Genomic DNA, 66,016 nt, shown 5'->3' with positions numbered 1-66,016 from the left:
TGGTTTCTTTGAAGTGTCAAAAGAGTGAAAGCCCAAAATTTAGATTAAAACCTCTGGTGAGTTGACAACATTAAAAAAGAATTTGTCTTACTGAGTAGTAAAGTATAGTTATAGATGAGCCTTGGTGTTATTTATTATGTATTTTGCACTTTGGCAGTTAGGGAATTTAAAAAGCAGCTGATGTTAAAGAGTAGAAAAGATTCCAATCGTCTAATCTGAAATAACAGACATGATTGTGCTGCCTTAAAGGAGTGCCCAACCCAAAAACGATGTATTGCTTAAATGCTACTTATTCCATGTGCGTTTATAGTGACCGTTGCGGACACATTTTAACCCCATGATTACATGCAGAAAGGAGGTAAAAAAAAATTGTCTATGATTTAATAGTCACCATAAGTGACCAACAGCAAGCAACATCAAAATGTCCATGAAAAAATCTTATAATCCACTTGCAAAGTCACCCATTGGTTTGTTTACAACGTACAAAACACATTATTACTAAGAGTTTTAAATAAAACACTCTAGTGCAGGGGTCCCAACTCCGGTCTTCGAGGGCCCCAGTGGCTGCAGGTTTTCATTCTAACCCTTTTCTTAATTAGTTACCTTCTCTTGAATTAATTTTAATTGACTTGTTTTTTTTTTTTAAGATATATTCCCCTGAATTCCTTTATCATTACTCTGAATTGCTTCATTTCTTTCCTTAAACAGAAATGAAATATGAAGTGAGTGAGCCAACAGAAGACCAACTAAGTCAGGGCCTCAAACTCCAACCGATTTCACTCCAACCATTTGCTTAAATAGGCGCAAAGTCTTGTTAATTAAATTTGTTCTTTAATTCCATGGCTTGTTGCTGTTCTCATTTTGTAATAGCACACATTTCTGAAATTTTCTCTTTTCCAAGAGCACTGTTAAAATGTTTTGTGGACCTGAGCAGATCGATATTCCTGAGACCTTCACCATTCTTTATTCTCAGATATTGTATGATAGACACTGTTTGCTGGTAATGTTTTGGCTCATTTTGTATCTCATTATTGTTTGGCTGCTAATTAAGGAAAAAGAGACAAGTTCAAAAGAAGTTAATTAGGAAAAAACAGGTCACTAATTAAGAAAAGGGTTAGAATGAAAACCTGCAGCCACTGGGGCCCTCCAGGACCAGAGTTAGGGACACCTGCTCTAGTGAATGAGGAAAGAATGAGCGCACACACGTGCCAATAACTTTCTGACTTGAAGACCCGCCTCCCCCTGTCATTCATTGGTCAAGATCCCTGTCTTCAATTCAAAAACACAGAATTATAGAAATGCACTGTGCCGTTTACAAAGCATGCTGCTCTTTCCTGAGGTAAACGCTTTTATTTTAGCAAAAATTATATACTTTTTGCATGTTTTGAGCATACGACTGGGTAACAGACATATGGATTGTGTGACGCAAGAAATTTGAGTTTTTTTTTTTTTTTTTTTTTTAATTTTCCATTGACATTTTTCATGTCGTTTGCTGTTGCCCAGCATTGGTGACCATTGGGCTCATTATATGATAAACTGTTTTCTCTCATTGTGCATGAAAACGTAAGATTAAGAATTTTTCCTCGCCCATCACTATAAAGCACGTAGTAACATTTAAACAGAATATTGCTCTTGGGTGGGGTATCTCTTTAGGGTTCTGTCCTGAAGACACTGCAAACAAAATTATTGGAGCCACATAAAGTTCAATAAGTGTAAGTAGGAAGATGCGTTGTCGCCATTGCACAACTGATTACAGTGCTTCTGTATACCAGAGGCCACCAGCCACCATTTTCTGCAGATTAAACCACGCATAGTCGGGTACTCTACCATGGAAACCATCAATGCTAAAAGGGAAGATGAGCCGCCATATAATTGAACACGTATAGAATGCAGCTCACCACAATATACAGTGCCAATAAAGTGTTCACATTTTATTGTTCTACAACATTGAATCACAGTGGATTTAATGTAGCTTTTTATATAGTACACTGACCCGCAGGAAAAGATTATTTAATGTCAAGGTGAAAACAGATCTCTGCAATGCAGTCTAATGACAAATAGAAAATAGAAAATCAGTGATCTCACAAATATACACCCACTTTAATGTGACATCCTGAAATCCTCACTGGTGCAGCTAGTTGATTTGAGAAGTCCCATAATTAGTCAAATGGAGATCACATGTCTGGAGATTCAAAGGATTATAGTAAAATGCTCCTGACTGTAGGAGGGCCAACCTTAGGTGAGTCAGTATGGTGACCTAACCTACAAAATGAAGACAAAAGAACACTCCGAAGAACAACATGAAAAGAGGATTGCAAAACAAGATGTGACGGAGACCAGAAAATATCCAAGTCCCTGAATATCCCTTGGAGTCCATTTTAAATCAGTCGTGAACATATGGAAATTTGCCATTGTGAACAGCCACCCACAAAGAGGACGACTAGTGAGGGAGACCATCAAGAGACCTCTGGAAACGCTGAAGGAGTTACAAGCTATAGTGGGTCAGATTGGGGAGATTGTGCAACAACAAGTTTCATCAGCCACAGCATTATGTGAAAATGGCAGAGGGACCAAAAAGTGACAGAAGGCACAGTGGAGACTCTGAAGTCAGCTGGAAGAAGATTCAATGGTTTGATGATACTAAAATGGACCCTTTTTGGCTGTCAGAGTTGTGTTTCAGCCAGGATCACCATATCCCATGGCTGGAATTCTAATTCATGTTTTAGTGCTGTTTTGTTTGTTTCTTTTATTTATGTTAATCGTTCTTTTGTTGATTGTTTGCATTATTCTTTGTTTTTGATTGTCTATGTATTATGTTCCATTTAATTTTGTGGGTGATCCCCCAAGACGTGGGGCCACCAGCCAATCACCGCCAGGAACTGCCCTCCACCCTATGAATCCAGAGGGTCTCCCTGAGCTCCTGGCAGTTCATTTCAAATGCACTAGGAAGTTTTGGTGAATTCCGATGATTTCTTTTGTTCTTTTTTTTGGGATGTTTCTGACTTTTTTTTTTTTTGCTGTGTTATGACTTGTATTTTAGGCAACTCAATTTTGCCATTATGCTCTTTGGATCTTCACTGTATCACAAAGCATCTTTTAAGGAAATAAACCCTTTTATTTTTATAAACTTTTTGTGTTTGCCTATTTTTTTCTAGCTGTGGCATGGCGGTATATCCCCCTCTAGTGAGCATTTTTGGAAGTGCCTTTGCAACTTTTTCTGGTATTTAAGTGCTTTGGAATTCTTAGTTCACACAAATCTGGCCAAATGTCATGTTACACTGCACATTATCAAAAACATACCTGTTACATAATAAACATAAGAAATGTGACAAACGAGAGGAGACCATTCAGTCCATCAAGCTTGTTTGTTTAGCTAATAGCCAAGCTGTCCCAATATGTCATCCACATTCTTAAAGTTTGTCAAGGTTTCTGCTTGAACTCCATGTCTTGCTATAGGGTCTCCAACCTTTTTTCCCCTGAGAACTACTTTTACAAAATGAAAATGACCGAGAGCTACTCCTGTTTTCTAACATTCTCATAGCTTATTTCAACCCCAACAAACTGAATAAGCTTGTCCACAACTCACATTTTGCATTAAAACATCACAAAAAATATGGAGTTCACCTGCAAGTGCATTTTGTATGTCTGTATGTATTGTCTAGTGTATCTCACACTATTGAATTAAATCATGAATGCTATCAAAACAAAACAAGGCAATTCCAAATACACAGATCTGACTTCTTCATTTGTCATTTTGTTCCATGTCACTGTGTCACTTTATTCACAGGTCCAGTTGCATGTGTGATGTGTTTTTTAGTTCAGATGACTGGCACTGCATGGAGTCAACAAGAGAGGCAGGTGTATGGTGGGGTGGAGCCACTTAGGTTCACTCTTATGGAGTCATTTAAATGTTCGTCTGTCAGTCTTGTTCTGAACTTTGATTTCATGACATTCATGTTAGACTCACAGAGGTATGGAGACCCAAACAAAGCAGACATTTTTAGAGCTGCATGGTGAAGATTCTTAGAGTTATCTGGCTCTACTAAGCTCCAGAAATGGTAAGAATGCTGTTGAGACTTTAACTGCACGTTATTTTGAAGGTTTACTAATATATAATATATACAATCCAAAGTCTGTCTGTCTGTCTGTCCAGGATATTAAATCACCTGTAGCTCGCAAACCTTTTGAACTATTGACCTGAAATTTGGTACACATATACTACGTCACGTCTACTATACGCTTTCGGGGTGATGATTTTTATTACTCTTTTTATTTTTATTTTATTTTATGATAGAATCAACTCTCGGCAGCGCGCAGCAGGGTGGCCGACGGCGCATGCGTATGGTTGCCGTTCTCATTCCCTACCACCTTCGCTAATCATTCTTGAGGCAGATTGAAGACTTAAGTGCCACCTTAAGTGAATAATTAAAGAAAACGTACTAAGTAATTGCAATACAAAAACTAACTTAACCAGTTTGAACGCGAAAAGATGCCGACAAAAGAAGAGAAGCAGCGGGCCTCAAGGGTGGAAAAAAGAAGAGCTGCTCAGGAAGCAATAAGCGCATCAACCTCTGAGCAAACAAATGCTAAATAGACACAGAGAAAGAGGACGAAAACTAGGAATGCTCAAGTCAAGTGTATTCACTGCACGTTGTCGTGTGGTACGCCGTTACTGGTAATACTGTATATAAAATCCAATGTCTGCCTGTCTGTCCGCTTTTCACGAGAGAATTACTTAACGGATTTAGATCGGTGTTTTTTCTATAATTTGCTTGAACATTCCGGTTGAGTTGCGACTTCTCTCATTTCGCTATGTATCACAGTTCGCTTGCGGTACTGATTTATTTGTGCGAATCCGAGATCCACGCAACGGGCCGAGGGGAGGCGCCTTTGTCACTCACTCGACAGCTTCGGGGTGTGTTCCTTAACTCCGCATAGTAGGGAACTAGAAAACAATTAAATTCAACTTTGTTTGATATTTAAAATAAAGTGTTACTTAGGTCTTGATGATGATATTCTCAAGTATATGCCACATTGAAAAGATAGATTGCAATTCAGATTGTGGATCGTGATTTTGTGTTAAAAGGATCGTGATATGATTTTTTGGAAAGATCTCCCACCCCTAATTTGACTAATCACGTTTACAAATGTATGTAGGATTCATTAACCCTTTGGCGAGCTACTTGGAAAGGAGTTGCGAGCTACCAGTAGCTCATGAGCAAACGTGTTGGAGACCCCTGCGCTAGTTTGTTCCTGAGTCCCACAACTCTTTGCGTAAAGAAGAGCTTCTTGGCTTCAGTCTTAAATGCACTTCCCTTTAATTTCCACTGATATCCTCAAGTATGTGATTCACCCTGAAGCTGCTGGCAATTTCATGTTCTGGGGGGATGCTTCTCTGCAGCAGGCCATGGAAGGGCTGTGCGCATAGGGGGTAAAATGAATGCAAAAAAAAAGGGGAACACTTTGGTGATGATGATGATATACTTTATTTATCCTTGGGGGAGAAATTGCCTTTTTGCATGATGCATTCATCAATAAGGGTTCTTGACTTGTTTTCTGGGAAGACAGCGCCACCAAACATAAAGCCAAAGCTACACAAGAATGATCTACAAAGCAACAGTGCTAATGTTCTGGAGTAACTGAGTCGGAATCCAGATCTCCATCTAGTTGAGAATTTGTGACTGGACATGACAAACGGCTGTTCAGTACTGATCAACATGCATCACGACAGAGCTTGAGCGGTTTTGTAAAGAACAATGGGGAATGGTGTCGGTGTGCAGAATGGCTCAAGGCTGTCATGGCTGACAAAGTTGCTTCTAGTGATTACTGCCTTTTTAAGGGTGTGAAAACTTAAGAAATTAGTTATTATGTGTTTTCAATTTACATTCAATTTAGACCACTTAACAGAAATGTTTTCAGTTTGACATTAAAGGCCTTTTTTTCTGTTGATCGGTGTCAAAAAAGCCTATTTAAATCCATTATGATTAAATGATGTACAGTATAATAATAAAGTGAGAAAACGTCCAAGTGGGTGAATACCTTTTATAGTCTGTGTACTTCAAACTAGTCAAGCCCCTAGCACATATATAGTGTACTCTGTGCTGATTCTAGAGGTATATAATGTAAAGGCGTCCGCTAATTTAAAAGAACTTCCCAGGCAGGGCCTGGGACATGGATCTGAGTTAGTGGAGCTGTTGGGAAAATCTGTCACTTTTTCCAGAATTTTAGTGCGGCGGCATGATTACTACTAACTAAATATTGTGGTCTGTGCTTATTGCTGGCAGCCGCCAAGTTTATTTAATACAAATTAATTTTTTTGCTCTGACTTTCACTTCAGTGCACACACATGCACAATATTATGCATTTGCTCATTTGGGGCTCATTCTACATGAATACATACATTAAGGCAGGATGCAAAATGCAACGTGAGTAATGCACACAGTGTATGTAGTATCAGACTGATATGGGTGTACCAGACATACTTCCTTACTGACTCAGGGAAATTTTTTCCAAGTAGTTTTTATTTATTTATATTGCCAACATTTCAGTTTAGCTCAATAGCACCCTCTAGAGACTACAACTGATATACTGTATGTAGTATCTGATTGATATGGAGAAGCCAGACATATTTATCTAAGTACCCAGTAAAATTGTTGTGTAAAGGTGAAAACTTATAGTACAACAAGTGCATTGCAAGGTATAACAAATAATTTAGTTATTTCAAATATGGAAAAAATAGAAAAATAAAAACCGAAGAAATTCCCTCAAGAATGCTACAATAGACTTCCTGGACCCTTTTCAGTTTGCGTAGATACCCAACTGGTCTGTGGATGACGCAGTGAATTTAGGCCTGAGCTTGATTTACCAACACCGTGATAAGCCAGGGGCATCTGTCAGGATCCTGTTTGTGGACTTTAGCTCTGCTTTCAATACAATCATCCCCAGATAAGAAACTCACCGAGTTCAACCTGCCATTGGATCACCCGACTTCCTTACAGATAGGAAACAGTTGATCACACACACGTCTGACCCACTAGCCCTCAGTACTGTGCACTGCAGGGCTGTGTCTGTTCCCCACTACTCTCCTCACTTTATACAAATGATGTACCTCTGGTGATTCGTCTGTCAGACTTCTTAAATTGCAGAAGACAGAACACTAATAGGCCTCGTTTCAAACAATGAGGAGTTCATATACAGACAAGAGGTGGAAAATCTGACATTGTGGTGCAGCCATAATAATTTGGACCTTAACATTCAATAAACTCAGGAGATGATCATAGATTTCAAGAAACAGTCACCTGCTCACCTATCATTTGCTATAAATGGCTCAGCTGTTGGGATGACAGAAACATTTAAGTTTCTGGGCAGTTTGTTGTCACAAAACCTTAAGTAGGACAATAACGTTACAGGCATTATTAAGAAAGCCCATCAGAGAATATTCCTTTTGCATACGCTGAAGAAATTCAACCTCCCTCAAGCAATATTGGTCCAATTCTACACAGCCATCATTGAGTCCATTCTGACCTCCTCTTTAACTGTCTGGTTTGGTGCTGCCTCTGTTCAAGCCAAAGGCCAATCTGCAGTGCATCATCAGAGCCTGTGAAAGACTCATAGGCTGTAACGTACCACTCACTGAAGTCTTATACGAGTCCAGGGTAAGGAAGAGAGGCCGCAAAGATCATTGCTGAAGCAACTCTCCCAGGGCATCACCTGTTCCAAAGACTTCCCTCCAGTAATTGTCTTCATACAGTGAACTTTCAAACAACACGTCACCTTAGCATTTTATTTCCACATGCAGTTATTCTTACTAATCAGGTGTGCTCTTCTGTTCAGTTTCTGTGTGCTGCGACTGTCTGAATATGTTACTCCTACTATTTGTTTATGCTTTTGTATTGCTGTATGCTGCATCACATTTTATCTTCTTATATTTATTTTATATTCTGTGTTATTCTTGTATGTTGCACCAATACTATCAAGACAAATTCCTAGCACACATTAGTGTAACCGGCCAATAAAGCGATTTCCGATTCTGATTAATGGCCAAAAATTGATGCTATCTGTAAAGGATTAGAAATAATAAAGTTCATGATAGTCTAATCTAAACAGAAGATTTCCTGTCAAGCTCCAAGTTAGGTATCCTTGGATGAAGCCCCATAATTTGGGGCTTTGCATACCCAGAAAGAATTGAAACTTGTTTAAAAATAACCCTACATTTATATGTATGTACTGTTTTTTTCATTTTTCCTCTGTTGAAATACAGTAAATATATTACTTTTGATAGATAGATAGATAGATAGACGAGGCACTATATAATAATGATAGATAGATAGAACTTAGTTTTGTCCCAAAGGGAAAAGTTAGCTTTTACTGAAGCTCATGAAAAATTATAAAAAAAATCACAATAATAACAATTCCCTTCAAATACATAAAGAATTACTAAAATGAAGAAGACGTCTGCCTTGGCTAGAGATAAAAGATACCTTGCAATACAGTTGTTATAACAGATCTATTCACCCTTAATAAGCTTCCGAACACTTTTTGTCAAGTATTTCATGTATTCTGTGGCATTCATGTATTCTTCCATAAGTTTCAGCAGAAAGCAAGGAAGAATACGCTGATCAGTTTCCAAATGGCGACGAGTGTGTACAATTCTGTGTAAAAAAGAATAAGCAACTCGGTAGCTCTCTCCATTACAAAACTTAATTTTTTAAAGCAAAACAATGAAAATATGCAACAAATACACAGGGAGCTCTTTACTGTATGACGCTGGGGTGGACAAGACCAGTGAAGCATCTAGTAGGATACTAGCCGCTCCCCAAACTTGCACATATTGCGATTCTCATTTTTTTTAGATATTATTAATAAAATTGGTATTTGCCTTAAGACATCATATTTACAATACTTGATGTAGCCTATCCACTTTATTGAAATAAATAGTCCTTCTGAAGAAAAGAAAAAAGTGTAACATTTACTGGCAAGGCCTTGTGCCCTAAGCCAGTGGTAACCATTAATGTCCTCTTAAGGTTGAGGTTCTTTAATACATTCTCAGTCCCAGTTGTTGCTGCCAGGTCAATGGTTTGAGGATTCAAAAATAAAAAGCAACCGCTTCAAAAACTCATTCCAATTGCTATTAATCTTCTAAATAAATGAAACATTACATCCACAAGCTAAAATCATATGGATGAACTGTTACCTACGGATTCTTTCATTAGTCAAGTCCAAATAGTGGTTTAATTTGTATGTGTCTGATCTAATGTTTTACCATAAGTGCTCACTGCCATATTATAGTTATTTGTAATTTTATGTTCTTTGTGATGTGCTTTTAACGTTATGTCGTCACTTTCTAAAACCTGTTGACAAACCAAATATTCCTCTTGAGAGAATAAAACTGAAATGAATTTAACAGCCGTAAAATATATTCTCTAGTGATAGACAATAATTAAAAATGGCATCAAGTAGTTCAGTTCATAATTAATAACATGTAAAAAGACTGCAATGAAAGTCTTACAAGTCTAATCCACGTATCACCACCGTCTTATTTGTGCATTCTCATTTTCATATGCTCAGATTTGAAGGGATTTTGTTCACGAATACTGTATTAATACAGTGTCTAATGTGCCATTGTAAATTTTAACTTGATAAAAAAAAGGAAATGCACAATTTTATATATTTTTATGAAATAAATAAACGGCAGTTATAAAAACAAAAGTGAAAGGTGTTGGAAAAACGTTTTTCAAACAACAACAAAATATATTTTACAGCAATATGTACTTGGCCTCTTCACTCAGTCGCGCTCACTGATGGGTAAGTTGGTCTGTTTTCGCTGTGTGCATTTTACCCAGCTATTCAGTCAATGAGCGCCAGGTTTGTGATGTAGCTCATGCGCATTCGACGCGCAACGGACGGAGGTTGCAAAATTCGAGAATACAAAATTCCACCCTCTAACAAGACCAGGACTGATGACGCATTTGGCGTCACGCGACGCGAAGGCATCAATTGGAAACGGGCTTGAAGGGGGCGTGATCAAAGTAGGAGCTTTTAAATTACACTTTGCTTTTTGATTTGCCGCTTTCCCATGCCTGCTCGGTGATTGGTCGAGCTGGATTGTGATTTGCGTTTGCTCATTGGAGAGAGGAAATTTTGAACCATCACGACTGAGGTGTGTTAGAATGGTGTAATGTGTGAAGTGTTTCTGTATAATTAGTGAGTGCCATCAAGAAGGAAGAGAAACACTGAAAAGAATCATGTCGACATTTGTTGCAAAGGGATGTGCAATGGATATTAGCCCTACGTATCGAGGGCAGGAGCAAGAGCCGAAGAAAACGAACAGAGCGGCTTTTACCTCTAGCAGCAACAAGGAAAACAGTTGCACGCCGTTCCCTGTTTTATCTCTGATTCATTTCTCTGGAACCCCTTACGTGAGTTTTGAAGCAGTCAAACTCGGATCTTCAAAAAGCGCTGTGTTGCTTATCGACAATCCTAACGATGAAGTGGTCGACGTGTCCGTAGAGAAGTTCCCATCGCCGAAAGGATTTTCCATGGACAAAAGAAACTTTACTATTCAGGTATGTTTAATTTAACTAAAGCTACATCCTGCATTAGCAATAATGTATTACTCGCAAGTACTGTCCGTGCCGGCTTTTAGAACCATGAAGAAATGTTTCTAAAGAGAACTATACACTTTGAGATTCTGTGCATTTAGCTTTCAAAGCTATTCTGCAACAAGGGAGACATCTGCTGGGTAAGACGGAGCATACTCATTCGTATGTGTAACAGCTTTTCACCTCAGCTCCTTGATCGACAGATAATACTGTGTGTATAGTTTTGAGTCTTTCATTGACTGTCTGATTCATTAATTACCTGATCTGTCATAAAACGTTTATTAGGATACACTGACATAAAAACCCCATTATACATCGCACGTATGGCAGTGAACTTGAACTTTTTTAAGACTGGGCGCAAAGCAGGAATCAAGCATAACTTCACATGGTATACTTGCTCCCACTTGTCCACTTAAGAGTCCTACGGCAAACTGATGGAATGTTTTCGAACAGTTTTAAATTTGTTTATTAACATTCGATATGAATTTCAAAGAGTGCAGTTCTTAAAGTATGCTTATTTACATCTTTCCCTAAAATTGCTCTTTTCACCAAAGAATGGTATTTGTAGAGAACTTTCGGAATACTGTACTTACTTTAATGTAGCGCAGTTCTATTTAGAAACGAAACGCTCATTTAGTGTCTAAATTGCATAGTACAATTTTAATAGTTTCTTCGCTTTTGTTTATCAGTGACAGTAGCAATTATTTGAGACTAACGGTTCTTCACAAGGCTAATAAGATGCAGTGTATTAAGATAAGCAGTTCACAGGAAGGTGCAACGATTTAAAAGGTTTCCATTAACTCGCGTTCTTAGTTTTGCCAATAATTCGAAGTAGAAACATTCCACGTTTGGATTGCATGTAAATTTTGTTAATTTTTGTGCAGGAGATCTATTTCTCCAGAAATCTGACGGGGAGGTTTTGGAAACGGTGAACTTCTAAGTGACCCAACGCGAGAAACCCTTTTACAGTGTCGTTAAACACGGTGGTTCACCGCGTGCTGTACACAGAGTTCCAAGTTTGCTAATGAATGAGACCACTGTACCAATATGGGGCGGAGAAAAAAAAGTAGACTATTTTGTCCCAAATTTACTAAAATAAGTGCTTCCATGCGACCTCCCTCTCTGCAAAGGCATTTAAACATTGTAGTTCTTCCCATTATACTTAACACGTTTGCTGCTGTTGCGGGGGTGTGTCAGATTTGCCAACGATTCAAACTGATGTAACCTGGCAAATCTAACAGTTTACCAAATGTTTGTTACAAACGGCACTTCTTTGATAATGAATGTCAGCCAAAGCGTTTTAGTCATTGATACTCCCCGTTAAACATAATAGATCCAGTGTGACGTCTCCTAGTGTGCAGCAGATTTCTAATTGTGACAGTTTTGGCAATACATTTAATTAGTGTTCCTTCGTTCTCTTTTTATAATGTGTATGCTTAATGCTACCTTTCAGTCATTTATATCAATAACAGCAGGGTAAGGCAAACATTTTGGTGGCAGACTGAACTGTCAATGATGACTCTTACAGTATATAGGACTGAATGTAAAATCTATCCATACCGCGGTCCAACAGATTACCCTGGATAACGCAACTGGAAGTTGGACCAATGTTACCCTTGAAGACCTTGATTGCGATACATATTAAACAATACATTTATGAAGTCTAAAGGACCTAACTGCTGCTGCGGAAATGTAGTGTAAATTACTATACACAATAGTTTGTGATAAATGCAAATTTATATCTGCTTTACTGATTATAATGTGTATCTGGCATTAATTTTTTATAGGAGCATCATTTATGTGGAGGCAACATCTTACAAAAGAAATCCCTAAAGCAGCTCTTGCATTGATTATCTAGTTTCCTCATTTTATACTATCGGGAACTTGATCGTGTGTGTGTGTGTGTGTTTTTTTTCTCTCTCTAGCCAAATGCACAAATTCCACTTTCAATCGTATGGACACCATTGGAAGAAGGGGGTGTCCGAGAAATAGTAGTGTTTGTTACAAATGGGATTGTGAAACATCAGGCCATCCTACTTGGAAGAGCTGAGGCAACCAAAAAGAAAAAAGTAAGTGCCATCCTTAAATCCAGAAAGTCTAACATAGCTATGTACTGTAAGTTTTATTCATTTTGTTTTTTTGTTACAAGAAGTGATTATGTGTATGAATTTATTAGATTTTTAATGAGCTTTAGTTCCTTATGTCCTATCATTGAATTGTTAATTATAAAACAATGTTGAAATTCAAATTTGGGAGCTTTCTCTGATCATGTGTTTATATAATTATTTTTTAAAATTAGTAGTATTCATGTAAGTACATCAGAGAAGGTTTTCAGTGATTTCAGATTGTGGTATATCTATTAGTAATATGGCAAAAGCAACTGGACTTGCTGTGTAAACTTGAAGATGTTTCACCATTGTCTAGATCTGAGCCTGGAGGGATACCCAGGTTATCAGTTTCTCTTTTCTGGGCAAAGGGGTGAGAGATGTGAAGGTAATGGTGATTTTAGGGCCCTTAAAGTTCACCCTGCAGTTCCAGATCTCTGGTCTTTGCACCTGATGATGAGGCTTTAACAGCTTTATTTTTTCTGTTGTAGGCAGGCTATTGTATCACAGACCTGTATTTAACATCCCTAACCCTGCTTGGCCTTTAATGAAAACCCTAAGTTGACACCTGAACTTTTGAAACCAGAAAAATTATAAGAATGTAAACCAAATTAATGCTAAAAGAGTTTAACTTCTTTATCTCTCATCATTTTCTAACCCATTTAATCCAAACCAGGGTCATGGGAGCCATACCAGCAAGCATAGGGTGCAGGGCAGGAACAAACCCTGGACAGGGCAAACATATACACACATTACAGCCAATTTAGCGTTGCCAGTTCACCTTACCAGCATGTCCTTGGACAGTGGGAGGAAATCCACAAGGACATGGGGAGAACATGCAAACTCCACACAGGGAGGACCCAGGACACAAACCCTGGTGTCCTTACTGCAAGCAGCACTACCCTTGTGCCGCCCAGCTTATTTACTAAAAAAATTAGATATAAAGTTTAAAAATTAAGTGTAAAATATTTTTACAGCAGTTTGGCAATGACCGATTCAGATCTTTCTCTCAATCTTCAAAATGATGTCTCTTTTTTCAAATCTCAGAAGCTGCTACTTCCTAACTTCTGTTCATTTCTGGACTTTCCCTTCTGGGATGGTGTGACACTTTAAATGAACAGTTTATCATGTCTAACAATATGTAACAATAGCACATAATTAAAATATGCATTTCTTTACAAAAGGAAAATGTACTTATTTCTAATTTTTATTTACATTTATATGAATTTTATGTTTCAAACTTAATATTATCTAAAAGCATAAGTCTACTAACTTAACTATTTAAAGTATATTACTTCAGTAATAAAACGGTTCAGATCATTTAGCAAATATTGACAGAAGAAAATGAAAAACTGCTTAGTCCAGAGGTTCAAATCTTTAAGCAGATCTTGACCCAAAAAACACCATTGTTCAAAAGTTCAGGTCTTTGAAAAGATCTGATAGGCATATTGGGGGGGAAAAAAATCCTTTTAGTTTAAAAGTTCAGGAGTCAGATTTAAAAAAAACTTGCGTACGTATAAAAAAAGGCTCAAAATGAACATAACTTTACATGCAAATGTCAGGATTTATAAAAGAAAATTTGACAGGAGAACATACGTAAATTTATGGCCACTCTGACCCACCCATATGCAACATTGCGGAGAAACTGGGAAATCATTATGCTCTCGATTTAAAGTAAGAAAATGAAGCCCAACCAACTAAATGATGACTCGCATGCGTATTAAATCATATCACCAAGCTGTTGTTAGAATGTGTGTTGACATGACAAACATACTAAACCTTGAACAGGATGAATGTGATAGTCTGACTCTGTTTCAGTTCCCTTTGAAGATGGCCAACTTTGCTTATTTGCACTTAAGAACTTTTTTGGGTTTTGCTTGTTTATATAGTCTGCCTGTTGTTGGAGAACTGGCCAACAGTTCAGCAATATATCGGGCAAGCATCAAGCTTCCCAAGCCCCCAAAGTTGAGAGGAGAGGTGCTGCAATGGCACGCATGCTCTTGGCAAACTCCGTTATGGAGAGCTGCATGATGCGTCAGGGAGGAGCCCGCTCTTCCGACCAATGAAGGTGTGCAGTATCATGATTACTTATGTCGAGGTTAATTAGCATAATCCGTATGTGGTTGTTTCAGGGTGGCGACTGGGTGGAGTTAGAAGTGCATTCACGTACACACATTTGCAAGATGGCTGTGATTTATCAAGGTAAACTGCACAGAGATGTGCATACTCCAGATTTTATAAATCTGGTTATCTTTTTGTTCCTGTTATTTGGTGTAAGCATATTTTCACACTTGAATCCAAGCAAACTTTTATAAGCAAGACCCTATGTCTTTTGGCAGGTTTTGATAAGAAAAATAGCTTAAATTGATTTTTATTCTTATGTTCAATTTATTGCTTACTTTTCAAGCTAACACACATTTTAACAAGCCAGTCTTGAATTTTTTTGCACCCAAGTCTGTCCAGTCCATTTCTGGCCCAATTGATATATTTTCTTGACACAAGTCATCTACGTGAAGCAACTTTGGTTTTGACTTGGTACTAATGGATATTCACATCAATATCTTGTATTTATACGAGTAATAATAACCTTCAAGCATTTTTTAGTGTTTATTTTCTTATGTATTTTTTTTGTACATTGCTTCTAGATAAACACAAGTGGCATGGTGTAATAAAGGTTAGGGGTGCTCCCTCACAGGTCCAGGAATCTGGGTTTGATTTCCTATCCTGCTGGATTTGGCATGCTTTTCTTATTTCTAAATGGCTTTTTTTCTTTGTGCTTAATTTTCTCCCATATTGCCAAGATGTACATTTCATATTTATTGACAAAGCTACGAGTTTAGCTGTGATGTTCTAACCTCTCTACCAGGTTTCATTTCTGTGCTGTGCCCAGTCCTGCAGGAACAGGCTTGGGCGTCATACTATATTGTGCTCAATAATTGTGTAGGTCATACAGAATGTTTGCCATGTTCGGCAGTTTTGTATTAAAACTCAGCTCGATGTCTGTTTGTTTTTCCAGAGAAGCATGTGGGAATCTATTAAAAGAAAGAAGCCACCTGATGAAATTGCAGTTCGCAAAACTCACAAAGCTGATATTGTGCTACCAAAGTCTGCCAATCGGACCTTCCATGTATCTCGGAAGGTAGAATACACAAAAGCAAAAAACTCTCACAGTCCCGTGCAGCCTTGTGATGACATCCTCTCTCCTTCTGGAGAAAGAGTTACTGATGGATTAATTCTTAGATCAAGTCTGATGACCCGTGAAGGAAAGGCACTGTCCCCTATTGCATTTGTGCAACCTCAGATCCAAACACCATGTACTGCGAGTAGGCTGACCGCCAACACTCTTCTGTACGGGGCAAGCGTTGATTCTGTAGAAGTCGAAGAATCACATTTGCAAAGTGAAACAAGAGTGCAAACTGCCTTCTGCATTAAAGAAACTGTAAGTGTTGAAAGTACAACAACCCAGATGTCTTGTGAGTCAGTGACATATTTTGAAAATATGAAAAACAATATTGAAATACATAACTGGACACTTTCACCTGTAAATGTCTCAGGTCATGTTTTACATACTCCTCTTAGTCATAAAAGAATATTAAGTCCAGATTCTTTTGTTAACAACAGCTATGTTCCCGAGGTAAATAATGACTCTGTGTTGGACATAACTATTCTGTCTCCAGATCAGTTTCTGAAAGATGGAGCATTTGTCTCTTCATCTATTTCAGTATTAACAGGTCATGAGGCAGTATTCGTGTCTCCTCAATCAGGTTCATCTTCTTCTAATTCTTCATCTACCAAAGAAAAGGATCTGTTGTTTACTGACAACAGACTGGATCAGACCTTTTCATCAGAGCCTACACAGTCCAGGTTAACTTTCTTTGTCAAGCCAGATCCTGATATCAGACCTGTAGTAGAAAATCCAGTTAAAGATGCATCAAACAAGCGACCAGTCATATCAATGACTGTCACTAAATCAAAAAGTGGCCAAATAAAAGAAAACAGATCTGAGCCTAACCAGAAACCCTCTTTCAGAAAATGTTTAGAGGACAGCGTGTACAAGGATGGAAATACCAGACTTGATCAGCAACAATTTCTAGCATTCAAGGCCACAACTTTGGAAGGCCTGCCAATTATTGATTCTTGTGGTGGTTTTGAGCTTCGTCCCCAATTGGAAAAAGACACCCTGGCTGGTAAACTACCTGTAAAAATACAAGACCCTAAACACACTAACAAAAGAAAAAGTGATGAGTTTTTGGAGAGGACATCTGATTCCCAGAGTCACACTGTAGAAGTCAAGAAAAGGAATCGATCAGAAAGAGTTGTAGGAGAGACCAAAAAGCTCAGAGAGAGAGTACACTTTTCTTCAAGAAGTTTAAGCAGCACCAAGACGGACCAGCAGAAGAAAAAAATAGGTGAGTTATGCTGTGCTAGTATTTCTCATTTTAGCAGTAAAAGTCAAGTATTAACTGTTGAAATATTTTCAATATTTAAAAAGTAAACAGAATTAAATCTGTATTACAAAGATTTTTCAAAACACTTATAGTATTTTGTTTTTTAAAATTGATGAACATAGCATGCTATGTTCAATCTGTTCATTTTCTTATGTGTCTGGTGTGTAGTGTCACCCACCCATATGGAGTACAACAGATACTCCCTTCTGAACCAGAAATTCTAGTTGTTTCTAAGGCAATTCGTGGGCCTTCACTTTATATCAATGAAATAAAACCCTTTTAGCATAGCCAGTTCCTGAACAAACTCTTCTCCCAGAGCACCTGCTGGAGGAGCGATCTTGCCAAGTTCCTAAAATTTGTGTTCTCTACCTACCCTTGATTTAGAGAGCTCGAGATACTACTGCAGTTTCTTCCCATAATTTTAAATGGCTGCATATATTAGCAGCAGTAATCCTAATTATTAACATAAATATTTTTTCTCTAAGTCTCCAGCATACTAAAATGTTAATGTTTTTTAATATTTTATAAATGGCTTATGTTACCTGTTATTCAAATAAGTACATTTTGTATCATTTTAGTACTGATTCCCCAATGCTTTCTTGCTCCTTTTGAATAAGTATTTTTATTAGAAATTAAAAATGTGTATTCCCTCCTCCACATCAAAAAAAGCAAAAAGATTGCACTGTTATTGATTTGGCTATAGAAATTTATTTTATGAAAATATTTATACTTCGATGGGACAGCATCCTTTTAAGTATGGCCAATAACTCAAAAAGTGAAAAGGTATTTGAATTCAAAACTGCACAGTGGCGGTTGATGAGTATCCCTAAATGCGAAGGGAACTAATTTAAACAGAAATGCAATATGAATGCCAGAAGAAATGTTCCATTTGATGTGATTCTAAACATACTTTTGATAGTTAAATCGTTCTTGAGTGTGTGCCACTCTTCATTTTGCATTTTCCCACTCCATTCCAAATGGTCATCATGCTGGCTAGAATTTCAAATGTCTTTTTTTTTCTTTCCTTGTATGGGTTGATTAAAAAAAGAAATACTGTAAACAGATTCAGAAATGCATTTCTTAGTAAATAAGTGGTATTTGTGTGAACTACTAATGTCACAATTGCTTACTTTGCCCTGGTGAGCATACATGTTCTGTTGACACACACTACTGACAATTGAGTTAAGTCATATTAAAAAAAAAAAATAATAATAATCAAAAATAAGTTGTGTTTTTTTTTTTATATAATAGTGGCAGCTGCCATGAAGTCTGTCTCTACTATCACAGTTCGGAAATCGACAAATGTATTACATCCACAGATGTCTCATAAACCAGGTAACATAACACTAACACAGTTAAACATTTTTCTCCAATTGTTTTAATAAAGTGGAGGGTGATAGGTTTGCTTTTGGTTTGACCTTTAATTAAACATTGTGCTTGAATGTGCCTCTCGTAGTTTAGTAAATAGCCCTTTGCTATGGGGAATGCCTTTTTTCATTTACTGTTCATCGTTTCATTATTGATTTTCAGATGTTTATTAAGCCTTTTTGGTGTAATGCCATATCTTCACAGTCACTCCCACATAAGGTTTCTCTTGTATTTGGCCCGAGGAATGAGACCACTAGATAGCATGCTTTGCTTGATTGCATTTGGTTTAGTGTGGTGTTTTGCTGTTCTGACAGACTAGGAGACTTAAACCTGTATAGTCTTAAGCAGAGCAGGCTAATTCAGGTTTTCAAAATTCTCAAAGGAATTGATAAAGAGGATCCAACAGAATTTGTTTGTTTAACCTGTCTCAATTTTTTGTAGGCTCCCAGGTGTAGAGTCATGTTTTTTTTTATCACCCAAGTGAACCTTCTGGTCCTATCGAACAGTGAACAAAAAAATGTTTTTCTGCAAGATTTCCGAAAAGCATTTCCACAGTGTGGAAATTGCAGTTTAGTCCTATAGAGATGTCATGATGCCAGAATTTTTTATAGTCAATACCAATGCTGTTAAAATTTTCATACCTAATGCCCATTCAGTATCATGGAAAAACTGCATTCCCTTCCAATATACTCTCTCTTTCATATAAAATAAATGCATATATGGACAAAGAAAAATTTAGCAAATGGGATGTAGCCTTTATGAGCTCAACAGTTACTTTTCATAAAAAGTACCTACATTACTCAAGTGACACAGCATAAAGTATACAAATGTTCACAGTAGCAGTTTTAAAATGGTGATTATCGTCTTCAGGTAGTTCCAGAACTATCATCCAAGTAAACTACCAGCGACACTTTTGCTGCTCAGCTTTCCTTGCCGAACTATTGAAGCCATGACAAATTAAACATAATTTAAAATAACACAAACTGATTGTTATGGTCTTTCACAATTTGTTGATGTTAATCATCTTAATAAAATTTACTAAATACTGCCACTGGTTCTATATCTTACAATACTGTACAGAGTCCTGTAACAATCTCAGTACATCTTTCTCCCCCTACTGGAGATTCTTTCTGTTGTCCAGGTTTCTGCATTTTTCTTTACATCTAAAAGCTTTAGCATCACTGCTGTCAGTTATTTTCATATGTACTTTTTTTTCATCACATTTTTGGTGTTCCCAGGTAATTCCTTTATTAGCAGATAGATATAAGTACAATACTGAGTTTCACTCTTTACTATCAATATTGTTTTAATAAAACCAAAAACCAATGTTTTCTGAATTTTTTTTTTGTGTTGGAACTGAAGTATCTGTTCTTGTTACCTGTCTACAACCATATTGTTTATTCTATACCTGGACACAATCATAATATGACACTGTAGTCTACATTTCAGTTAATTACTTCTACATGTCAACAATTGTTGAACACTGCAGAATAAAAGTAAACCTCTCCGCTTACTATACATAAACTAAATAGCTAAGACCTCTTGCTGTTTTCCCATATTGCTCTGAATTATTTTTCCCACTATTTAATGTATTTGTTTTTGTGTAAATTTAATGACATTCAAAATGCTCCTTTGTCTTTTTTTTCATTTGCTGTATCAGATCTGGCTCCAGTCTGCCCTGTTAAGCCAAATGGAAAATAAGTACCATTTGACTTCTGTGCAGTTAACATCCCTTCTGTACATATTTTATAGGTTTTAATAAGGTTACATCTGGCCCATTTAAAAAATAAATAAATAAATACATTTTTTTTTTTATTTGGTTTACCTAGGCATAGACTTAAAGTCAAACAGGATGCCCTCACATATGTCATCTAAAAGACCAGTTATTGGAGTTGCTCAATCCAAACTAACCTTCTTCAAACCAGTGCAAACAGGTAAGCAAAGACTGTAGTGATAAACAATGATTATTTACTGCAGAACTAGATGTTTATAATGTCTTTCCCTGTTACTCACTAGTTCTGTCAGTGTTTATTTGTAGCTCATACTCCTTCATTTTCTTATTTTGGTGTAGCAATACCAAGGCATCCCCTACCATTTGCTGCAAAGAATATGTTTTACGATGAACGATGGCTTGAAAAGCAAGAAAGAGGATTTACTTGGTGGATCAATTATTTCCTCACACCTGATGATTTTAAAGTCTGCACTGAAGTTTTGAAAGGTAAGTTTTGATGTTGGTGAGGTTTGGATTGAAATGTTTTGATAATAAGCAAAATCTGGATAATTCAAATGAATTATTTTGCAGTTAATGCTGTAGCACTAGCCTTTGGAGTCGAAGGTCACCATAAAGCTAGTGTTCCTAAAGCACCTACAAAAGAAGAGATGTCTTTAAAAACATACACTGCTAGGTCTAAGCTAAACCGCCTTCGCCGAGCAGCATGTCGACTTTTCACTTCTGAAAACATGGTGAAAGCAATCCAAAGACTCGAGCTGGAAGTTGAAGCCAAACGTCTCCTTGTTAGGAAAGACCGTCATCTTTGGAAAGATATAGGTAATAATCCCTGTCAACAACTTATTGTGCTCAAGGTGTTACTTTATGGTCTTGGGAAACTCAGTTTTTGCTATTGCATTAGATAAAATAATGAATCTGTTTGTTTGCAGGAGAACGACAGAAAGTTCTTAATTGGCTATTGTCATATAATCCTCTGTGGCTGAGGATTGGGCTTGAGGTAAGTTTTATCTGCCTTGATGACCCAATATACAGTACATACTTGAGACATACAAAAAGTTGAGTGTGTATTTTTTGTTGAGTATTCTACATTCAGTGTTTTTTTGTATTCTTTAAAGTTTCAGCTGTATGGAAGTGCTCGGGGGGGGGGGGGGGGGTGCGTAATATGACACTAATTACAACATGGAGTATGAAAGCTATAACATTGGTTAGCATGGCCCTTTTATTTAAATAGTGTAAAATTAGTAGTGGGCAATATATGGGATAATATTTTTCCTCTTCAGAGTTTTAGAAAAAAAAATAATTTCCCTGGTAAAATATAAAAATTAATGGAAAACGTACATTTAAACATAAAGGCATGAGTAAAGAAAAGGAAAATGTTTTTTTTTTTTTTTTTTTTTGTTGGCCCACTCCTAAATAAAATGTTTGGTTTTTTTTTGTGTGTGTGTGCAAAGTTGATAATGATGGAACCTTCCAAGCTTTGTAATATCTTGTATGAGAACCATCTTTGCTCATATTTCTTATTAAATTAAATCTTTTTATTTCCTTCCTTAGTTGAAGAGCAAACCTTAATTTTTTTTTTTTTTTTTTTTTTTTTTTACAAACTTTCACAACTTGTTATTCACACATTCTATCTGTACCCCAAGCTTTGCATGACTTTGGAGTCTGAAAGCTTTTATGCAAGTTTTATGTTCAGGTGCAGTTTAAAGGCAGCAAAGAAAATATAATTTAAAAAAAAAAAAAAAAACTAACCTGAACAATTCTTTTGAACTATAGTTCAGAGACAAAATAATCCTAAATGAGTTTGTTGTTACTGACAGTTTTGCAGTATGGTTAATGATGTCGTTGTAAATGTATACAGATTTATTCCCTGACGTGTACTATGTATTATCATATTCAGGGAGACACAATTTAAAAAGTGGTACTAAAAACCATAATTTTTGCCTCGTGGAAAAGGGCCTCTAGCTGTCCTAAAATGATTTTTGAGGAAAACATTGAGCATCCGTGATGGGTAGTGGACAATACTCTTTTTAAAACCTCAAAGTCTGTGATATTAAAGTGGAAATTCAAGCGAAATTTTATTAAAAGAGATAAATACCCTTGAAACATGCAGCTGGAAGTTTAACATAGATAGATAGATAGATAGATACTTTATTAATCCCAAGGGGAAATTCACATTCACATCACACTGACCTTAACTTGGCACCTTAAAATGGAAGACCGCTCATCCCACAAGACAGCGATTTAAATGGAGCAGGTTTGTTTATTTTCTTGCCCAATTGTCTCCTTAAGTCTTTCTGTACAAGAAAAACTGCAAAGTCACATCTACATGGCAGCAGAATTGATTTATTTACATTGGTTTATTTCAGCATGGTCGAATAAGTCCTTTCCAAGCAAAAATTGTAAAGTAATTATAGCTTTCATTTTTTCAATTGAGAAGTACATGTCTGTGGAATATGCTACAGTCAGTGAAAATCATTTTTCATGCTTTTTTATATATAGACCATATATGGGGAGCTCATCTCCTTAGAAAGCAACAGTGATGTGATGGGTCTGGCAGTATTCATTCTTAATCGTTTGTTATGGAATCCAGATATTGCAGCAGAGTACAGGCATCCAACAGTACCTCATCTCTACCGAGATGGTAAGGCAGCTTGATACAGAGCTTGTGTGTTCTTGTACCTCGGTGAAAAATGTTTAACATTATGATATATATATATAATATATAATTTTTTTTTTTTTTTTTTTTTTAAACAGGTCATGAAGAAGCTTTGTCTCGTTTCACTTTAAAGAAGCTGTTACTCTTGGTCTGCTTTTTAGATCAGGCAAAAGAGTCCAGGCTAATTGATCATGATCCCTGTTTGTTTTGCTTGGACTCTCAATTTAAGGTACTGTGTTGTGTTTTAATTATGAATTAATGTCAAGTCACACAGATACTTGGCAATATTTTGCTTAGTAATGTATTATGTAGCCTTCTGCCTCAGTGTGAGCTTTGTTTTGAATGTTGGCGAAGATTCATAGGTTTAAAAATAGCCTTTTGTTAAAAAGATCTGTTGTATGTAGCTTTCTCATATCTGAATTCTGAAAATTGCTGCTTTTTTAGTGTACTAAAGACCTCTTGCTGGCTTTTGCAAGAGATTTTCTGAGTGGTGAGGGTATTCTGTCGAAGCATCTAAGTTACATGGGCTTGCCAGTTTCCCACGTGCAGACCCCACTGGATGAATTTGATTTTGCAGTGAGGAACCTTGCAGTTGACCTGAAATGTGGAGTACGCCTTGTGTGAGTACTTTTTTTTTTTTTTTTTTAATCATGTTGACATAAGTGACTTCTTTGAACAAATGAGCTTAACTCTGATTAAGTAGTTCTAACTAATGAATGTACTCTGTTTTCTGTCATACAGCCATCTTACAAACGTCATAAAAATCAAAATCCTAACTTTCCCTCCTTCATTTAATGTGCAGTACATGGCATACCAATTTCTTTACTTTGATAAACTGAGTTAATTATAAGCTCTGATAAGTAAGTAGGGATACGCAAAGGTTTTTTAAAACTGAAAAGCATGTTAGTGGAAAAACCTGCAAGAATTCCTAATGCTTTTGTGTCACTAAACATTTTAGACATACTGTATTATTAAAATGAAAGGGCATAATGATGGTATGAAAACCTACCATTTACTGATGATGGATTCCCCCAGAAGAGAGGTGCAGTTTTTGCTTAGAGATCAGAGTGTTGCTGCTGCCACCTCTTCCTCCTCATTTTCCTAGCAGTTATAGTCCTGAAAGTACCATTGATGGGACAGGTGCTTAGAATGGTAGAAGTTGCAAAGAGCAGTTCTTTCCATTCATTTAAACTCCTCTGCTGATCAAGCTACATACCAACTTCGGAGCTTATTGTGCAACTACATATGCTGTTGTTTATACTCAATGAAATATGCACAAAAGCTCAAACTGATTTAAAAACGGGGATAAAGTGTGTACTGTGCACTACTGTTCTTCACCATTGGTGCCGGCTGCTACTTATTTATCCAATTCATCTACATGCAGAGTTAGTTTGCTTCATCTGTAAGTAAAAAATGGAAGTCTCTAGATGAAAACTAACTGAAATTTAGCTGAAAAGATGAATTTTGGGTGTTTTATGTGTTCAGTATATCTGCAGAATGTCTGAGTTTAGACCCTGCCTATTCTGAGACTAACCTGTATATTTGTTGTAATTTCGCTGCTAGGAGTGCAGTTCCTTTTCATATTCAGTTTTGTTTATGGAGTCAGTATTGTTGACCTTGTGTAAGCGATATGTCCTTTTTGAATGTATTATAGCTTCAGTTTAGTTATATTGGCTCATCGTAAAGAAATGCCTCACACTACCATTTAGATAAGATGTCCAGTTAAAAAGTGTGTTTGTATGCTGTTAATTTACTTTTACTGTCTGTTTCTCTGTATTCTTAGTTATCACTTATTTTCATAAAAGGAAAATAGGTTTTTTTTTTTTGTTTTTTTTTTTTTAAATACCATTGAGTGGCTTTCAAATTTCAACAAGACACATGTTTTTGTTTCTTCTAGGAGAATTGTAGAGCTGTTGACAGAAAACTGGAGCCTTTCCAGCAAACTCAGAGTCCCAGTCATTAGTCGTCTTCAAAAGATGCACAATGTTGAGATTGCTCTTCAAGTCCTGAAAACAAAAGGAGTTAACCTAAAGGATGAACATGGTAAAATAAAGATTTTGTCTTTCTTCTCTGAAAATAGGAGAAACAAGTTTTGTTCAAGGAATACTCCACCCAAAAAAATTTTAAAATGTCTTTTTCCCAATATGGATTGTAGTGATAGGTGAAAAAAAATTAACCGCATACTTTAATGCAGAACAAAGACAACAGTGATTTTTGATGGAATGGAAACATACTTTGAGTAATTCTGGACAGCAGCAAACAATGTCAGAAATCTCCATAAAGTCTTGCGTTGCTCATTTTGCGTAACCCACATGTCGAGGCTTTTTTCCCTGCTCTCTTCCACAATTAATAATAGTAATTCAAGTTCAGGGTGTATTTTTTCTGTCTCCCCTTATCTTCTGTTATGCAATTCATATAATGCATGCCCATAAAGGCTCTCTTACACTTCACGCTCAGAACGCGTATGCGCACGCATCATGGGTGCCACACGTTCCTAGCATTCCTCCGGGCGGGTCCTCAGAAATTAGCGCAACGTGTGCGCAAGTTACAGTCCCATCAAAAAGTCGGTCGGTGAAGTGTGATAAAAGTTGGACTATGATGTCAGAGTCTCTGTTTACTATCTAAATGTGACAGAAAGCAGCTTTGAGGATCCTACGGGATGGATCTGCATGCTTCGATGTTAGATGAATGGTTTGATGTGGTGAAGCAAAATGCTGACATACAAATGCATTCGTGGTTCTTTTATATTCAAGTGTCGCATATTCCCTATCGTAATGACACGAAGCATTTCAAAAGTCTCACATACCACCATCTGTGCTGTATTGTTGTGTGTTATTTTTTTTGCACCTTCACAACAGCAACAGAATGTACAGCGCTATATTTGAGCCACAAAGGAAAAAATTGAAGGACACAGTGAAAAGGTATATGTAGTGATTAAAGTGGAATTTTCGGCTTTAATCTCGAAATGTCCAGTTTAATTCCATAGTTTACTTTATCATTAAAGTATACCGTCATAAACGTCATCTTAAAACCGACCCAGTTGTTAATAGCTATGTGCTTCAGGGGCTTCCTCCTGACCTGACAGCAGGGGCAAGAAGCAATAAATCACCCCATGAACCAGAACACATTAAATGTATGATATTCCAACTCTCTGCACATTTAGAATCCTTAGATTTATACTTTATCACTTTCATGATGAAATGCATTAAAGTATGTATGTTACCTCTTACAGATAAATCGTTAATTTTTGTTTAAATAATGAATACTGTTGTTAATTACACACATGGGGGTGACACGGTGACAGAGCTGTAGCACTGCTGTCTCGCAGGGAGTCACGTCCCTGGTGGTCCCTGCTGAAGTTTTCATGTTTTCCTGGTGGGTTTCCACAGTGTGCTCCGGTTTCCTTCCAAAGATATGCGGATTTGGTGATGCAAAAATGACACTGGTGTATGTATGTGCGCTTGTATTTCAGGCAATTCACAACACAGTGAAGCTGAACGTTTTCTCACTGTGATATCATCTCGCACTGCCACCTGGTGGAATCTTCCAGATTTATGTAAAGTACACGTGCAAGTATAAACAGTAAAACGCTTGCGTAGCAGTAGCGTCCACTGGAGCATGTGTTGCGTCACGTGAAGTATAAACCTGGCCTAATTAGACCCTTTATCTTAATTTCTCATTTGCTATTTATTTTTTTATTCCTTTTATCTGTAAGATTTTGATTTCTGTGAAAAGTGAAATAAAATCTTATTTTTCTTAGGTGCTGCAATTGAATCCAAAGATATTGTGGATGGACATAGAGAGAAAACTCTAACACTGCTATGTCGAATCATTTTCACATTTCAGGTATAAAATCATGAATGATAGTTTTTGGTATTTAAGTTTCTTGTCTGTGGAAACTTCTTTAAATTTAAATTAGTTTTATGTAATGCATTTTATGTTGTGTAATATGGCAATAGGTGGAAATTTTATTGGACGAACAGCAGCTGTGTGAAGAAATTCATTTTCTTCGACGAGCCCAAAAATTGCAGCGGATTCTTTCAGGTCTTCAGTCAAGCTCAAAAAAAGCTTTCTTAAAGGAAGATACTGAAGCCAGATTAGACTCTGGCACTAAAGTGAAACTGTTGATGGAGTGGGTAAATGCAGTATGTGCTTTCTACAATACTAAAGTAAGTTATATTTCAGCTGCTCATCCTTTTTTTAAACCCCTCTTTAGTCTTCAAGGAAAAGCAAAATCTTGGTACATAGTAGTTTGCTGCCAAAAAGTGCAATAAAACACCATAATTGCATAAAGTTGTGACCATTTATGATCTTATAATGCACATGACGTAATGAATCTACTTTAATGTATATACAGTACATACTATAATCTTATACGGCTTCCTGTCCTATCAACCGCAGATAAATGTATTTCTTAGACTTCAGACTGTGGCTTTGTGTTTCTGGAATAATAGTCAACAGAGCAATAAAGAAAGAACATAGTCTACTGATTAACGCTTAACAGCACAGCTCTGTTATCGATCTGTATTCCTGAATTTAGGTTGCGTTGTGAATGAATGTTGCATTCCAAAATACAACTTAACATTACAGACTGGTAATCCTAATTATGATAAGAGAGATGGTACATCTCTACTGGTTACTCCCAGGTCTTTTGAGGCAGACTACCAAGTAGAGGTGGAGAGCACCACCAGCACTAGTCTAATTTTTCTGGGAGACACGTTTTTAGTGATCAATTGCTCCTTGCTGTTGTTAGGATAGTCTTTTTCAGATATTAACACTACCATTGAAAAGCATTCAGCAAGCCCATATTTCTATGCTACACTATGTCAGAGTGTCAGTGCACTGCTAGTAATAGTTTTTAATGGTAGTATAAAAATAAAGATCAGGTAATATCACTAATTTATAAACCTGTAAAATCATATTGAATATGAATTCATCCTTTCATGTAATTATGTTTAAATATTAGCACAGGTCAGTGTTTTGGATTAGAATTTAGTTTGTAACACATTTGTGTTCTTGTTAGATTCTTTTTAAATGCTACTACACCATAATCTGATTCGCATTCTGCCTGTACGATCCACATGACTTTAAATGATCACTGTCCCATTTACAATTCTAGTTCTTTATTTTTGTGTTTTGGGAAAACTTGAATTGGTGCTTCAACCATATTTTCCGCATGCTGTCCTATACTTAAAGCATTTTTGCTATTTGTTCTATAATATTTACAATACGCAAACTGATGCTAAGCCTAGTTTCTTTGTCAAAGAGTGAGCATGAGTGTTGTAAATTGCTTCACCTAACAGTCTCTTTACAGATCAAACTTAAAAATCTTTATGTAAAGTAACAGTTTAGCCTTCTGCATGAGATTCTTGATGATCAGTTTAATGAACTTTAAGTCATTGGCATAAAGTGACATTTTGTGATGTACAAGTTAAACTATGCTCAGATAATTTCATGTATACAAGAAATAAGTGAAATGTTTTCAGCAATGGTTTTTCTCCAGAGTTTGTGCGGTGTTGTACATATAAGTACCGTGGCTGCAGTCTTTTTGACTATTTTTGTTAATTTTTTCAGGTTGAGAACTTTACTGTCTCTTTCTCAGATGGAAGAGTACTGTGTTTTCTTATTAACTACTATCACCCCAGTTATTTGACAATGGAAGCCATTCGTCAGAAGACTACTCAGACGGTTGAATGTGGACATCGTGGTACCATTGGTCTTAATCAATCATCCAGTGACTCTGATGACAGCAGTTTGAATTGTCAGGAGCTAAATGACAGTAAGAAAGTAACTTTGTAATTTTGAAATTGTCATTTTAAGTAATTTACTCATGTACATGTTCAAACAGGATATGACTTGGACATGTTAAACATCAAATATCAAATGCTTGACTCAGAGCCCATGCTACATGAGTTTTATGTCAGTCTTAAAGAATCTAAACACTTGTGCTACATTATATAATAAACCGTAATGCTTAAACAGCAAGTAGCACATTATAACTTTTTTTAGTAAGATTAATTTCCTTTTATTTCAATTTTTCATTTTACGTTTGTTTTTTTAATGTACTTTATGCTTCTTTTTTTAAAAGCCAGTACAATATCAGTCAATTTCAAAGAACTTCTAGAGAATGAAAAGACCAACTTTCAGTTGGTGAATAATGCTGTTTCCAACCTTGGAGGTGTACCAGCAATGATTAACTCCCAGGATATGTCAAATACAATTCCAAATGAAAAGGTAATTTTTGTCCTTAAATCGATAATGTCTTATAAATGCCACATAGTAGTCTAATATTCAGCAAATGTCTTTTATTCCTGTGAATTGACTTCACATGAGTCAACCATAAACATCACAAACTATACACAATTAACACTATTTGAGAATGTCTGCTTAATTATGATATTGGGTACTGTATGTAATTAATGCATAACTCTTTATAATGTCCCAGTTTGTGAGGAATACTAGGCCATCCTAGCAAATCAAAAAGTGGAAAACGGAAACAAATATTTAATGTGATTCAAACCTGTCACCTGTGTTCCAGCAGATTTAGTGACTTCAGCTGACCCAGTGTTTCTCACGAATTGCTATTGTTTATAATGGTAGTGGGTTGCGGCAGGTTGCTGTTTCAACTTTTGTGCTCAATAACCCTCACCGATGTGAGCTAAACCCAAACATCCACCCCTCCTCTCACAATCACGCTCAAATCACCAAGGGGGACCTACCACCTCACATTTGGGCTTGCTTCATCACGGTGGAGGTGGCCACGGCTACCTCTGTAATGAATCTGCTTAGCCCCCCACACCCAACTACTACCACCACTCTGATGATTGCAATTGATTCGCCAAGGGGGAAGAACTCTGCCATACTCTTGATCATTGTGCTCGACTTGCCAAGGGGGACAACCAGCCACATCTCGCCGCTTGCCCAACAGGGAAACAAGGGCACTTTTATGTGGAAAAAGTGGGTTGTGATACCTGAAAGAGAAACAGTGTCCCTTTGACTGATAGATAGAAGAAGTCAACCTTAGGAGGAGGGTCATTAACTAAAATCATAGTTCAGATTAATTCAAATGGATTTAGAAGCAGATTGGTATTTATGCTATGAAATGTTTTTTTTTTTTTTTTTTTTTTCCTCCCCTTTCCGATTTTAAAAATAATTTGCAAACTATTTATTTTAGGTTGTTATTTGTTACCTGTCATTTCTTTGTGCCCGTCTTTTGGATTTGTGTAAAGAGACAAGAGCAGCAAGAGTCATCCAGACAGCTTGGCGGAAGTATAAACTGAAGCTTGAGCAGAAAAAACATGAGGTATGCAGTATTTTTACATGTGTACAACTTTACTCTTTTATTTTTCTAGGTGCATTGCTCTGGAAAGGAAGTCAACCATTTTGATGCTGAATGCAAAAACCTTTAATCCTTACCCTTACAAAATGCTTACTTAGCTCTCCAAAATTTTATTGCTTGAAGTAGCTGTTATTGCGCAATACTATAACCTAGCTTGCATTGTGTAATTCTACATTATTAATTGTAGAATTCCTGAAGTTTGGGAATAGGCTGCAATATTCAATATGAGTACAGTAATCCCTCCTCCATCGCAGGGGTTTCGTTCCAGAGCCACCCGCGAAATAAGAAAATCCGCGAAGTAGAAACCATATGTTTATATGGTTATTTTTATATTGTCATGCTTGGGTCACAGATTTGCACAGAAACACAGGAGGTTGTAGAGAGACAGGAACGTTATTCAAACACTGCAAACAAACATTTGTCTCTTTTTCAAAAGTTTAAACTGTGCTCCATGACAAGACAGAGATGACAGTTCTGTCTCACAATTAAAAGAATGCAAACATATCTTCCTCTTCAAAGGAAACAGAGAGGAAAGCAAACAAATCAATAGGGCTGTTTGGCTTTAAGTATGCGAAGCACCGCCGGTACAAAGCTGTTGAAGGCGGCAGCTCACACCCTCTCCGTCAGGAGCAGGGAGAGAGAGAAACAAAGTCAAAAATCAATACGTGCCCTTTGAGCTTTTAAGTATGCGAAGCACCGTGCAGCATACTTAAAAGCTGCACACAGAAGGTAGCAAAGTGAAGATAATCTTTCAGCATTTTTAGACGAGCATCCGTATCGTCTAGGTGTGCGAACAGCCCCCCTGCTCACACCCCCTACGTCAGGATCACAGATGGTCAGCGCAAGAGAGAGAGAAAGAAAAGTAAGTTGGGTAGCTTCTCAGCCATCTGCCAATAGCGCCCCTTGTATGAAATCAACTGGGCAAACCAACTGAGGAAGCATGTACCAGAAATTAAAAGACCCATTGTCCACAGAAATCCGCGAACCAGCAAAAAATCTGCGATATATATTTAAATATGCTTACATATAAAATCCGCGATAGAGTTAAGCCGCAAAGCGCGATATAGCGAGGGATCACTGTAATTTAATTTTTTTTCAGTATTCTATCTTTGGTTGGGTTTAAAAATAGTTTGGTCTGGTTTAGCCTTAGAAGAAAAAATACAAAATTAGTCTGCAAAGTTGGGAAAACATCACAGCAATTCAAGGATTCTATACTTCTATGCATACAATTAAAGTTACTTTTATAAATGAGATTTTTTTATAAGTTTGGTTTGGAGAAGACTTTCGTTAATGGTAACCATTTAACAATTTAAGTACAAACACAAACTGCATAAGAAGGGATAAGCATTACAAGCGGGTAGTTTCCTTTGCATGGTGTTATGTATGTTTCTTAATTTCTAGCTTCACGACATTCGCATCTCTTTTACGTGCCTTTCTATGGTAATATATAATGCTTAAACTCTAACAAGGAGTAGGAAATAAGCAGCATAGTATGGTAATGTGTGAATTTTAGATATTTTTGTTGAATGGAGTGAATCTTTTTCTACTGTGCATTTTGAATTCAATTTATGGTTTTTAGTTAAGTACATAATAAGCATATAAGCAGTACATTGGAAGCTTTACATTTTTAGATCATTAGAAATAAATGCAATAAAAGCAAATTTGCATGTTAATAATTTGTTTCATTAAATACTAATTGAAAATTTTTAGGAGAGAAATCATGCTGCTTGCATCATTCAGATGGCTGTTCTCAAGTTTCTCAATAAGTGTAGAGAAAAGAATTTAATTGCTGCAGCAATAATTATCCAGTCATTTTGGAGAGGCTATTTGGTAAGAAAGAAAGCCAGGGAGGACCTCTTAAGACTCCAGAATGAATCTGCAACAATTATTCAGGTAAATATATATATATGATTTTCTGTTGGTATGTGATATTTAGATACTCAAATGGAAGGTCTCTTGTGTAAAAGTGTCTCATTTTGTTATAATGTAAATGAAAGGTGCTATATAAATAAAATGTAGTAGTATTATTAAATGAAAGCACACTCAAGAATAGTGCCGCTTTTTTTTTTTTTTTTTTTTTCCCCAATCTTGATTTGATTTACTTTGACACTGCACCAACCTACTTCCATTTACTGTACTGCTTACTTTTCTGTCTCTAGTACATTTTGGGATTTCAGTACCATTTTAATTATGTGAAATTATATGGTTTTTAAGCATACCTAAAATGGTAAAACTCTAATAGCAACAATATGTCCACAAGAAGGTACTTTTTAAATTGTTTCATGCATTAAAGTTTTGTCTAATGCAAATGCAGGACAAAATCTTTATACTTTATGGATACTCCATCCAAAATTATATTTTTTAATATTACTCTATAAATTTTTTTTCTCTGTCACCAATACAAAAATATAACCTCTTGTTTTCATGCAGAATGAAGTTAGACATTTATAATCCATGTTCAACAGTGACCAATGCTATACAACAACAAAAATGAGAAAACGTCGATGGAAAACTAAAATATTGTATTACTAATGTTGGATAATCCACATGTCAATTATCCAGTTATATGCTCAAAACGTGCAAAAAGTATACCTTTTTTCTTAAATATTATTAAATAGTTACTGCTATAATTATTAGCATACACAAACACTAAACCTAAAGCTTCACAGGAAGAAAAACTTGAAATGAAGACTGGGCTCTTGACCAATGAATTCGGGTCAGGGAGGCATGTCTTCAGTTTAAAAAGTCCTTTCTGAAAGGCTGTTATAAGAACAAGGACAGTCTGTCATAATCCTAGCAATTAATGAATGGGTAACAAGTATTTTCTTCTGTGCGCATCAGTCATATTTCTTAATTTTGCAGTTACTTTTAGTGTAAAGGCTCTTTTGATCTGAATTTATCCGATTCATTACAATAGCTATTTTTGTTACTTTTAATACCACCTAGCTGGCTGTCTTTTTTTGGGTTTTTTGTTTCATTAAATGTTCCATGTACTAGTATGAAATCTAATGAGTATGGTACTGAAGTTTTATATTGTTAGAGTAAGGATTGCTGACTGGACAAATATCCAGTTTTTACGCACTATATACAGTAGGCAAAATAAACACCTGGAAAATTGTATTCTTTATCCACATTACACATGACAATCTATTTTGGGAAAGACATTTTATTTACAATACATTTAGACTAAACAATACATTTTATTTACAGAAAAAATTGTCATTGAAGACTTATATATGCAAGTGTAAAGTCGAAGTCATGTTATGCAATTTCAGTCGTTGGGCATTTGGACTTGCTGTTCACTGTTGTTCATCTTGTCACTGAGCCACATCAAATTACACAACTGAAAATCATTGGTCTTGTCCCTTTTTGTGATGGCCAGCAATCGCGAATTCAGCTGCAATCTCCGCCTTTTGTTTTTTTTGTTTTTTTTTTTTCTCCATTCTGATGTGGTACGTAATACATGGGATATGTGACAGACAAGCTACTCTTCAGTTTGTGAGGTCTTGAACACGTTCCTTATTCTTCATTGGCTGCATTCTATGAATTCTGTTTCTGGATAGACTTTCATTGCTTGTCAGCTCTTATGTACACAGAGCCCACCCCAATGACTGCAGACAAAATCAAATCTGAATCACTGGGCATTATGCAACTTGCTTCACGGAAGTACCCTGCTAACTGCTTCTGATACTCTGAAATTATGTAAATTTGGGCTACATCTGAAAATAGCTGGAGAAGTCATCAAATGGACAAGGCCTTAAGAGGAAAAACGTGATTTTATGAGAAGACTAATTTTGATAGAATTTTTTTTGGCTAGGTAATCAAAAAATATCAGATGAATAGATTTAATTAATTTTTCTGATGCAACAGAAGATGTTTACAGTTGACTGTCTCTACAATTTAAATGTTATTTACATGTCCTATCAAAAATATTTGCATGTAACTAATTATAGCCCTCTAATATTGCAAAAATGTGTATTTTATCTAATTTCCTTTGGTTTCTGGTGTTTCCTCTGTTTCCATCATAATTTCTTTATCCAGGTTTCAGTTAATTCTGAGCAGCAATGTTGGTTTTGATATGTAATGTTTGTTTATTTGTTAAACAGGCTTATTGGAAGAGATATTCTGCAATGAAGCACTATCGGCACATTAAACACTGCATTATCATGTTACAAGCCCGGGTACGGATGAAAATTGCACATTCTGCATATAAGAAGATTCTACAGGCGGTTGTTACTATTCAAAGACGGCACAGAGCCAATTTATTAGCAAAAGGACAACGTCGGCACTATTTAGTTATGAAGGCTTCAGCTGTATTGATTGGAAGATGTTACAGAAGATGGAAAAGCCGTATGCTGGCAAGACAGAACCTAGCTGCTTTGGTTATACAGTGTTGCTTTCGACAGTGGCGCTCCCAAGTACATGCCAAAAGAAATATGGCAGCTATTCACATACAAGCATATTACCGTATGTACAGCATTCAGAAGCATTTCATGAACATTCAAAGAAAAATTGTGAAAATTCAGGCATGGTTTAGAGGCTGTATGGCAAGAAGAAAATTTAATCAAATGAGAACTGCTGTCCTTACCATCCAGAGACATTATAAGGCATTTGTATGTGGTAAAGCCCAGAGACAAAAATTCTTGCTTGTTCGTAAATCTGTAGTAGTCATCCAATCATATTACAGAGGAATGAAAGGGCGGTTGATCTACCGACAGATTAAAGCTGCTTGTGTGATTGCATCATTTTGGCAGATGAAAAAAGAGAGGGCACGGTTTTTGCTTGCAAGACAGAGTGTTGTCATTTTGCAATCACATGTAAGAACCTGGCAAGCTCGAAGGAGATACCAAAGACTTAAAAGATCAGTTTCCTTAATCCAAGCATGTTACAGAGCGGTCACCCTTGGCAGAAAAGTGAGAGAAAGCTTCCAGAGCATGAAGTTGGCTGCTATTGTACTTCAGGCAGCATGCAGAGGATGGCAGGCAAGGAGAAGGAGGCATATGCTGAAATCTGTGGTGAGAATTCAATCTGTCTACCGTGCTTATGTTGCCCAGAAGAAATTTTTGAAACTGAAACAGGCCACCATTACAATCCAGGCTAATGTGAAGATGGTGCAAACACAACAGCGTTACACAAAGCTGAGAAATACAGCAATATATATACAGAGGACTCGAAGAGCCAATCAGCTTTGTACTGTTCATGCAGGTGAATTCAGGAGAAAGCGCAAGGCTTGCATTGTCCTACAGGCAGCTGCCAGAGGCTATGTTGTGAGAAAACAGATTCAGACATGGAGAATAGCAGCTGTTAAAATTCAATCGGCATTCAGAATGAAAAAGGAAAGAGCTTGCTATCTTTCAAAGTATAAAGCTGTTCTTGTTCTTCAGAAGCATTACAGGTGTTACAGAGAAGGGATTGCATACAGAAGCTCATTTTTAAGGGTCAGAGCAGCAGCCATGTGCTTGCAGGCAGCCTACAGAGGTTTCAGGCTGCGCCAAACTCTGAAGCGTCTGCATAAGTCAGCAAGTGTAATACAGAGAGCATTTAGAGCTTGTGTATTAAGGAGAAGGTTTTTGGAAATAAAGAAGAGTACCATTCTGATTCAACGGTGGTACCGAGCTTGCATATTAGGAGTACAGCAAAGAGTAGAGCACAGAAAATTAAAGGTATCTTCAATTGCAATACAGGCAATTTACCGTGGCAAGGTTGTGCGCACCAAAATACAAAAGTGGCATAAAGCTGCCTTGGTCATTCAGACATGTTTCAGGAGATACCAGGCTGAGAAAAACTACCATGCTTTAAAGAATGCTACCATATTTGTTCAAAAACGCTTCCAAGCTAAACTTGCTGGTGGCAAACAGCAAGAGAAATACTTGGCTCTTAGGCATTGTGCACTGAAACTTCAGGCTGCATGGCGAGGAAAGACTGTAAGGCGACGGCTTCAAGTGCAACATCAAGCAGTGACATTGATACAGAACTGTTACAGGACCTATGTGTTGCATAGGAAGTGGAAGACAATGCGTTTGGGAGCTGTGAGAATACAACAGGCATACAGGGCCTACACATGTGGAAAAAAGCAAAGAGTGAAATTTCTCCGTTTGAGGGAAGCTGCTGTTATACTGCAGGCAGGTTTCCGCGGTATGAAAGTCCGTCAACGTTTGCAGGCACATCACAGGGCTGCATGCAAAATTCAAGCTGCATACAAAACTTTTAAAGCCAAAACCAAATTTAATGTTCAGAAGACTGCCGCAATATGCATCCAGAGGAGGTATCGGGCCATGGTTGTTGGACAAATTCAGCGTCAAAAATATGTTCAACTACTGCAGGCAACCATTAAACTTCAATCCATATACAGAGGAGTTAAACTGAGGAGGATGGTACAGCAACAGCACGTTGCAGCCACTGCTATTCAAGCTTATTTTCGAATGCACAAAGCTCAATGTTCCTATCTTGCAATGAGACTAGCTGCACCCATTATTCAAGTAAACTATCGTGCCCATCTGAAAAGGAAGGAAGAGCGGGAAAAGTATCTGCACACACGAAAATCGGTTATTTTCATTCAGTCTGCATACCGAGGTATGAGAGATCGCCGTATTCTCAGAGAAAGGCACAAAGCTGCTTCGGTGATTCAGGCACATTATCGCAAGTGGAGACGTTATATTCAGTTTAAAAAACTGAAGTGGGCAGTTATGGTTGTCCAACGAAGGTTCAAAGCAAATTGTTTAAGGAACATTGAAGTCGGTAAATACAAAACCATTCAAAGGGCTACCATTTGCATTCAGGCTGCCTTCCGAGGCATGAAGGCCAGATGCCACCTAAAGCACATCCAGGCTGCTGCACAGCTTATCCAGCACAGGTACAGATGTTACTTGCAACACAAAAGATATGTGGTGCTACGATGTGCAACTGTCACCATTCAGAGAAGGTATAGAGCGCTTATAGTGGCAAGACAGCAACAAAATAGCTATCATGCTTTGCGTACAGCTGCCATTACTCTACAAGCTGCTTACAGAGGATTGAAATGTAGGAAAACATTGAAACGGCAACAGAGGGCTGCAGTTGTTATCCAGTCTGCTTTCAGGATGTACAAAGCAAAAATTCCGTTCAAAGCAATGAAACTGGCAGCCATTATGATTCAGACCTGTTATAAAGCATACCTTAAAGGTAAAACGCAACGAAACCTCTTTTTAACATATCGAAAGAGTGCAGTTATTATCCAGTCCGCCTACAGGGGCATGAAGGTACGTCAGGAATTGACTAAAATACGCTGTGCAGCAGTGATCATTCAGGCCTGGTTTAGAGCACACAAGCAAAGGTGGGATTTTCAAATATTGCGTTCAGCAGCTGTTGTTTTACAGCAAAGGTACCGAGCACAGAAACTGAAAGTTTCTGGAGTAGAGCAGTATCGCAGAACAAAACAAGCTGTGGTCTGTATCCAAAAAGCATTCCGAGTTTGGCAGGCAAGGCAGTTGGTGCGCCGTGAGACGGCAGCAGTGCACATTCAGTCATTTCTAAAGATGTATGTCCAAAGGAGAGCTTTCTTGCGTCAAAAAGCTGCTGCAGTTGTCATTCAGTCAGCGTTTAAGTGCTATAAAGCCAGGGCATGTTACAAAGAAATGTGCGTTTCTTCATTAGTAATTCAGAAGTGGTACCGATCAAGTAAAGAAACCCAGTTACAAAGAGCCCAATACCTGGAAATGAAGAAAGCCGCCATCTTGCTACAATCAGTTTTCCGAGGAATAGCTGCTAGGAAACTAGCTAAGCAAAAATCAGCAGCGTGCAAAATTCAGTCATTCTTACAAATGGCCATTTGTAGAAGAAACTTCAAAGAGCACCGATCAGCTGCCATTACCATACAAGCTCATTACAAGGCCTGTATTGCAAGAAGAAAATATGAAAGCTACAGGAGGGCTGCCCTGGTCTTGCAAAAACATTACCGGGCCTTCTTGATAATGAAACAACAAAGGTTGGCGTACGTTACGACAGTGAAGAGACTCCAAATGCTGCAAGCAAGAATTAGGGGCTTCATCACACGACAAAGACTCAAGAGACTTCAGAAGGGTGCTACAGTAATACAGGTACTTTTCAAAAGAGATGTTTTTTCATTTTACATTGATGTGGTACTATATGCCTTTGTCACTAATAATTTTGTCAAATGCACTTGAAATGAAAAGATTGCACTTGTTTATAGCCCCTTTGATAGTACTTCCACTAATCATTAAAAAAAAATATCTGAGTTAAAAATGTGCTATAGTTGGAGAAAGATTTGAAGCAGGATCATAACATAAGGGTATAATTTTGGCAGTGAAAAAAAATTCATAAGTTAAAGATAAGTTTAGAGTGCAGTAGTGGTTCTCAACCTTTTTGGCCTTGGGATCCAGTCTTACCTATTTTTATTCAGTAATGACCCTTTATGAGCAATAATTTTAATATAAATTGGTCAACATCCCCCCAAATGGTACACATTAACTAATAAGAGAAAATACATATTCAGCATTCAAATACATACATTGACAAACACATTTCATCTATTATTTCTGGATGAGTACCACGCAGGTGTTTAATACTGAATCAAATGTAGTGTCCATTTGTCTTTTTAATAGGAAACATGGGCTAGAGTTTCTGTGCACATATATGTTGCACAAGGGAAGATGAGCTATAATGCAGTGCAGTGTAATGCGCTTTCTTTGATTTAGCAGTTTGTTGTGCAATGAGACGATGCCCAGAGAGCCTACTAGCTTGTTTTACAAACAACTTCACAGCGTGAAGATTTTCATTTTTTCATTCAATAAAGTTGAACGGTTTACCTATGTAAGTTGAATGCTTTGTTTCCGAATGTCTTTGTAGCTGAAAGTTTCATGCTTTGTGCATTTGCAGTGTGCAACTACCAAATAAAAGGTCATTGCTTACCTCACTTCATGGTGAAAGTAAACCTGGGCTTGTATGTTCTTTTAACATGTCTGTTTGGTTCAGTTTTTTTTGGTATGAAACTTGAGTGGCTGATGCAAAATTGGAAGAGTAGGTAATGTTATGGGGCATTCAGGAAACATGTCCGTGTTCATTGGTCGCCTTAATAAAGCATGCAGTGTACAGCATGTCCTCTACTTGTAACTGGATTTATGTCGGTCGTTTTAATTGCCCAGTATGCTAGAACACAATGTCCCTTTGACTGGGTACAGAACTGAAATTAAGTTCACGACTCATGGATTGAGAAACACTGGAATAGGTTTTGGTGACTGCCAGAAGTAGTACATGCTCAGGTTATTGGTACGGTAGTAATTTACTAGATATGAATTCAACACTCTACTGATTTGTCATCAGTGTGCAAAGGCCACATGAATAAATGTCCAATCTTAGTGTAAAACTTGTTTGTAACCAACTGTGATCTTGTAAGCATTTGAAAGGTAGAAAGGGAAATGACCAGCTTGATGATGGAGCATTTCAAAACAGTCCCGCCGTGGAGCAGTGGGATAATAGACAACATTCCTAAATGTAATACATTTTTGTGTAAAGATTTCTAATTTGGAGTATAAGGCCCATGCCATTGTTGCATCAAAAATTAAATCCCTTTGGTAGGCCCTTTTTGATTCTCATTCTCTCTCATTGCTTTTCATTTTCTTTATAAGGCATTATTTCGTGGAAGGATGCAGAGGAGACAGTTCCTACAATACAAGAGGGCTACAGAGGTGATACAGGCACACTATCGTGCATATCTGTTACAGAAGATGGAGAAAGCAAAATACCTAAGAATGAAAGAATCTGCAATTGTTATTCAGGTATTTTAATTTTTTACCACCTGTATATTTAGGAATTTGTGAATGTTACATTCCTGAAATATTTGCTAAACATTTGAGGCTATGCTTTTTCTAGGCCCACATAAGAGGCTACCAGACAAGACAGCATATTCTAAAAATAAAAGCAGCCCAGAATATCTTGGCATGGTACAGAGGCTGTGTGGTTCGCAGAGAATACAGGATGAGGCAGAAAGCCATTGTAACAGTTCATCGCTGTATAAGAACAAAGCTACTCAGAAGAAGGTAATACATTTCTAATGTGCACAACATATGATTACATTAAATTCTCAAGCCCACTTATTTTAGCTCTGGATCATGGAATATAAAGCCTATCCTAGCAGTGCCAGGGCAAAGCAAGTACCAGCTTAGAGGAAGGATGCCAGTCATCCCCTGGGCTCAACTTACATGCAATCAATGAGGAAACTTTAAAGTCACCTGTTAATCTAATCAGCACATATTTGTTAATGTGGGAGGAAAACCCGAAAGCATGGAGGAATTCTTGGAGAGAGGCATGGGGAGCATGCAGGATGATGATGATTACTGGACACAAGTTTTTAATGCACGACTCTAAGTGTACAATGCATTAGTGATAACTTTTCATATGTTGAAATTTGTTTTACATACAGTAATGTTATGGGTCACACTGTGGTGAAGCGTTTATTGCTGCCTCACAAGACCAACAGACAGTCTGAATCCTGGACTATTCACCAGTTTGAGTGGAATTTGCTTTACTCTAAGTGACTGAGGATTTTTCTTTTTTTCACTTGGCTCCTAAAAAATTGCCTCTGGGTTTGACTGGTGCCTCTACATCAGTGTTTCCTAACATTTTTTTCCTCCATACCCCTAGGATATGCTTGATTTATGTTTCCACCTTCTAAAAAAGTTTGAAGATGAAGTAAAATTTCTCATTTTTGAACCACGTCTAGTATAGCGCGTGAACAAATTGAACTCCAATAAACTTTAAAATCATAGTATAAAATTTAAATATAAAATTGAGCAATTTACTTTTATAAATCTCAGTAATTTTGTGAATGTGTCCCCTGTGAAGCTTAGACACTCGATTGATATCTGTGGGATATCCTGCAGAACATAAAGCACCACAAGGAAATAACACACAATCCACAATATAGGGGTTTGGGAGATTGAACACCCACTTGCAGCAACGGGTGCCCACGTGCTGTTAAGCAATGAAACACAGTTGATGAGCTTTGTCCCCCGATAACCCATACAGTTTAGTTCAACAACAGATGTGCCACACAAAATTTGTCCAAGTGAAAGCTTGAAAGTACCTTGAAAAAATGTCAGTCAAACCTTGAAATCAGTAACGTTTCACAATCTGGGCTTGTCTAAAAATTAATACTATACCTCACTATCCCGACGGATCTTTTCAAGGTGAATCTTTACTTATCATAGAGCAAGAGTGCTAACCATTAAATGGCCTGTAAATGACGGCACACTGCAAGACACCGATTGTACCATGATAAAGTCGAATAATGTGATGCAGCCTTCCTCTTTGTCCCAAAGCCTGAAATGCCATCTTGTACCCCAGGTTAGGGAACCCTTCTCTAAATATTCTGTATGGTTTTGTGTGCTCACTGAAATAGACTGGTTCCCAGTGCTGCAAGGATAAGAACTTTACAACATCTTTGAACTTCCCCGACGGCCACCACGGAATCCAACATGGCTGCAACAAGCTCCAACTCCCATGGAGCCCTGTGGGAATCGGAGACAACGCAGTGGGACTGACCTATAGCACTCCGGGGATAGGCAGTGCCCCATACATATATGTTCCCCCAGTCCTTCCATTAAGGAGGTGTCCCGGCCGTCTGTCACTTTTGCGTGTGTGTGTGTGTATGTACTATTTATATAATATATATAATACACACACATATTTTTTTTTTTTTTTTTTTTATGTAAGATTTCTTAAACTGCATCATTGTGCATGCATCATTCAGAAGAGATGGAGGGAAACAATGCAAGCAAGAATGAATCATCTGAGATTCTTACAGTTACGGACGTCGACAGTAACAATTCAGGCTGCCTGGAGAGGTTATCGCACACGAAAGCTGTTTTTCAAGGTAATGCATCATTATGCAGTCCAGCAACCAGTTTTGTATGCTGTACTGTTCTCAAATATCTGACTTTCATAGATTTCTCACTGCTCCCACCAATACAATGGTCATGCATTGTATATTAAAATAAATGATCAAATTCTTTTTTTTAACTCTTATCCAGTTTACTAAAATTTGGGAACAGGGAATTGAAATTGACTGCAAATTAAACAAATTATTGATTTGAAAAGCCACTTATTTTATTTATATTCTTTCTCTGTTTCAGATGCAGAGGTCAGCCTTGCTAATTCAAGCATTTTACAGAGGGTTTGTACAGAGAAGAGATTTTCTGAGAAAGCAGAAAGCGGTCCAAGTAATAGAAAATTATTTCCATGCTTGGCAAAGGGGTCGACTTGAGCGGTCAAAGTTTCAGAGCATTAAAAATGCAACCATTACTCTCCAGGCATTCTGTCGTGGCTGGCTGGTCAGAAAGAAGGTACATTGTCGTTATTGTACTTTTCGGGTCAGGAGTATCACTTGTTTCAATCAAAGGACACAAAGTCATATGTGGTTGTAGTAAACAAACGGCTAATGTAAACTCTTGATTTTTTTTCCCTTGATATATAGGTGATTAACATTTAAATTATTAGTGAATCACACTAAAGATAGTAGATGTATTAAAGTTGAATTGTTGCTTGGTTTTTAGATGATTGAGCAGAAGCAAGCTGAGAAACGGATGCAATTCTCAGCAGCTGCTTACCATCACATGAGTGCTATCAAAATTCAGAGGAACTTCAGAGCTTATTTGGTTCTAAAACGTGCAAAGCAACAAATTCACTCAGTCATCTGCATACAGGTAGGTAAATGGCAAAAATTATTTTTCGCATTTGATCATTCAACATTTTTAGGTTACTTCAAAAATCCCATCCATCATGAACTCATTTTAAAATGTCGATGTAATTGGTAGCAAAAAACATTTGAGGCAGCAGTGGGTTATCAGCATGTGTTTAGCGTTTGTCCTGTGATGAAGCAGGCTTTCCTGATAAGTTTGTATAGGTATTCTGCTTTTTTGAGCTCAGGTTGTTTCCCCAGGATACTTCAGTGTAGAATACCACTCTGGCTTCTACTGACTGGTAGAACATTTCCATCAGCTTGCTGCACACATTACATGACCAAAGTCTCCTTAGTAAATACAATCTGCTCTGGCCCTTCTTGTACAGCGCCACTGAGCTTCAGACCAGTCCAATTTGTTGTTCATGTGAACCTCCTGGTACTTGTAGCTCTGCAACCCTTCCACGTTCTCCCCATAAAGGCTGACTAATCTTAATGGCATCTTGGCATACTGGAAGTCCACCACCAGCTTTTTAGTCTTGCTGATGTTTAGTTTTAGATTGTGGTTCCTGCACCACAAGGCAGTCTTCCACGACCTTCCTGTTCTCTTGACTCGTCTCCATTATTAATGCAGCCTATGATGGACTAGTCTTCCAAAAATTTCTATAGATTACATGCACTGGTATTGTGCTGGAAGTCTCTTATGTATAGGGTACAGAGGAAGGAAGGTTGGGAACCCTAAGGTGCTCCAGTATTACACACCACCATTTCTGACACACAATTCCTCAGCCTCATAAACTTCTGTCTATTGGTCAGGTAGCCCATGATCCATTAAATTGTGGGACCATCAAGATACAAAGCCTTGAGCTAAGTTAATACACATTCATCCATCCTGTAAACCCCCTTATCTTGAACATAGTAGAGGGAATCTGGAGCCTATCCTAGCAAGTAACAAGTGCAAGGGAGGAAAAATCCTTGGACAGGGCATCAGCCCATTGAAGGCTGAACACACACACACACGCCAATGTAGCATCTTCATGCTATCTAACCTGCATGTCTTTGGACTGGACTGTAGGAGGAAACGGGAACACCCAAAGGACACCCATACAGATGCGGGGAGAGCATGCAAACTCTGTCCCAGAATCAGCCTAGACACTGTCCTCTGGATTTTCTTTGGCATCTTTTTTTTGTAACATGGAGACCAAAACTATACATAGTACTTCAGGTGAAGGGGTCACTAGTAAATTGTATAGCTTTAGGCATAACCTCCTTTGACTTATCCCCTTCATATCCTGTTACATTGAAAAGTCCACTGTGACTCCTACATCCTTCTCAAAAGGTGTACTTTCAAGTTTCAAGCTTCCATTTTGTATGTTTAAGTCTAGCATTTTTCCTTTTGTATTTGTAATACTGGGCAGCATTATGGTGTAGTGTAAGTATTGCTGCTTTGCAACAAGAAGACCGAGATTCATACCAGGTGCTTCCTGTGTGGAAGTATAAGCCTTAAGGGGAGAGTGAAGGAGTTGAACCTTTTTAGTTTAAGCAAATGGAGATTGTGTGACATGATCACAGTTTTTAAACAAATCAAGAAAATTACTACAGTGGATTAAAGCTGTTACTTTAAAGTAAATTGTTTAACAATAACATGAGGACATATTTACAGACCTAAGGCCAAATTTTGCATAAATGTTACATTTTCTTCACACAAAGTACTATAGAAATAGAACTTTATAGAGACTTTCAGGTCTTGGATTTATTTTGGAAAACAGTATGTGTATGCTTATTGGGGTCAATGACTTATTCTTTTCAAAATTGCTCAGATGTTCAATAGGAAGGACTGACTTTCATATCAGATTAAATCACAACTTTGGACTTGATGAAACAATGAAGTGTGTTGCACTTATAATTTTGGGAGTGTAAAAGAGCATTTTGTTGGGGTTGACACTGCTGAGTTTGTACATTTTCTATAAAGACTTTTCTACTGTAGTTTTCAACTTACATTGTCCTAAGTCTTTGATTATTGGTTTGTTCTTATTATCTTTTGGGGAAAACGGTAGATAGATTTTTGCTACATCTGATAGTCCTTAAGTAAGTAAATAGTGATGTAGTTGGTTTCCCAACACACGGCAATTTGTTAGATGATGTCTCCACTGGAAATGTATAAACTTGGGTGGATCCATAGATTTGGTACACTGAACCTCTAGGAAAGGTTAATCTGATCATGAATTAGTTTAAAAGCTGAAATTAATTGTAGTTTAAGCATCAAAGAAAAGATCTTTATTGTCATTGTCACTTTTACAAAGGAACAACGAAATTGAAGGTGCAATCGACTCAGTGTGAGGCATAAGAGTTAAAAAGACAAGAAGAGAGAAAATAATAACAAACTGAATAGTAATAAAAGTACTTTACAAAATATACAAATTGCACTTGTTATATGTATAAATTGCAGTGGTTAAATGTACAAATTGCACTGGTTGACTTAAGGTCTATATTGCACATTGGGAGAATGATATGGAGCAGTTTTATTCTGAGTTCAGGGCCATGATTGTTTTTGGATAAAAGCTGTTTTTAAGGCGGTTTGGGACTTTCTAGACATTTAAATTTGGAACTGTGAAAACATCTTAGATTTTTGCACCATACAATATATTTGTTTAATTAACAACCATAAAAACGTACGTGCAAAAATACTACTTGTATTCCGTGGCAGACGATGGGCACTGAGCAGGCTCCTGTCAATCGTGGAGAATCCACTGCATCCACTAAATAGTATCGTCTCCAGACAGAGGAGCAGCTTCAGCGACAGACTGCTGTCACTTTCCTGCTCCACTGACAGACTGAGGAAATCGTTCCTCCCCAACACTATGCGACTCTTCAATTCCACCCGGGGGGGTAAAAGTTAACATTATTCAAAGTTATTGTCAGTCTGTATACCTGCATTGTTATCACTCTTTAATATTTTCTTTATCAGTATGCTGATGCTGGAGTATGTGAATTTCCCCTTGGGCTTAATAAAGTATCTATCTATCTCCCTATCTACCTACCTACCTACATTTTATTGTGAGATTTCATTCCTTGCTGTCTTTTTCAAACTCTGCCAGAGGTGGATGCGAGTCATCTTACAGCGAAGACAATTTCTGAATAAAAGGGAGAATATAATAAAGATTCAAAGATCGGCACGAGTTTGGCTACTTCGACGCAGTAACGCAGCAGCTGTTATTCAAAAAGCTGTGAAAAATTACCTTTGTAAAAAACAGAAGGAAGCATTCCTCCAAAGAGTAATCAAGGTCCAGGTAATATTTTTGGTTCTATAAAATTAAAATAATTAACCCCTTACTAACCTGCTTGACATATTTAGCTCTTTTACACATATTGTTTTTTTTTTTTGTTTGTTTCATTTAAAGGCAACTTGGAGAGGATTCTGGTCACGTAAAATGAATGACACCCGTACAGTTGTGGCTATAAGGCATCGGCTGGAAAAGGCTAATCGGGAAAGCAAAGAAGAGGAAAAGCTCTGTAACAAAACAGCAACTGCTATAGACTACCTAATGAGATACAGGCATCTTTCCTATATTCTTGCAGCACTAAAACATTTAGGTTTGTAGCACGCCTTGATTGTGATATTTTCTACTACAATTTGTAAGAATCTTTAAATCCAATCATAGGAATTATGAATTTTATGAAACCATGTTTTTTAAATGCCAGATGTTTCCTGTGAAATCTTTGCATCTATAAGCCAACTTTTGGAATTGTGTTGCATTGCACTGGCACTACTCCCACAACAGCTCCTTAGCATTACTGAAAACGATTTTTGAAGTTGTTACAGATCAACTGGTTTCCGTGTACTTGAAAATTCATTGCATGTTGGTGATTAATCACTTCTTTTAAAACTTATGACTTGAGATTTTCATTAGTCACATCCAGAAACAAATGAATTTTCAGTCAGTCAATCCACTTGATTCATTATGCTTTGTGTTTAGTCTGCTTCATCATGTTTTCACTGCTTTAGCTAGACACCAGTTTCTCACTATCTGTGATTCAGTTAAGAATAATTTTAAAAAACCCTAGTGTATATTATGGTTCACCAAAATATCAAAACCATTCCTTTTTCCTGTCCTCTCAGCCTTCACTTTTGTTTCCATGACATTCGGTTCTGCAGCCCATAGATGTGCTTTTGCTTTTAGATTGCGGGGGTCGCGGCGGCACAGACTCCACACAGAAGGCTTTCATTTACAATCTAGTACTAAGCAAATATCTTTTGCAGTGTTCCCTTTGAAAAGGTGGGAAAACTACAAAAGGTTTTCTGTTTTAATGGTTTATATTATAAAGCAAAGATGTTTCCACATGCATCCACATGAATCTCGGTATTTTCTGTTAGTGTAGTAGGGGCTAACATTAAAAGAAACATAATTTAAGAACAATATATGAAATAAACTGATTTGTATGATATCTTTGTTTTTATACTTTAGAGACGGCCACCAGACTTTCCTCAGTGTGTTGTGAGAAGCTTGCAGATAGTGGAGCTACTTTGACGATATTTACACTAATCAGGAGCTGCAACCGCAGTGTGCCTTGTATGGAAGTTATAACCTATGCAATTCAAGTGCTTCTGAATCTTTCCAAGGTACACCTTTTTTTATACAATTGGTATATGTTGTCCATTTGTGTGGGTATTTGTTTTTTTTTGCGATGCTGTAAAGTGATTTCTATGGCCAGTCTGTGTTCATGGCAATATTTGGAAGGGACCCCTCACTGTTTCAACCAAGGGACCTCAGTTTTGTTCTTGCAGCAATATCCTGATCACTATAAAAAGCGTCAAAAGATGAATAGGGCTTAAATCCAACTTTTAATTTTTTTTACCCATCAGTTGAGGGTTGTGTAGTTTTCCTCCCACTTTTCAAAAATAAACATTTTGCAACAGACTTCCTCCCTGGATTAAACTGGTTTGAAAATAGATGGATCAAGTATAATAACTACTATTTAAAAGCTCTGTAGTTGCCATTTATTACCTTTTTTTTCTAGATCTATATCGATTGATCGATTGATTGATCGATCAATATATGTATACATGCACATATAGACGTATTTTAGGTATTATGATGTCTGTGGTATGCTCCATATGCTCCATCGTCCATAAATAGATGTTCCTCTTTAACCGTTACATTGTTATGTATTTTTAAGTCACACGGATTTAGCTCCATAAAAAGGAAGAGTCTGTTAGACTCTTCCTATCTATCAAGGCTCTACAAGAGCTTTACATACATTGTTTAAAAAAAAAAAAAAAAAAAAAAGGTCTACTCTGTGCATAGGGTGGAATTGTTCCTTTTTCAGCTGCTGGAATCTCTTCTAACCCCTTTTAGTTGTGCTTTTAAGTCTGGAAGGAGTTGTCCTATGGTATTCTGTTGGGGACATAGCAGGTGTCCTTAACCTTGACCCCACTGGGCATGGCCACCTTGTGTGGACTTTGTCTTGCCCTGAGAAAAAAATATTTTATCTTTGTGTATGTGTGAGTAGATAGATACTTTATTAATCCCAATGGGAAATTCACATTCTTCAGCAGCAGCATACTGATACAATAAATAATATTAAATTAAAGAATGATAATAATACAGGTGAAAAAACAGATAGTAACTATGTATAATGTTAAATATTAACGTTTACCCCCCCCGGGTGGAATTAAAGAGTCGCATAGTTTGGGGGAGGAACGATCTCCTCAATCTGTCTGTGGAGCAGGACAGTGACAGCAGTCTGTCACTGAAGCTGCTCTTCTGTCTGGAGATGATACTATTTAGTGGATGCAGTGGATTCTCCATAATTGATAGGAGCCTGCTGAGCGCCCTTCGCTCTGCCACAGATGTTAAACTGTCCAGCTCCATGCCAACAGTAGAGCCTGCCTTCCTCACCAGTTTGTTCAGGCGTGAGGCGTCTTTCCTCTTAATGCTGCCTACCCAGCACACCACTGCGTAGAAGAGGGCGCTCGCCACAACTGTTTGATAGAACATCTGCAGCATCTTATTGCAGATGTTGAAGGACGCCAACCTTCTAAGGAAGTATAACCGGCTCTGTCCTTTCTTGCACAGCACATCAGTATTGGCAGTCCAGTCCAGTTTATCATCCAGATGCACTCCCAGATATTTATAGGTCTGCACCATCTGCACACAGTCACCTTTGATGATCACTGGGTCTATGAGGGGCCTCCTAAAATCCACCACCAGCTCCTTGGTTTTGCTGGTGTTCAGGTGTAGGTGGTTTGAGTCGCACCATTTAACAAAGTCATTGATTAGGTCCCTATACTCCTCCTCTAGCCCATTCCTGATACAGCCCACGATAGCAGTGTCATCAGCGAACTTTTGCACGTGGCAGGACTCCGAGTTGTATTGGAAGTCCGATGTATATAGGCTGAACAGAACCGGAGAAAGTACAGTCCCTTGTGGCGCTCCTGTGTTGCTGACCACAATGTCAGACATGCAGTTCCCGAGACGCTCATACTGAGGTCTGTCTTTAAGATAGTCCACGATCCATGCCACTAGGTATGAATCTAATCCCATCTCTGTCAGCTTGTCCCTAAGGAGCAGAGGTTGGATTGTGTTGAAGGTGCTAGAGAAGTATAGAAACATAATTCTTACAGCACCACTCCCTCTGTCCAAGTGAGAGAGGGATCGGTGTAGCATATAGATGATGGCATCTTCCGCTCCCACCTTCTCCTGATATGCAAACTGCAGAGGGTCAAGGGCGTGTTGAACCTGTGGCCTAAGGTGGTGAAGCAGCAGCCTCTCCATGGTCTTCATCACATGTGATGTCAGAGCAACAGGCTGAAAGTCATTCAGCTCACTAGGACGTGATACCTTTGGGACTGGGGTGATACAAGATGTTTTCCAAAGCCTCGGGACTCTCCCCTGTTCCAGGCTCAGGTTGAAGATGCACTGTAGAGGACCCCCCAGCTCCGATGCACAGACCTTCAGCAGTCGTGGTGATACTCCATCTGGACCTGCTGCTTTGCTGGCACGAAGTCTCCTCAGCTCTCTGCTCACTTGCGCTGTTGTAATTATGGGTGGGGATGTCTTTCCTATGCTGGTATCAGCAGAAGGATGTGTGGAGGGTGCAATACTCCGAGGTGAGAGTGAGAGTGGGTTAGGGTGGTCAAACCAGTTAAAGAAGTTGTTCATTTGGTTTGCTCTCTTCACGTCTCTCTCAATGGTGGTACCCCGCTTCGAGCTGCAGCCAGTGATGATCTTCATCCCATCCCACACTTCCTTCATGCTGTTATTCTGCAACTTTTGCTCCAGCTTTCTCCTGTACTGCTCCTTCGCCGCCCTGAGCTGGACTCGGAGTTCCATCTGCACGCGCTTGAGCTCATGCTGATCACCGTCTTTAAAAGCCCTTTTCTTCTGATTCAAAAGGCCCTTGATGTCACTTGTAATCCATGGCTTGTTGTTAGCATAGCAGCGTACTGTTCTTACTGGAACTACAATGTCCATACAGAAGTTGATGTAGTCAGTAGTGCAGTCAACAACTTCATCAATGTTCTCACTATGAGATCCCTGCAGGATATCCCAGTCTGTAGTTCCAAAACATTCTCTCAGAGTATTCTCAGCCTCCGGGGTCCACTTCCTGAATGATCGTGTGGTTACAGGTAGGACTCCCACTTTTGGTTTATAGTGAGGCTGAAGCAGAACCAGGTTATGATCTGCTTTCCCAAGCGCAGGCAGCGGGGTGGCGCTGTATGCGTCTTTAACGTTTGCATACAGTAAATCAATAGTCTTATTTCCCCGGGTGTTACAGTCCACATACTGGGAGAATGCAGGTAATATTTTGTCCATATATTTGCGTATATATTCTTAAAAAAATAAATAAATAAATAACGGCCCCCGTGTTAGCACATAATAAAGACTGAAATGCCAGACTAAAAAAAAAAATTCCATGTGTTGTTGGAATCGTGTCTAGACTCACAAAAAATGAACTAGATATACTAAACTAATGACTATGAACTACATATTTTACAGTTGTGGGGTTTTCCCAAATCTAGCTGCTTTAATTATTTTTTTTTTCTTTCTTTTTTTTTCCCAGTATGATAAAACAGTTGGAGCAGTTTACAACACTGAGCATTCAATCAAAACCCTGCTTGAGTTACTGCGAATCTACAGAGAGAAGGCCGGGGATAAAGTGGCTGATAAGGGTGGAACTATCTTCACCAAAACCTGTTTCCTCTTGGTCATTCTGTTGCAAGATCCCAGGAGAGCTTTGGTAAAAATTTTGTTTAAGTTTTACAATAAAGGCAAATTCTGTCTAAGCACAACTGCTTAAGCCAACTAACCAGTAGGCAAATATACCTTTTGGATGATGTTTTACTGGTAACAGTCAGGATTTATTAGCACGATACAACCATTGAACTGTTCGATTGGCTTTGCTCTCTGCATACCGCAGCAGCTAAATCGCATGTTTGAGTTGTGCGCTGTATGCAGTTGAAAACATTAACTTTAATACCAAAAGGAGCATCCAAAAGTAAGCTAAAAGTACATGCACTTTTTCTGCAAACTTTGGTGACTAGCTGCATATATGAGGCTTTTGAAATGTTGTTGTCTGCATTACAGCTTAATTAAAAATTAAAACATTTTGTTAGAAGGTGTGATTTGGGTATTGTATACTTATATGATTGTGTTTGTACTTGAAATTACATTTAATATATTCAATTTAAGGCCGTGACTATGTGCCCCTTACAAACACATACAGCTTAGGTCAGAAAGGTATTTGTGCAGAATATACAGTTCACAGACCTGAGAAAAGACTAAAGTTTTGAGCCTGAACCTGTATTCAATGATGCTGATTCTTGCAAGTGGCCTGAGTTTAGCATTTGTATACTGAAAAAATCCAAATTGCATGTTTCTAGTCTAGTATTTGTGGTTTATAGTGTGTGTTCATTGTTTCAGAACCAAGTCAACATGGATTTTGAAAACTGCCAAATCAAAAACTGATAAATATAACAATAGGGGGAAAATACCCTATAGCACTCCATTCTCATCTAGTTAAAGTGTACCTGTTACAGTCAAGAGTTGGACTGTATGATTTTGTTATGGGAGAAGATCTTTCAAAAATGACCATAGTTTAGCCAGGCTAAACTATGGCTAAATCTGTGTTGCTGTGAAGTAATGCAGAATGAAGGAGTGGCTTTGCATGAGATGTAAGATATTCTAGGTTTATATGGTCATTATTGTCAGATGTACAAGGTATAATGAAATTGTTACTTGCAGGTTCTAATCCACATGTAACACATTGCTACAGTCTTCAACCATGATTAATGTGTATACATACCTTAAAACATCTGACTTCTTTAAATGACAAATCTCAGAACATATTTGTGATAAAATAATAAAGTAACTGTGGATTCTTTGTGAATCCAATCTGCATGAACTGTTAAACATGATCAAGGCCTGTGGACGCTGGGTACTCCATATGCTGACATTTCCAGTGTTTAAATGAGATAGTGGAGGCAATGAATTCAGACTGGAAGAAATGTAAGACGAATTTCATAATTTCAGATCAAATTACAATATGCTGCAATGGCCTAGAATCATACAACAGTTGAAATAATGAAAGAATGGCAATTCTCCATTGTCAAAGATATTCTAGGTCTCAGCCAGTGGCAGCAAGATCATGCGCACACTTCTATTATGAAGTTGATATTCTTGTCCATGTTGATTATGTGGTTCAAATTGCCCCACACATTCGGTCAACAATAAAATGATTTGCTTTGAAATGTAAGTTTTCAATCACTGCAAAAGATGCTCTGTGAAATGCTGTACCCAACCAGTTTATCAGACCGTGGAACCATATCACTACCACCCTCTTCCTTTGTCTGAAGGCCTAATTCCCTGGGATGTGCTTTACTTGTGATAAGGACATCAAATCAAGGTTATATAAGAGTTGTTACTCAGGCAAAAAATTTTATGTAAATGACACAGAAGAATTTTGTAAGTGTTTAACAATTACTTACGCTTTTGTGAGATTGCATCTTGCAGGAAGCATTATAGGTCCATGAATGGACCAGGTTTTGTGCTAGTAATTGGACTGTGGAAAGGTCATTCTGGCCCCTTTGGGGAAAAAAAATTAAAATAAATAACCGCAATATCACCACAAATCAATAAGTTTATACTTGTATTAAAGAATCTTTCAGCATACAAATCCAGTCAGTCTCCTTTTTGGGAGATTCACAATAAAAGATGACCAAGATAAACGTGGAAGTTATCTTTGGTGTTCTCGCTATTCCAAGTGCTTTTACAGTGTGCAGAGGTTTGGAAAATGTTGCAGATGAATTGAACAGGTCAGCAGCTGTGAAGGTCAAGCATGTCCTAGGTCTTGTGGTTCTGTGTTTTCAAATACCACTTTGTGGACAACTTTAATACTGTTTTAATACAGTAAACCAAATAGTGATTAACTAGGATATTTAATCCTAGAATATTTCTGGGAACGAACAAGCCTTTAAATGTTTCTCTTGGCAGAGCCCAAGAAATATTTTGAGTGTAATAATGAAAACAGAAGCAAATAATACAATAAAAAGGAACAGCAAGCAATGCAGCATTAAGAGAAATGATATATGAAAAAATAATTTTTCACAATTTACTGAATACTCGGAACATCATGGCTGCCAACAGGGATTATGGTGAAGAATTAAACTCTGGTTTTATTTGTGCCTTCCTTAAAAGAGCAGGCTCAAAACCTTTTGGTCACCCTCTTATGTATTTCTGTGTCTGTGTCTATATGTATGTATGTATGTATGTATGTATTTATTTATTTATTTATATATATTTATTTTTGTTTTGGTCTTGTATAGGAGGTTCGTAATCTTCCCAAAGCAGTGGAGAACATTCGCAGCATTTATAACCTGACGTCCCGTAAACACATGATGGACTCACAGCGAACCATAACTAAACAGAAAATGAATGCATCATTTAATGGCAGCTTTTTGACTCCAGCAACTCCCATTAAAGCAAAACTAACTAAAAGGTATGCAAGATTATTTTTTTACTGAATTGTAATGTGTGAAAAATGTGTTTTTCAAAAAATAAATAAATTCAAATATGCAGTTGTTGTTTTAAGGTGATGGTAGAGTCATTGAGATTTGTTACAGGTCAAATCTATTAATTCCTAGCTGTCGAACTATATAAGTCTTCCACTTGTTGTGTCCATGTTGATCATCTCCAGTTAGTAACAGACACGTTGGCAGTATTTGTATACATTACAAGTACACTGGGTATACTGTGTGCACAGTTAGGATGTTAACCTTCCGTACTGGTGTGCTCTGTGCTTTGACGGTTATGCCTGTGCACTTTGTGGTAGGTTGCTACTGGAGCATACAGGCTTCCCTTGCCGATTGATAAAGTGCTGCTCGTCTGTCTCTGTATGTGTCCCTGTGCTTTTTTCTTAACCATGTCACTATCTTCATAACTAATTTTATACTTTGGTTTTTAGAATTTTCTAGCCACTTTTAAATGCCATAGATGATGATAGAGTATACAATATGCTATTACTGAAGAAGCATTTCTGTGAGGTGCCTTTCATTGAGAACACTATGCAAAAGTAGCAAGCACAAATTTAAACAGTGTCTAAATGCGTTTATAAAATCTTGCATCACCCATCGAGATCTGTTCTGTTTACTTCAGTAAAGAGCCGCAGCAGAGCTGTGAGCCTGCTGTTGCCCCGGCAATGGATTAACAGTCTTCCACAGATGCGGTGATCGCACTTCGGGATGCTCTTTGGCGTGTTGTCCAGTTGGGGGAGGTCCCAAGAGTTTAGAAACCTCACATTATCTTAAATGAGTGTCGCATTAATAGGAATGTTTCTTGAACGTGCATCGCCGAACACACATTTAAAAACTGCTTTTTCGACGTCTTCAAATGCAGCAGTTCGCATACGTTTGCAACCTGAGATTTTTCTTCTTTTTTTTTTGCTCAGTCTTTCAAGAAAGTTGACAGTGTCGATGGCGAAATTCCGAATTCACCAGCAACGTCTTTTTTCTTTTTGCTGGAATCGAGTGCCACAAACATTTAGTTTTTTTTTTTGTTCCTAATATGAACTGTTATCGTTTTGTCTTGTCTGCCGTTTTCTATAGGAGGATGACAATGAGTTAAATTTCAATGGATTTTTTCAAATGTTGACAAGCAATAAGCAAAAGGTATCACTGAAAACCACCGAAAACAAAAACAGCAAAAAAACATTAAAGGAAGGTTCGAAGAAAGAAAAAAAAATTACAGTGTTTCTGTTTGGGGATCGTTGTGCACAACTGAGCTGCAGCCACAGAACTACCGTATTTTTCGCACCATAAGACGCACTTTTTTTTCCCCAAAAGAAGGTTGGAAATGTCTGTGCGTCTTATGGAGCGAATATTGCGTCACAGACCATGACGTGTATTACCTGACAAAAGTAGACATCCAGGGGTAGAGGGCGACAAAACTCACTGTTACGTTACAGGCATTCCCTCTGTGCTTGGAGGAATGTTAGACTCATTGACTCGGCATCTAATCCTTGCGTGTGCGTGAGTTGCGAAATGTAAACAAAAGCAAGATGGCATCTACATCTCATGAAGCGAGTGCAGAAAAAAAAAAATCAGAGATTGTTTTGCGCATTATCACTGAGTCGGACTCTGGACTCCACAGATTACCAGCCGCTGGACTACTTCAGGCTGTTCTTTCCTGAAGCTGCCTTTCAGCTACTGTCAAACGAGACAAACAGGTATGCAGAGCAATTTTTTGAATCGAGGGCTGTGCTTGCACAGCATTCTCATTTTTCAAACTGGAAACCCACAACAAAACATGAGATGAAGGGCTTTGTGGCATTACAAATATAGATGGGACTAGACTGGCGATATAAGTTCAGGGAGCATTGGTCCAAACGTGCTTTGTCACCTGGTGGCTTTGGACAGGTTATGTCGCATGATGATAGGTACGTGATGCTGCAAAGTGATTGTGAGCAACTGAGCTTAATAAATTCTGACACTAGCGATGAGGAGTTCTTGGGGTTTCCATAAAACTAGAAGAGTGCTTGAAACTTAGTCTCTCCTTATTTGTTAATGACAGTGATGATGTTTCTTAATACCGCTGTTGAATTTACATGGTTGAAATATTATTCTGCTATATTTTATTAAACATATTAGTGCACCATTTGGTTCAGAATATTTTTTTTCTTGTTTTCATCCTCTAAACCTAGGTGCGTCTAATGGTCAGGTGCGTCTTATGGTGCAAAAAATACGGTAACTGCTCTATGGATGATTCATTCAGGCATTTCAAGGTCTTTTTGGGCACTTCGTGGTAATGAAAGTATCTGCTGAATGTATTTCGTAGTAACAAGATTTCTATAGGCTCGTGTCATATGGGGAAACTGTCAGGACCATACAACGAAGTATTTTTAAAGATATTTGTTGTAATGGAATTTTACCTGTATTTCAATAACCGTATGTATCGGGGGTAATCCAATCTTTCTTTCTTTAGGAATTTTTTTCTCTCTTGTTGGTGTATGCTCAGACTTGTGCACACGCTCACTCACTGTGTGAAAGTGGAAGTACTATGACATTTTTCTGGTAGTAGTATAAAAGCAAGCAGCCTGTTGTCTGTTTTAACAATATATGTTGGTGCATAAACCTGGATTTATCTTATGAAGAGAGTAAGTCGGACAGATTTTAAATCTCTATGTGCCGATCTTAGCCTTGTAATACTCTCTAATTTTTTTTTTCCACAGTTTAAATACAAAAATAAAAATGCACACTAAGAATATTTTGAAACTAAAATAAAGCTAGCAGACATTAAAAGTATCCAAATAAAATGTGGTAAAGTAAAACAAGTGTCCTGTGATATTCTAAAATAATGGAAAAAATGCCCCACAAGTGCAACAAAGTGACAGAGCAAAAGATGTGACTTTAAATATATAAAAAATAAGATTGTTTCCTGTTCACATACCATTTTTAAAATTGATGTTTTATTGTGTTTCTAACCTATTCTGTACTTTTATCTGTGTGCACTATGTAATTTTTTTTAACTTGTTATAGCTCCTTAAGCTAGTATTCTATTTTGTCCACAATGTTTCTCCATATTGACAAATAACAAAATGATATATGAGCATGAATAATTAAGGGTCATAAAGTACACTTTTGTTGTTTGTATCTTTATGCATTTATGTAATCATTTCTTCATTATTTTATTTCAATGACACCACTTACAACATGAAAAGTGCCTTGGAATAAAATCTGTCCTTTTCACCCAGTCAAGTTGAGAGGGAGGGCTCTAGTGAGTACTGTTGGGTTTTTTTTTTTCCCCCTCTCCTCTCTCTGGGGACTGGTCAGAATGGACAAGTAGATTTTTCAAGTAAAGTGCCACATTTAGCTATACAGCAGACAATTAACATATACAGTGATCCCTCCTCGATCGCGGGGGTTGCGTTCCAGAGCCCCCCGCGAAAAGTAAAAATCCACGAAGAAGAAACCATATGTTTATATAGTTATTTTTATATTGTCATGCTTGGGTCACAGATTTGCACAGAAACACAGGAGGTTGTAGAGAGACAGGAACTTCAAACACTGCAAACAAACATTTGTCTCTTTTTTTCAAAAGTTTAAACGTGCTCCATGACAAGACAGAGATGACCATTCCGTCTCGCAATTAAAAGAATGCAAACATATCTTCCTCTTCAAAGGACTGCGCTTCAGGAGCAGAGAATGTCAGAGAGAGAGAGAGAGAGAGAAAAGCAAACAATCAGAAATCAATAGGTGCTTTTTGGGCTTTTAAGTATGCGAAGCACCGTGCGGGAAGCATGTCGCTTGACAAAGCAGCTGCAAGGAAGGATGCAATGTGAAGGTAGTCTTTCAGCATTTTTCAGACGAGCGTCCGTATCCTCTAGGGGTGCGAACAGACCCCCTGTTCACACCCCCTCCGTCAGGAGCAGAGAATGTCAGAGCAAGAGAGAGAAAAGCAAACAATCAAAAATCAATAGGGCTGTTTGAGCTTTTAAGTGTCCGAAGCACTGTGCGGGAAGCATATCGCGCAACAAAGTAACCACAAGTAAGCCCAGCAAGGAAGGGAGCAATGTGAAGGTAGTCTTTCAGCATTTTTCAGACGAGCGTCCGTATCCTCTAGGGGTGCGAACAGACCCCCTGTTCACACCCCCTCCGTCAGGAGCAGAGAATGTCAGAGCAAGAGAGAGAAAAGCAAACAATCAAAAATCAATAGGGCTGTTTGAGCTTTTAAGTGTCCGAAGCACTGTGCGGGAAGCATATCGCGCAACAAAGTAACCACAAGTAAGCCCAGCAAGGAAGGGAGCAATGTGAAGGTAGTCTTTCAGCGTTTATTTTAGACTAGCAGCCATATCCTCCTAGGGGTGCGAACAGCCCCTGTGCTCACAATATATTTGAAGAGTTTTATTTAATACGTGCTCTGATTGGGTAGCTTCTCAGCCATCTGCTAATAGCATCCATTGTATGAAATCTGCTGGGCAAACCAACTGAGGAAGCATGTACCAGAAATTAAAAGGCCCATTGTCCACTGAAACCCACGAACCAGCGAAAAATCCGTAATATATATTTAAATATGCTTACATATAAAATCCGCGAAAGTCGAAGCGCGATATAGCGAGGGATTACTGTATACTCGCTGATAAGTTCTCCCGCGAACAAGTCGGGACTTGATTTTATGGTATAATTTCTGGTGTTTTATCATTTCGGTCGTATAAGTCGAATGCGGAAAACTCACGCTATTGGTCCAAGAGATTATGATATGCTAACGCCCACCTGAGAGAGTAACCACGGAGCACATTGCCTTTTTTTTATGTATTGTGCCTACGTGACCACATGGTAATACCCAAACTATTCTGAAGCAATGTTTACACTGATTTGTGTTTTTGTATCTCACACCCTCATACACCTTTATCATAAGAGCATCCCGTATCTACGATGGAGCAGAAGAAAATATGAAGCTGGTTTTAAATTAAACGTCATTGAAGTAGGAAAGAAATTAGAATTTTGCTGCAGCAGCGAAGTTACCATGCGTCTGAGAAACTGATGCGAGATTGTAGGAGGCAATTTTTGAATGGCCGTATAAGTCGGGGTGTGAATTTTTTTTTTTTTTTTTTTTTTAATGATCGATTTTTCGGGTTTCAAGACCCAACTTGTGCATGAGAATATACGGTAGTTGGATACCCCGGTGATGAATTCAGAGCTTCTTGAGCTAAATTAGCTGCTTTGCAAAGTAATTCTGGGCAATTTTTCTTTTCCACATACTGTATATCTGCTATGGAGAACTTTGAGTATGCTCTATTTCAGCAACTAGTGGTGGGTCTGTCGGAGTTATCAACCAATCCTTAAGTCCTTTTATGCTGGGGAGTAAAAATTGTTGGCCTTCATTTTAAAGCTTATTTCCATGTTGTACAGTATATGGTGTCACTGAAATAATTCAGCGAAGAAATAATTAAACAAATATGTAAAGAAATAAGCAAGCAAGTACAGGTACTTATATTTTGTGGCATGTTTGTTTATGCCTTCTTGTAATTTTATTGATTGTCACATTTCAGATTTTTTTTCCCCCAAAAATATTCATCTATAGGTTAAGTGCACTATACAAAAAATAAACTGAATTTATATTAAACATCTGTCGAATGCTTACTATTGTGTGATGCTCAGTATTAATTAAACATTTTCTTTCTTTAAGGGTTGCCCCAGACTGGCTATTAAGAAAAGACAGCTTGAAAGAAGTGGTGGATCCCCTTCGAGCCATTCAGATGGTCGCCAGTGCACTTTGCATTAGTATCTAACTCTCTTTGAGGTTTGGGTGGGTTTTATCTGGGGTTTCTTGAATGAAATGTGTATAGTTCTTTGTATATAGAGTTATACTTGAGGCTGGGGAAATGCTATTTTGTAATCTGACAGCAGTAAGTTACCAGAGTTGTGAGTTGGTGTTGTGTTTTTACTGATATATAATTTGACGCATTTCTTGTTCTTTAGTGAATTCCTGGCCGTGATTTTTAACATCAACATTTTAATCATGTTTGCTTTGTAAATATTTATTTGTAGAACTGCTTGAAAAATATATTTTTTAAATATTTCCTTTGTACAAAGTGACAAATGTTTGCCAGCAGGTAAAGACAAGATTTTTGAATTTAATTCTAAGCTGCTTACTCTCCCAGCCTCTCATTAATGTTTAGAGTTTGGCCTTGTCCTTACATTCCAGAGGGTACTCAATTAAAAAAAAAAAAAAAAAATCAAAAACACACCAGATTGGGTAAATCCTTTGCTTATTTTTTGCAGAGTTGTACTATACACTCTTCTAGGCTGTGCTTCTGCAACCTTTATGTAGATTTAAATGGATGTTAATATTACATTGCATAAGACATCTTGTTTAGTGTTCCATGACAGAACACAATGACTCATGAATCAGGTATCCATATTAATAACCGAGAATGGTAAACCGGAAGGCACGGACCCAGGTACATGGCGATGGACGCAGGAGACATAGTGCGCAGGCGCCTACAGCGCGCGTCTCATAAACCACAAGCGAAGTCTGATCCACCGCGAACGAAGGAGTCACGGCTCAAAAACTAAAGAGCTCAACTAACGAAGGAGTCACGGCTCAAAAATGAAATAGCTCAACTAACGCCTCACAGAAAAGAGGATTCTGCACTGCACCCAAGAGTCAAACGGAAGACACTACAGAGTCCGCAAAGGTCCACAAAGAGAGTACGAAAGGCGCAGGCACCTACAACGCGCTTCTGAACTAAACGTCCACACTACACAGCATGGTCCGGGTAATAAGAATAAACGAACTCTTCGTATTAAACGTTCGGCATCCTCACACGTCCATATAGCATATGTGAATCACATTACAGTGATGCATTATTAACAGTACAACCACAGAAAACGCTCCGTATTAACAGTAAGTGCAATTATCCATATTCCTAATGGTAGACAACGGATAACTAATGGAGTCACGGTTCCAAAACGATCCAGCTCAACTACCGGAGCTACAAAAACAAGCCCGCATGGATAAAATCATTAAACGTGGGCGCCTACAACGCGCGTCTGAAACCGCGGAAGCAAAACTGTCTCGGCTCCAAAACCAAACAGCTCGACACAGAGGTGATAATGAGAAACGTCGCTGAAGTCATATAAAGTCACCCATTAGCTAAGTCTATAAAAGTACTTACAGGATCACATTCTAACAATACTGTTTTGATTCCTACAGTTGACCTTACAAGTTCTGACCTGGAATTACCTTTTACACTTAAACGACGCCAATTTCCCATTAAACCTGCATTTGCCATGACAATCAACAAATCCCAAGGACAAACCATGGACAGAGTTGGCATATACCTCTCTGAGCCTATATTTGGACATGGACAAGTTTATGTAGCGTCCTGAGTGCGTCTCATAACTAAGCCTTCTCTTTTAGTTTGTTGATTCGGTGGGCCTCTCTTGAAGTGATGTTAGCAGCACTGGCCATCAGAGTTGTAGATGATGTGAAGGATGTTACTACTCACACTAAAGGTGCACAGCCTCCTAATGAAGAGAAGCTTGCTCTTCCATTTCTTATATTGTGTGCCAAGATCAGATCAACCATTCATAAATGTGGACTCCATGTATTTGTAGGAGTGGACCACCTCAATATCTACTCTCTGAAAAGTGACTCACCATAAATGCTTGTTTGTGTGGTTGAAAGTCAATAACCAGTTCCTTAGTTTTGCTGATGTTAAGTTGCAGACAATTCTCTTTACACCAAGATACAAAGCTCTCCACCTGACTACTCTCAACTACCTCATCCCCTTTATCAATACACCCCATAAGTGCAGAATCATCTGAGAATTCCTGCAAATGACTTGACCTGCTGTTATATTTATAGACGGAGGTGTACAGAGTGAAAACAGAAGGAGACGGGCCTGTTCTTTGTGGTGCTCCAGTGTTGTTCACATCTGTGTCCGAGTCCGTCCTTGAGCCTCAAAAACTGCGATCTGCCTGACAGAGAGTCCATTATCTAGGACACCATGGGCTCATCCACCTGTGCATCTCTGAGTTTACTCCTTAATAGGGATGGCTGGATGATACTGAAGGTGACAGAGAAATCAAAAAACAGAATCCTCATAGGGCTGCCAGCTTTGTCCAGGTGAGAATAAGCCTTGTTGAGCCAGAAGATAATTGTATCCTCCACTCAGATCTTGTTCTGAAAGGCAAACAGCTGTGGGGTCCAGGTTGTCTTCCACATGAGGACTCTTATAGTCCCGGACCAGCCTCTCAAAGGTCTTCATGCTGTGAGACGCGAGTGCCACTGGCCTGTAGTCTTTAAGTGAAGAGGTGCCTGCCGTCTTTGGAAATGGAGTGATACATTATGGTTTCCACAGCAGTGGCACTTTCTGAAGCATCAGGGACAGACTGAACAGGTGCGTGGGAGCATAGAGGCTTATGGGTGGGCAATTACCATAACATTTATAATTGGCCATTAATGTAATTGATATTGTAATCAGACATGTAGAGATAGACATGTATTTAGTGTTGTCAACTGCACATACAATATACAGGCAGTACACCTGGTAAACCTAAATTTGAGTTTTCAGAAGAACCACTTAAAAAATTGTTAATGTTAAAATGTCAAATGCTGGATTAGTTGATTTATATACAGTTAATTGTGCAAATCAATGTAGACTGAGAAAAACAGGGGTCCTTGTGCCACACTGTACATAGAACTCTGATGCTTTAGCAGCACAAGTCACACAGAATTTATCTCCTGCTATATCAAATCAAATCAAAATCTTTATTGTCATTGTAGCAATGAGACATTGTACAACGAAATTTTAGGTGCAAAAAAAAAATAAACACAATTACTAAAGTTGAATCTAAAATAAAAAGGGAATAAAATAAGTACCAAAATAATCCATAACAGCAGAACAATATTTTCCACTCATACATACGTCATATTGCACTTGTCCCTTAGCCAATGTTAACTTAGAGCTGTATTGTATTGTAAACATGATGGTGCACTTGGTCAGATTGACCACTTAGCAGCATTCAGCATGGTGATGGCTGAAGGATAGAAACTTTATGGATCTGAAATGTCTGCCTGAAGGCAGGCGTTCAAACAATGCATGTCCTGGGTGTGATGGGTCCTGAAGAATTTTCTTGACGTGCCTGAGACAACAGGAACTATGTAGTTCTTCTAGTGAGGGGAGAGGACAGCCAACTATCCTCTGGACGAACTTAATGACCCTGTGGAGCTCTTTCCTCTGTGCTACTGGCCAGCTGGACAACCACGCACAGAGACAGTAGGCCAGGATGCTCTCCACTGTGCAGCAGTAAAAGAACAGCAGCAGTTTCTCAGGGATGTTGTTCTTCATGAGAACCCTCAGGAAGTAGAGTCTCTTTTGGGCCTTCTTCACTACCTCAGCCGTGTGTGTTCCTCAGGTCAAGTCCTCCCTAATGATGACTCCCAAGAAGCAGAAGTCTGAGACCCTCTCCACAGTCCCCATTGATGATGAGTGGCTGGATGTTGTCTGCCTTCTTCCTGAAGTCCACAATGAGCTCCTTGGTGTTGGCTATATTTAGAAGCACGTTGTTATTCCTACACCACGTTGTCAGCCGCTCCACTTCATCCCTGTAGGCAGACTCATCCCCCCAGTGATGAGCCCTACTACCGTGGTATCGTCAGCGAACTTAACAATTGTGTTACTGTGGTGGGCAGGAATGCAATCGTGGGTGTAAAAGGTATAGAGCAGGGGGCTCAGCACACAGCCCTGTGGGGAGCCAGGGCTGAGGCTGATGGGTGTGAAGAAGTAGGGGCCCACTCTAACCCTCTGAGTGCGATCACTCAAAGTCCTTGATCCAAAGGCAAGTGGAGTGTCGAAGTCCTGTGTCTGACAGTTTGGGCACCAGTCTGTGGGGTAAGATGGTATTAAAGGCAGAGCTGAAGTCTATGAAGAGCAGCCGTGCGTAGCTCCCCTGCTGCTCCAGATGGGACAGAACAGCATGGAGAACAGTGGCCACGGCGTCCTGTGTAGACCTGTTTGCTCTGTAGACAAACTGGTGTGGATCAAGCATAGGAGGAATGAATGACATGATGTGGTTCCTGATGAGCTCCTCGAAGCACTTCCTAACCACAGGGGTCAGTGCAACTGGCCTGTAGTCATTAAGACTGGTGATGGTCTGTTTCTTGGCCAGAGGCACAATGACAGAGGATTTCAGGCATGGTGGCACAGTGGACTGAGACTGAGACTGGTTGAATATCCTGGTAAAGACCCCAGCCAGTTGGTCTGCACAGTCTTTCAGCACGCGTCCTGAGACACCATCAGGTCTAGCTGCCTTCCGTGGGTTGACAGCCCGCAGCATGCGTCTCACTTCGTGCTCCCCCACTGTGAAGATGGGGCTGTTGTTGGTATCTGGATGGGGTCTGGCTGTCTCTGGTGGATCCACTTCAAACCGGGCAAAGTAGTGGTTCAGTTCCTCAGCCAGCAATAAATCACCTCCCACAGCTCCGGGACTGGTCCTGTAGTTGGTCATATGCTGGACACCCATCCACACTTGCCTGCCGTTGTTGCTATCCAGGTGTTCCTCGATATTCCTTTTATAGTCTGACTTGGCCTCTCGGATGCCCCTCTTTTAGGCTGGCACGGGCTGTGCTATAGAGGACCTTGTCACCAGACCTGAAGGCAGTGTTCCTCTCTTTCAGCAGCCTCCAGACTTCCCTGGTCATCCAGGGCTTCTGATTGGGGTAGACCCGGATTTGTTTATCTACTGTGACAGTGTCTGTGCAGTTCTTAATATAACACAGTACGCTGTCACTAAACACTTCAAGGTCTGGGTGTTCAAAGATGTCCCCGTTGGTCCTACTGAAACAGTCCTGCAGTTGCTGAGAAGCTCCATCTGGCCAAGTTTTAACTGTCCTTGCACTGTTAGGGGCAGTTTTCCTGAGTGGGATGTATACCGGAATTAAAAAACAGTGACGTGTGGTCAGAGTGGCCCAGGTGAGGTAGCGATGTAGCCCTGTTTAATGTTTGTGTAGACTTTATCCAAAGTGTTAGCACCTCTGGTGGCACACTTGACGTGCTGATGGAATTTAGGGAGCACAGGTTTTAAATCCACATGGTTAAAGTCCCCAGCAACGATATACACAGCATCAGGGTGCCCGGTCAGCTGACTGCTAATACTGCGGTGTAAAAGTTCAATAGCTGAGTTTGCATTAGCATCCGGTGCTATGTAAACAGCAGTAATCATGACCACAGTAAACTCTCTAGGGAGATATATGGGTCTGCATCTAACAGTCACATACTCCAGGTTCGGGGAGCGTCACTGTATTTGTACACCAGTTGTTATTTACGTACACACACAGCCCCCCTCCTCTGCTCTTACCGGAGTCACTGGTCCTGTCATGGCGCTGTGCAGTGTAGCCTGTTAGCTGGATAGCAGAGTCCGGGATCAATGAGTGAACTGTGTGCAGAGGGTGCAGTCCTATAAATACCTGGGAGTGCAGCTGGATGATAAATTGGACTGGACTGCCAATACTGATGCTCTGTGTAAGAAAGGACAGAGCCGACTATACTTCCTTAGAAGGCTGGCATCCTTCAACATCTGCAATAAGATGCTGCAGATGTTCTATCAGATGGTTGTGGTGAGCGCCCTCTTCTACGCGGTGGTGTGCTGGGGAGGCAGTGTAAAGAAGAGGGACGCCTCATGCCTGGACAAACTGGTGAGGAAGGCAGGCTCTATTGTAGGCACGGAGCTGGACAGTTTGACATCCGTGGCAGAGCGACGGGCGCTGAGCAGACTCCTGTCAATAATGGAGAATCCACTGCATCCACTAAATAGTATCATCTCCAGACAGAGGAGCAGCTTCAGCGACAGACTGCTGTCACCGTCCTGCTCCACTGACAGACTGAGGAGATCGTTCCTCCCCCAAACTATGCGACTCTTCAATTCCACCCGGGGGGGGGGGGGGGGGGGGGGTTGGGGTATTGGGGTAAACGTTAGCATTATTCAAAGTTATTGTCTGTCTGTTATACCTGCATTGTTATCCCTCTTTAATTTAATATTTTCTTTATTAATCCCAAGGGGAAATTCACACACTCCAGCAGCAGCATACCGATAAA

At 38.4% G+C, this 66,016-nt stretch overlaps 1 protein-coding gene across 1 annotated transcript; it reads left to right on the top strand.

Moving 5' to 3' along the window:
* The first annotated feature begins 10,125 nt into the window (after positions 1-10,125).
* On the top strand, positions 10,126-60,147 carry aspm (assembly factor for spindle microtubules). Its single transcript, XM_028811034.2, has 30 exons — positions 10,126-10,565; positions 12,527-12,670; positions 15,723-17,115; positions 18,406-18,489; positions 20,352-20,456; positions 20,594-20,740; positions 20,825-21,070; positions 21,181-21,248; positions 22,751-22,892; positions 23,006-23,136; positions 23,352-23,527; positions 24,805-24,950; positions 26,668-26,753; positions 26,867-27,076; positions 28,482-28,686; positions 28,996-29,141; positions 30,082-30,210; positions 31,957-32,139; positions 34,353-38,321; positions 39,870-40,019; positions 40,114-40,280; positions 41,956-42,115; positions 42,375-42,584; positions 42,795-42,944; positions 46,018-46,209; positions 46,321-46,513; positions 47,386-47,540; positions 50,984-51,160; positions 53,745-53,917; positions 59,602-60,147. The coding sequence occupies exons 1-30, from the start codon at positions 10,245-10,247 to the stop codon at positions 59,702-59,704; spliced, it is 9,861 nt and encodes a 3,286-aa protein (XP_028666867.2). The 5' UTR covers positions 10,126-10,244; the 3' UTR covers positions 59,705-60,147.
* Positions 60,148-66,016: the final 5,869 nt, after the last annotated feature.

The sequence above is a fragment of the Erpetoichthys calabaricus genome, chromosome 10 (assembly GCF_900747795.2).
Source record: "Erpetoichthys calabaricus chromosome 10, fErpCal1.3, whole genome shotgun sequence".
NCBI classification, from domain to species: domain Eukaryota; kingdom Metazoa; phylum Chordata; class Cladistia; order Polypteriformes; family Polypteridae; genus Erpetoichthys; species Erpetoichthys calabaricus.
This window is presented reverse-complemented; position numbering and strand designations above follow the sequence as displayed.

Coding starts and splice junctions, on each gene's coding strand:
- aspm (XM_028811034.2), top strand. CDS start 10,245: ATGTCGACATTTGTTGCAAAGGGATGTGCAATGGATATTAGCCCTACG. Junction 23,137..23,351: donor GCTTGGACTCTCAATTTAAG/GTACTGTGTTGT, acceptor CTGCTTTTTTAG/TGTACTAAAGACCTCTTGCT. Junction 42,116..42,374: donor CACGAAAGCTGTTTTTCAAG/GTAATGCATCAT, acceptor TCTCTGTTTCAG/ATGCAGAGGTCAGCCTTGCT.